The sequence below is a fragment of the Ictidomys tridecemlineatus genome, unplaced genomic scaffold (assembly GCF_052094955.1).
Source record: "Ictidomys tridecemlineatus isolate mIctTri1 unplaced genomic scaffold, mIctTri1.hap1 Scaffold_83, whole genome shotgun sequence".
NCBI classification, from domain to species: Eukaryota; Metazoa; Chordata; class Mammalia; order Rodentia; family Sciuridae; genus Ictidomys; species Ictidomys tridecemlineatus.
This window is the reverse complement of record NW_027526085.1, coordinates 185,694-257,782: the sequence shown is the minus strand read 5'-3', so window position 1 is coordinate 257,782 and position 72,089 is coordinate 185,694. Positions and strand designations below refer to the sequence as shown.

The 72,089-nt window shown below is 41.6% G+C and overlaps 1 pseudogene; it reads left to right on the top strand.

Annotated features, from left to right (window-relative positions):
• Positions 1-16,583: 16,583 nt before the first annotated feature.
• On the top strand, positions 16,584-55,907 carry LOC144374705 (KAT8 regulatory NSL complex subunit 3-like; annotated as a pseudogene).
• The last annotated feature ends 16,182 nt before the right edge of the window (positions 55,908-72,089 follow it).

Here is a 72,089-nt window from a genome sequence, read left to right as displayed (position 1 = left end):
GAAAATGATGTTTCTCCAAAAATGCTTTTTTGGGGGGTAGTTTTGACTTTTAGAAATGTGAATATTTCAGTACTTTAAAAATAAAGTTAAATCAACCAAGATTAGAGGGGAAACCCTTAAAATTGAACACAAACATAAATGAAATAATGTACATAGTAAATGAACCACAGAAAAGTAAATCCAAATAACTCTGAAGAGCTCTCTTTGGCTGTAAACCTTCTGTGTGTAAACAGGCTAACACAAATACAAAACAGTTTGGAATTTCACTTAGTTGGTAGTGACATGGTGTAGCAATTCTGAAAGTATTTTTTTTCCTGAGTTGTAGGTTTAAGCAAATCAGTAAATATATTGTTGGGAGCCAGGATTCTCACTGTGGGAAAAAGGTAAACTCATATGGAGTGAGGGAAGGCAAGGAAGAGTTTTGTGGATTGGAATGAGAGGCTTTTTGTTTTAAGAATCCATCTTAGATAGGTCCCTCAAGAGACTGGGAACAGGCCACATGAATAGCAATGAGCATTCCTCCTGCCCAGTCTTGGTTTCTAAATGCTACTGTCCATTAAAAGAAGCAGAGGTCCCTGGAGAGTTGGCTCAGTCAGGGAGAGTGAAAGATGAGCCAGGAATAGCTTGTGCCAAAAAACAAGGAGATGCTCAAAGAATGATGGAGATAGATCAGAGGGACACAAGGGCTTTCAGTTGCCAAACCTGGAACGACTGGAACATCACAATGATAAGTGACAATAGTGAATGATCACAATGAATAAAAAAAATCCACGAGTCCAGTGTGATACTAAGAAGCAAATAAACTTACAAACAAATAAATATAGGTAGTAGGGACAGCTATTCTTTAGAATAAATGCTGCCAACAAGCAAATGCTAAAGGAACAGTAGTTAGAAAAGTTGTCATATTGCAAATATCATGGTAATCACGGATTAAGGTGGCAATAGATAACGGACACTAAGCCTGATGGATGAAAAATCTTACTGGGGAATAAAATATTACAATCTCAAAGTATCACTCCACAAATTATGTATTACAAAGGCAAAAAAGGAAACTTTATAGTGAATAAATCTAGTAGGTACCACCTGGACCATGTCATCAAGGTCAGCATCACCAGTAAGGGATGAACTGACATCATGCCAAGAATGCATCACCTGCCTTAGATTATGAGAAGGCATCAGGCAAACTTATATTGAGGGACCAGCCATCAAATACTGGCTCTGACTTAATGTCAAGGTCATGAAAGACTAGACAACTAATGATATTTGTGTCCTTGAACTGGAAAAAAAATATTGCTAGGAAGGGTGTATAAGTCTAATATCTGCTGCTATAACAGAAAACTATAGACTGGGAAATATATATAAAAGAGTTTTTAGCCAGGTGGGTGGTGTACTCCTATAATCCCAGTGACTCCAGAAGCTAAGGCAGGAGGATCACAAGTTCAAGGCCAGCCTGGGCAACCTGGTGTGACCCTGTCTCAAAACAAAAAATGAAAAGGGTTGGGGATGTAGCTCAGTGGTAGAGCACCCAGGATTCAATCTGAGAGAGAGGGGGGGGGAGGAGAGAGAGAGAGAGAATTATATAGCTAATTTTTCTGGAGGCTGGGAAGTCCTTTCTGGTCTGGTAAGGGCCTTTGTGCTCTGTAAGAACATGTTAGAGGGCAACACATTGTGAGAAGGAGGGAGAGTCTGCCTTATAGCAGCCAAACCACTCCCAAGAGAATGGCCTTAATCCATTCATAAAGGTAGAGCCCTCTTGACCTAAACATTAGGTCCCACCTCCCATTAGGTTCCACCTCCTTGCACTGCAGGATTGGGAATTAAGGTTCCAACAAAAGGACTATTGGGGACACATTCAAACCATATTGGATATTACTGGGGAAATATTTGTAGTTGGCAAAATGTGAATATGGGCTGTATGGTAGATGTTAGCATTGGATCAGTGTAAATTTTCTGACTTCAATCATTGCAATGTGGTTAAGTAAGAGATATGTTCTTGTTCTTACCCTGGAGTACTTAGATGTGAAGGGCCATGATTTCTGCAGCTTAATCTCAAATGATTCTGGAAAGAAACAACAATAACAAAAAAAAATCTACATCATACCTTGTACCCCAGAGTGGATATGCCACAATTTTCTTTTTACGTTCTCTGTTATTCAACATTCAAAAGTTTCCAATTAAAAAAAAATCACTCTTATAAACAGCATTGCTATGAATAGTTTTACAAACATAATTTCTTTCTTTTGTTATCATTTTTTTTGTGTAAATCCCAGAATGACAAATAACAAATCAAAACGTGTTAAATGTTTTTATGGTCTTTAGTTTTATGGTGTCTGGCTGATTTAAATTAAAGGTCCTAATCATGGGTGGTGAGGGCAGAGCTACAAATAGTAGCAGATTCTGAAGGCAGCTGCTGGAGCTTTGTGTCGAGGGTTCTTGTGTTACTAGGAAGATACCACATGCATCAGACTTTTCAGATTAGCAACACCCCTGCCATTGTCCTTGGACCCAGGAGTCCTCAGCAAGTCACCTAGACCTCATCTTAGAGTTTGGGTAATAGGGTGTTACTAATGAGCGGGCTTATGGCCAGCCTCCCAGAGATTTCCCTAAGAACCACAATGTGTAGTTTGTGTGCAAGGACCTCATGATTCTCTCGGGCTGTTGAGAAGAGTGAAAATCAGCATAAGTCTACAATCTAGAAGAAAAGGGATTTGACCTAAAATATACTGAGTTGAAAAGAAATACAAATCACTAGTTATGGTGTTGTAGGGACAAACGAGGCAGGGCACCGAAGATAGCAGGAAACAGTTTTATTTGGCTGCAGCCAGGTTCAGAAGGCACAGCCTTTTCTGTAATCAATCAATCCCCTGAACCCTGAGTTCAGGGAGTTTCAGAATTTTATACTCCGTGTGTAAGGGGAGGGGCTCAGAAGTTCACAGCTGGCAGAAGTTCACATGAAATCAGCTTTTCCTTTCACTGTTTTGGGCAAGTTAACTCTTCATGGACAACACCTGAGAAGGGGAGAGCTTCTTTTTCTCTTTCTTTCCTCCCCCTACCAGCTGTTACCATGGAGCCCAATTGTAACTTATCTTAAAAATGTAGACATCTCTGTGAAGCCCAGCTCAAGGCCAGAGGCCTTGTTTGCACATTTCTTCAAAGTACTATACTGGATACGTTTGTGAAAACTAGTAAGAGGGTGTCCAGCACCTGGAGTGCTGTTATCTTCCCGGCCAGTGGCCAAGTAAACAGGGCAACATGAAAATAAGAAGTTTATCTACATTGGACTCTTTCTCAGAGACTCTTTTGCTGACAGTCCTAAAATCAGCCATGGTGAAGTCGGCTTTTCTGTGGAGAAAGGGGGTGCCACTTCAATGGGAGTGTAAGTTGGTGTAGCTACTTTGGGAAAACAGTTTAGCATTATCTTTTAATACTAAACATTAGCTTGGCCAGCGTTTGACAGTCTTTCCTCTTGTAGGTATGCAACTAGAGAAATGCTTGCTTTTGGCTCCAGGGGACAATTAAATGGAAGTCCAGAGCAGCACTGTTTGTCAAAGCAAACTGGGAATGACAAGTATGAAGTCGACATAAAATATGATATAGCAGTGAAAGTGTTTATGCACAACACTTTTTACTTGTGAATCGTAGAAACATCAAGGGGAAAGAATGCAAGGCTTGGAAGTTACTTATTTGGATAATATTATTTTCATAAGGCAAAAATCCCCGCATCCTTGACAACATTTACTGGATACATTCATTTGCATTTAAGAGTTATTTTTTAAAAAAATATTTTTATTTTTATTTTTCAAAAATTTTTATTGTTGGTTATTCAAAAGATCACATAGTTCTTGATATATCATATTTCACACTTTGATTCAAGTGGGTTATGATCTCCCATTTTTACCCCATATACAGATTGCAGAATCACATCGGTTACACTTCCATTGATTTACACATTGCCATACTCGTGTCTGTTGTATTCTGCTGCCTTTCCTGTCCTCTACTATCCCCCCTCCCCTCCCCTCTTCTCTCTCTACCCCATCTACTGTAATTCATTCCCCCCTTTTTTTCCCCGCTTTCCCCTCACTTCCTCTTGTGTGTAATTTTGTATAACTCTGAGGGTATCCTTCCATTTCCATGCAATTTCCCTTCTTTCTCCCTTTCCCTCCCACCTCTCATCCCTGTTTAATGTTAATCTTCTCATGCTCTTCCTCCCTACTCTGTTCTTAGTTACTCTCCTTATATCAAAGAAGACATTTGGCAGAGCCTGAGAAAGGAGCTGCTGACCCCCAGCTTCTCTGGTAATTGGACACTGAGCTCAAGACAGGGAGGGCTTGTTGGGCTCCTAGCAGCTGTGGGCTACTGGCGTGGAAGCCCTCACTGAGGGACCACAGGACACAGCGCCGTGATGCTGTCATGCGTCCTGGTGCCTCACCGTGTGCACAGGCACCGTCTTCAGGGAGAGGGTCTTTGGGAAGATTTCTTGCTGCTTTTATTTGTGGATGTGGCTAATGATACAAAGAGGCCCCTTGTTGCTTTCTCACCTTCTTTTCACCTTGGGATGTTGTCTCTTAGTGCTACTGGGGTAGCTGCCCGTCATCTGCATGAAATCACCTGTATCTGAAACGAGGGATGTTATCAGTTGCTTCTGGAACCCTGCATTCTAGAGTAGAAAAGCAGACTATTTGTTATGAAAAGAAAAGGTGCTATGCACCTGGGTTTGATCGGAGTTGGCTTCTGCCTGTCCCAACCCTGTGCTGTACTTCTGTACTTCCTAGAATAGGTATTTCAGGGCACACTGTGGTTTGAGAGTATCCTCCAAAATTTCATGTGTTGGAACCATGATTCCTCAATGTGGCAGTGTTGGGAGGTGGGGCCTAGTGGCTCATGGGGTAGAGCCCTCATGCATGGTTTAATTCCTGTGAATGTGGTAGCTGTCATAGGAATTGGACCCTCTTTTCTCTCATCTGCACATGTCCACTTACCCTTTCATTTTCCATCATGAGCAGTTGCATAAGGCCCTTCAGATATGGCTGCACAATCTTGGACTTTTTAGCCTCTGGAGTAGAGACCCAAAATAAACCTCTTTTCTTTATACATTACCCAGTCTCCAGCATTTTGTTATAGCAACATTAAATGGACTACGAAAGCTCATGATCTATATCTATTAGCATATTTGGCTGACCTTGTGGACTCACATACACCCCAGTACCTTCATGGAGCCTTGGCTTTATCTCTAGATAGGCTAAGTGAGAGGGAATGAAATGATATAATAGAAGACTGATTTGTCTGTGGCCTCAGGGTAACATTCAGTAACTCAGAACTTCATGCAAAGTAGCAAAAATGTAAACTACTACAATAGTAATGACTAGATATAACAGATGACATCACTGAGCTCTTCCTAGCTACGGTGCCATGTACTTGATATCCTCACTCAGGTTGTTCTTCACAGCAACCTGATGACAGATACTTTTATTGACCTCTTTTTACAGATTTGAAAACTGGACCAGGAGGCTCTGGGTGGCTGTGTGACCTCTGGCATTGGAGGTGGTGGGCGTCAGGTAGATAGCCTGGCTCTGGCACACAGTGGAGCCCCCTGAGTCAGGGGAAAGCAGTTGCCAAGAAGTTGCATGCTGTTCCTGTAACCAATAGGACAGGAGTATTGTGGCCTTCCGTGCCTGTCAGGTGGTTCCTGAGGTTTCCCAGGTGCCTGATGCCTTTTTTTGGTCCTGAGTCAGAGGCGTCAAGGAAACCGTAAGAATCTCTTGTGTGCACTGGGGTCTCATGTTGTCCACCCTTGGCCTGCGTGATGAGCTCTGAACTAGAAGGAGCAGCTGCTTTTCTCCCTCATACAGACAGGCATCCCTGAGGTCGACCACAGCCGGGTCCTGAGGTCTCGGGTTGGGTTTTCAGAGCACTGGGTGGATGTGTTCTGCTCCACTCAGACCCTGTTGTTCCTCGGCCGTCCACAGGGACAAGGCTTTCAGGGCTTTAGTGCTGGGTTCTTAGCTGTGCCGCTTGGTTTCCCAGCCATGATACCAGAGGTGTGCATGTCTCAGAGGGGTTGGTGCTGTTCCTTTGTGCGTGTGTGTTTCTGCTTGAAACCTGTGTCTTAGTCCAAACGGCGATGTGGTTACTTCTCACAGGGGAGAATTAGGAGGAACTTCAGAAGAGACCAAATATTTGTATTTAACTGGGTTAGAAAAGCTTCATTGATCCCTGGCTCCTCCTCACCCCAGCAGTACACCAGCACCATGGGAATGCCTGTCCTTGCCCATCAGGGCCGCAGAAAGCAAGGCATTTGGGATAGCAGCCTCAGTCGCATCTGGGAAGGACCGGAAATGGGAATCCCAGCTCCCTGTCCCACTGAATCAGTCCATGGGTTGAGCCAGCAAACCGCTGAGTGATTTGTGTGGCTGCTGAAGTTTAGAAGCACCAAGGGTGCACTGATGTAGGATGCCCCTCTCCTTACACGTCCCTCCCTCCCTCTACCCCTGCTCCTCTCAGGGCTGCCTTTGACTTCCTGGACTGACGGCCAGAAGGAGCTAAGGAGGTCAGCTTCTCTTTCTCCTGTCATTAATGTGCTGCAGAGATCTGCCACACAAAATTTCAGTCCCTGTTAAATTTGAGATTCAGATAAACCAAGATGACCTTGGAGTACATCCCATGCAGGATTTGGGACATACGTAGATGCCCCTGGACTCGTGGTGAGGTTACATCATGATAAACCCATTGTAAGTTAGAATGTCCTAAGTTGGACATGGATCTGATATGCCTCACCTCTGGAGCATCGTGGCCGCAACACGGCACACTGTACAGTAGGAGTGTTCACCCTCGCGATTGTGTGGCTGACTGGGGACGGCACTGTCACCATTGTATCCTTGAAAACTCCGGAGTGGGGCTGTTGCATGTCTTAAATTCACATTTGTGTTTGTCAGCTTTCCATCATGGTGACAAAATACCTGAGATAGTCAGCTTATAGGGAGGCAAGGTTGGTTTTGCCCTCTTGTCTTTGAGCCGGGAGTGAGGTGGCATGTCATGGCAGGAGTGTGGCAGAGGAAGCTGGGAAGCAACAGAGAGGTGGGAAGGGCCAGAGTCCCAATGTCCCTTTCAAGGACACTCCCCCCAGTAGCCTAACTCCCTCCCGGTGGGCCCCACCTCGTGAGGCTCTCCCCCCTCACAGTAGTGCCTCGGGAGAACGAGCTCCAATGCACAGGCCCATGGGGCGTTTAGGAGCATTTACCTGAGCATTCCCTATTTTATCTGTGAAATCTGGCAGCCCTGATTGGGAGAAAATGGTAACCCCACCTTGGGAGAAGAAAGTGGTTGAGTACAAGATACGCAGGTGGCTCTAGAGAGGGTACCTTGGAGAGTCATCTGTTCAGCTCCCCCTTTGTCCTGGCAGGTGGGTACCTTGAACGGGCTGGGGCTGAGGCTTTGAAAGAGATGCCAGGGTGTGGGGGGTGACTTTCTTCTGGCCTAGGTCCTGTGTGTGGGGCGGAGGGGGAGAGGAGAGCTCCACCTCCTGCCTGGGACTCCAAGGACCACCAAGTGAACGGGCCCCGCTCTGGGAACACCCGTGCCGCCCCAGCATCCTGGGCACATTTTCCACCAGGTGGCTTTAGGAGAGGGAGCTGGCAGAGTCAAAATTTTGGAAGAGAAAAATGTCTGCACTGAGTGCTTTCCTTTCCCTGGGGTTTGGTTCGGGGCTGTTATGTCAGATTTGACTGTTGGAGTGGTCTTCCTTGATGAGAACCATGGAGCTCTTCACCTCATTAGGTGGAGGCTGCAGGTGTTTCTGGACCGGCTTGGAACCTAATATTTCTTACTGTTAGGCACTTCCAGATGATGGAGTTTGACTCAAATGCCCCAAAGCCATGAAGCTCAGATTTAAAGTCCCAACATGTGCCATGACTCACTGCTTTTCATGTCACTTAATAAGTTGTACCTACATATTCTAAGGGAAATTATGAGCTGCTTATTCATTACACATTTTTCCAGCTTGTAATTGTGTTGGGATAAGGTGTTGGCATCATTTGAAAGAAATAGGCATATTACTTGATCATTGTAAATCTCCCAGTGCTTATAACTGAAAATGGCATTTGAACCATTTTCTTAATATTTGCTTTCTTACCTTATCCCCAATCGGGAAATAGGCAGCCTGGGTAGAACTCTTGCAGGGCTCATTTAAAGAGCTCAGCCTTTCGAGGTTGGGTCTTCTTGCTGTTGGCACACTGACCCAAAAAGCTTAAATAGGAGTGTCTTTGGACCTCAGGCAGGAATAAGAATATTACAGGAAATTATGCGGTGGAAGAAATGGAAGTTAGAATATTAAAATCCTAGTTGTTTGGCGATGTGTTTGCGTTGCTTAGTATCACGGGCAGGTTGTACTGAAGATTGCCAACTAAATTTGTAATATGGTCAAGTGACATTCTTCATTGCACCAGAATTACCCATGTAGTTTACATACTTGCAAATACGTACAGTGTAATGTTGCCAGAAACAGAAATCTAAGACTGCTTGTGTATGAATTTTTTTTCCTCTTTTGAGAGAAAGAAAATTCAGAGATGAAAAATGGGATCTTTCTCTTCCTTCGTCTTTCCTGTGTGTTGGCGTGTCATCTCTGGCGGGGTCCATCACACGGGACTTCTTACTTTCAGTGTTAAACTCACTAAAATGGGTGAGTAGTGTCTGGTTTTTAAGGAAATGACTTCCTTAGAAAATTGAAGAAACAATTGAACTTCACAAGAGCTCTATGTGGGGGCTTGTAAAGCCTCACATAAAAATGTTTAGACTTCGGAGACATAATTTGCCAGATTTCAGTGTTGGCTTAGGCAGCCTAATTTCACAAGTAACAGTCAATCAAAATCAAAGAATAAAGCGTCATAATGTAAGTGACATAAGGAAAACATGGAACTTACAACTAGTTACCTTGTGTTAGAATACTTACCCCTAATGCCATAGAAGGCAGATATTTTCTTACCTCCCCATAAAATTCACTGGGAATGTATTACTTCCTGATTTGATAAGACCTGGGAAGGCTGGAGAGCGGAGATGTCCCTGACAGTGGATTCCCTGACTGCGCTGTAGCTTTCACCTTGACCTGACTGTACACGCACCTGGACCTTCTGGCTCTGCAGAACAGCTTTCCACGTGCTCCTGACCCTGGCTTGTGGCTCCTGGAAGTTCCTTTTTAAGCAGAATGGTCACAGGAGGGTGGAAGGAGCTGTCCAGATTCCAGCTGTCCCCACCAGTCCCAGAACAATAAGAATCACAGATGTCAAGAGAAGGAAGGGGCCTGGGTGAGCCTTTGCCCACCTTGCCTCTGTAGATTAGCCTCTTGTGTCCCAAGTTTTCATTTCTGGGAATAGTTCAACAAAATTGACATAAATAATTAAACTACATTGGGAATCATAATCTAGAGCTCATATACATAATTATTATATCACTTTATTCTTAGGTGATTATATATTGTATAATTTTATATTATTCAATTATATTACATATTAGATATCGTATTTAAGTTCTTATGGGTGGTCCACATCTGGAACTGGAGGACATAGGTTAAGAAGACAGGTCCAGGGAGGCACAGTGTCTCCCTCTCAATGCTCAGCTGGTCAGCAGCCAGTGCACACCAGCTACAGCAGGCCCCAGCTCCTGGCCCTGCACCCTGTCTGCCATCTCACAGAGTCCCCAGGTGTCACCTCCCATAGCAGGCAGGGTCTCTGAAAGCAGGCAGCTGGAAGGCTGAGTGATTAATAATGACTGAAAAACCCACACATGGGTGTTGTAAGTGGGACAGGGTTCTCTGTGAAATTATCTGACCTTGGAACCACATTCCTACAAGGAGCACTGCTCTCTTGCTTAGTTCTGTGAGAGGTGACTGTGCTGAGGACCCTAGGCCAGGCTCCCTGTCCCCACACTCCAGGTGGTTTGCTCATTAGCATTAGGCGGCCTAGCAAGGCACAGGTGGGGCCCTCCTGGCAGCTCAGGCCTCCTCACAGACCAGCCTGCTGAAGGCAGAGCTTTCTGCCCCACACCCCACTTCCCCTCACCTGCCCTGAACTGGGTTATGCATTTTGAAGAGCAGTTTGCAAACACAAGTAGGTAGATGCCTACTGTTGGTGTCCTGCAGGCAAGCAGCTCACTACAAGTTGGGCAGCCCTGACCTAAAAATCTGAAACACACCATGCTCTGACATGACACCCAAGCAGTTTTGGATTTCAGGTTTGGGACTTAGAGATGCTTAAGTGGTAAAGTCCATACAAATATTTCAGTCTGAAAAACTCCCAAACCTCACACCTCTGGTCCCAGGCATTTCAGATAAGGGGTACTCAACCTGCACTCATGTGAACCGTGACAGACTAGAATGGTCTCAATGTGAAGAACCGACAGCTGTGCCATTGACGGGGGTCAGCGTGTAGAGTCCCTGCCCACCCAGGCACTAGGCGTGTGTCAGTTAAGAAATGTGAAAACTGGAAGACGGAGTGAACGGCATCCCAGGAGGATGTGCTGAAGTCCTGGTCACATCACCTGCTCTGTGAAGGGTTTCACCTAAGGGCTGAGGCCAGGCTTTCCTAAGTGGAGGCTGGTCTGCACCCTGACCACCGGGGTCGGTCAGCTTGACTCTTCATTCCCGTCACGGCCCAGTGTGACTGTATTGTTGTAAACCTTTAACCAAATGAATACTTTCAAAATTCACATCTGTATTGCTCATCTGTGGCCGCATTTGGAACCATCTCAACACTTAAAGGCTTAAAGCTGTGATTTTTTTAACTGGTGGCTTTTCTACGGGAGGAATTTGCAGTAGGTTCGGCTGGGTTTTTTTCTCCATGTGGTGTTGGCTGAGGACACTGGTGACACTCATTGGTGGATGGCTGATCATTCTCACAGGTGTCACTTTGTCAGGAGGGCTGGCAGGCTGTGCCCAGGTGGCCCTGTCGACCTGAGAGCTCCACTCACCTCTCTGTATGGTGGCCTCAGGACACGCTGATGTTTTCCATGGTTCAAGACTCTTTAGTCTGCTACCAAACCTTTAAATGTTGTTTAAACATTTGTTTTTATTGTGTGTGTATATCTGTATATCTGTGCACATATACATAAATATGAACACTATATATAGTACATATATATCACTTATATTTAAGGTACATAATTTATGTACATAAAAGTTTACATACCTAAGGTGCATATGTTGTATACTTTATACAGTGTGAAGTGATTACTGTAGTCAAACAAATTAGTTTATGAGAAGTTGACAGGAATCTTATTGAGGGATAAGATTAAGAGCACTCATAGGCTGGGGTTGTAGATCAGCAGTAGAGCACTTGCCTAGCATGTATGAGGCCCTGGGTTCGATTCTCAGCACCACATAAAAATAAATAAATAAAGTCCATCAATAACTACTAAAAATATTTTTAAAAAAGAACAGTCACAAAAAAAAGTACATAAGTTCTTCAAGAGAGTAAGTCCCTGACTCAGCCTCTCCTTAAGATTGTGGGGAGTTTCCTTTGGGGTGTAGCTCTCCTTGTTGATTCCTGGAAATCAGGTGGATGGTTGGTTAGATGTTGGCTACTGCCAGGTTCCTGGGCTGTGAAATCTTCTCCTGAGAAGCTCATGAAGGTCAGTTTCTAGATGGCTGTCACATTTGAGCCAAATTTGACGCACAGGTGGCCTAATCCTGTGCCGATATTTTGAAGAGGTTTCAGATTCGTGATTGGAAGGTGACAAAACCAGGTGAGGACCTGGGACAAGCCATGCTGTTGTTACCTAAGTCTCGGGAGAGGTGTATAGCTCTGCAGGTATCATTTGCTTTGTCTACTAGGGTTTAAAGTTTAAAATCATATTTTATAAAATGAATTGTCATTTTTCAAATTGTATTGACTTAATTAGGGGTGTGTAATTTAAAGGGATTTTATGTTGACTGTATTCAGATTCTGGAATTCTCCCATGCACTAGGGCCTAGCCCCCATGAGAGCTGATGGGATGGGAAGAGGTGGAGATGGAGAAAGGCAGGTGTCAGCAGACTCCCACTGGGGCGAATAGGGGGATTAACTCCTTCTACCTCTCACCCTCTTCTCTACTTGGCTCCTGGGTTTGCTTGCTGTTGGCATTCACAAATTTCATAAATTTCATCCATAAATTTTGTACCTGCTTTTTGTCCCCTCGAAATCATGAATAATTTGAAAGCAATGACCACATTTGGTTGATCTTTGAGCTCCTGTAGAACACCATATAGTAAGGCCTAGTGAATGTTGAATAAATGAATGGACACTTGCTTTAGTAAAAACAATTTTTAAAAAATTACATTGGCTGCTTGAAAAGGCCAGATCAAGTATTAAAGAGCATCCTACATTGTGGATATGACTGACTGCTTTTGTGGTGTCATTTTGGTTACTCTGTGTCCTGTATTCCTTGAATGCTGGAATTTGGTCCCCAAAGCTTGGCGAGAGTCTTTTTCCAGTAAGCGAGCTATACAGTGTTCCTTGGCACCAGGCAGCATGGTCCAGTAAGCTCAGGGGTCCTTGCCTGCATTAGCTACTCTCCAGGGTTTGCAAAATGATTTTTCTTATTCCTTCTGCATTGTTTGCTGGTGTTCTGTAGAGTCATTTTTAGACTATGCTGTTGCTGATGTGGTTGCTTCAGAAGCCACAGGTAACCTATTCTCCTTTGCTCCCTTCTGTGCTTTCCTTATGCTCAAGCACAAGATGTCCCAGGCACTTTTTTTTGCATTTACATTTTCCAGGGAACTCTGGTTCCCTTTAGTGAAAAATGATATTTGGAAACCAAGATCTGACAACTTCTGTTTCTGAGAATGATAGACCAGACCTTCCTGAACAACTCTCCTCCTTCTCCTACTTGGGGGCTGGGGTAGTGCATATGCCTGGGTTCAATTCTCAGCACCATGTTGTATAAATAAAATAAAGGTCTATCAACAACTAGGAAAACACTTTTTGAAAAGAAAAAATGTTGAAGAGAAAAATAACACTGGAGAACAGTAATCCAGTCGATGTCTGAATTATTCCCTGGAACCACAGAGACCAGGGCAGAAGGAGGGATGAAGGAGGACGATTTTTGTCTTGGAATTCTGTATCTGGAACAAGTGTCCTTCAAGAATGGGAGGGAAGAAGGACTTTTTAGGTAAAAAAAAAAAATCAAGAGACTGCATCACCAGCAGACTTGCACTGTAAGAAGTGCTAAGGGAACTTTTCAAGCAGAAGAGAAGTGATACCTGAGGAGAACTCAGATCCTTAGAAGAAAATGACAAACATCAGAAATGGTATACATTTGGGTATATATTAAATACGGGGTTTTTGCTTTATCTTTTCTCCCATTAACTTCTCTTTTAACCATATAACTACTTAAAGCACTGTCTTGTGAGGCTCATGTCAGTAGATGTGCTGCATGTGACAACTGCAACAGAAGGGCCTCAGGTGGTGTAGACCTCCATGGGGCATGAGGTCTCCATTGTACGGTGGTGCAGTGTAGACTGCGATGGGCTCTCAACAAATTACAACCTGTGTTGTGATCCATGGTGCAGACACTTAAAATGTGAAGCAATATGGCTAAAAAGTCCATAAAATAATTGAAATGGATAGTCACAAAATTTTTTGAAGATGCAGGAAATGAAAACTGAGAAACACATTTTGATTTTTTTTGACCCATTAAGTGAGTAAAAGGAGCTAGTTTTTAAAATTTAAGTTGTAACAAGATGATGAATGATTCTTGAGCCTTTTAAGGTTGGGTTTTTTGAAGAGCATTGCTTTAAAAAGAATTTTTTTTAAGTTGTAGATGGACACAATATCTGTGCCTCACACATGTTAGATAAGTGCTCTACCACTGAGTCACAGCCCCCAGCCCAAAGAGCATTATTAACATGGAAAAATACTCTCAATGTTGTAAGTGAAAAAAAAAAGGCTATGTCACCAAGGTAATTTGACAATAGTTATTTTTTTAATATGATATATTCATGTATCCATATACCATAGGAAAAAAGATATAGGAAATATACCAAAATACCTTTTGGTAGTAGAACTATGGGGGCTTAATGTGTCAGTTTAATTTTGCAAGTTTTCTACAATGTAAATGGATCATTACCAAATTTTTTTTTTAGCCATTGTTCATATACAGTCATATGTTGGCACTTAGTTTTTCTATATTCTCATTTTGAACACTTCACTGGATTTATTTTTATTCTGGTAGTGTTTAGCTGACATTAGATTTTCTAAGTGTATGATCATGCAATGTACACCTGATGGGTCATGTCCTCCTGCTGCCCACCTTGAGCCACAGGCTCCCAGCAGAGCCACACCCAGCACCTGACCCACAGACACTAGGAGATAACCTGAGCGAGTTGCCAGCCAAGCTTTGGATTTGTTTATTACATGGCAGTGGACAGTGCTCACACCCTCTTAAGCAACTTAGGGTCTCTAGTCCTTGGGGAGCTGTGCCAGTTCCTCTCTAGCACCCTTTAACACCTTTTTTCATCCGGGCTCCCAGTGCCTCTTCCGGCCCATTTCTTTGACTCTCTGTCCTACTTCTGGCCAGCAACTGCTGCATCTCTGAGTTAATATGATCGACTCTAGAATACCATGCTTAACAAAATTAGCTAATCCCAAAGAACCAAAGGCCGAATGTTTTCACTGATTTTCAGATACTAATTGACAATAAGGGTTGGGGTTCCTAGGGAAGAACAGAGGTACTGTGGATCAGGCAGAGGGGAGTGAAAGGAGGGGAAAAAGAATGAAGTTAGGAAGAATAGTTTTCTTTGGAGATCTTGTTTGCCACTTTCTATACTCATGGAGAGATGTGGCTTCATTGCAATCCAGATGTCAGAGTGGAGGCTCGCAACCTGACTTTTGTAACTTTGTCACATCTCAAGGACAGTGTCACACTTGGAGCCACACGGGGTCCACTGCAGTGAAGTGGCCTCTGATCGTGTGCATTTCTCCGTTTCCTGGCCCACACCCTACCTGTGACCACCCACCACGTGCCGGCTTGATGAGACGATGTGGTGGGATGTGCTTCAACCCAGAGGCCACCAGACAGAGTGGAAGGACCCTGCCTGCTCTTCTCCTCTCAGCTGAGCTTCCCTGTGTGGCCAGAATGGTCTGTCCACCCAGTTTCTGTACCTGGAAGGCTGGGACAACAAAGACCACTATTTCCTGTGCTTAAATACATCTTGAGGGAAAGAATTTTTCTATTAAAAGTAGAAAATGAACATTTAACATTTTGAGTGAAATGATTGTCCAGTTTGCGAAGTGCACTAGGAGCAGATGCTTCCACACCTCAAGAATTACTGGGAAAATAGCACATCCCACCCCCTGAAAATGCTTGGCAATTGAAAATTAGTTTTCCCTCAGTTGCCTCTTCATTGTCTTAGTTCCTGCCTCATAAGGTGGACAATCAGTGATGGACGCCTCCATACCGTCCCCAGTCTGTCAGTCTGTTCACATCATTCCTGGCTACATTAAGTGTCCCCAGTGCAGGGAATTAAGTCACGGTAAAAGTATACTTTGGATTTTACCAAGAGGTCATGGAGAATCCCTCTGCCCTTGGCTGTCGGCAGCGCTCTGATTACACTTCATTTATCTACTTGGGAGGACTCGGAGGACCAGCTGGGCCCCTGTCTGCACTCATCAAGAGTTAATTTCTGAGTGAGGTGCTGTGGTCATGAACAAGTGCAGAAGGTACCCCGGTGGTCCTGCCAGAGAAGAGGGGCCCTTAATTAGCAGCCACGTTCAATCAGGCTGCTTAACCTGCCATGAGCTGGGGAGGTCATGTCCTGCCTCCAGCCTGTAAACAGAGCCTGGAGCTGGGCCTGAATGCTGGGCGCCCAGAAGGTGGAAGGGACCTAAAGGCAGGGAGGACAGCAAGGGCCGAGTCTGGTGTCACTCCAGGGGAGCCTGGGTGGAGCTTTCATTTTTAACAAAATACTGAGGGGAACTGAGAAATTTGTTGTTGTTGTTTAAAACATGGAAGCATCTTTTCTTCTCACCAGCCTAATGTCTCCCAAGCTGGAGATCACGCTGGCCTTTTTTGCTATTAAGAGTGTCCTATGCTGTCCTGTTGTGTGATGGTGGAGGGCTAGCTGTGGGGACGTGGCATGGTGTAGTGGAGGTCAGAGCCCCTTGCTAGCCCACGGCCTGCTCCGTCCCCCCATGCCCCACTAGGTTCATCTGTAAAGTGAGGATGGCGGGGCTTGCCCTTCCCCCTCCAGATCCCTAAGGAAGGTCACAGGAGAGGCAGCGTGTCCACTGTTGAACACAGCCATTAAGGTCAGCAGTGGCGCCAGGCAGGGGAGCTTTTCATTGCTCGTCATATAGCCGGTCTGTTTGATGGCTGTGGTCACAGAGAGCACCGAATCCCCAGTGTTCTTGGTGGACGTGGTGTCCATTCTGAGAAAGGCTGTCCATACATAGCACATAGAGTAGCCAATGAGCAGAGGCCCCCTCCTCCGTTCTGATGTGTGATGCTAGTGTACTTCGAGGACATGGAGGACAGAGGGATGGGTGTGGTAGGAGACAGCTGGGAAGATTGTAGCTCTGAGTGGCATCTTGAGTAGTCATGAGCCACCACGGGCACGTAGGATGGGTGAGCTGCAGGTAGGCTGTTGCTCTGTCAACCACCGGCCAGTGCTTGGTGGTAATTTTGTGATGGCCCCCTGTAGCATCCTGGAGCAGACTAGGCCACCTCTAGGTGAGTGAGGCTTCTGAGGAAATGTGCGTGCACCCCACGTTGTCCCTGACCCCTGCTCTGAGGATCTCAATCTCCTTAGCACAATTGGCTCAAACTTCTTTCTGGTGATTAGAGAATCTGCAAGAAAAAAATTGGAAGCTGCCCTGGAGGTCTTGTCAGCAATGCACGGTGTCACCTGTGAATTTTAAATGAGCACCTGCTGGGAGCCTGAGTGGAGCCCTGAGACCAGAGGAATGAAGGGACCCTGTGGAAGGCTGCCGAGCCTCAGCCTTGGGGAGAGTTGAGTGCAGGCCGGGGGTGAGTGGGGGAGAAATGTGTAGTTTCCTAAAGGGGACTGTAAATTTTAAGCTTCCTTCTTTACTCCCTAGCAGATTGGGGAGTGCTGTGTCTTGGTGTAATGAAGCATTATGTTGGTACAGCGGAGAGGAAGTGGCCCTCCCGCTGGAACCGGTCTCACTGAACCTCATTGTCTGCTGAGGTGGGCGCTTGGGATGGCTTCGGTGCCTGTGTGTGCAGGCCTTGTTCCTGACAGGGAGGTTGATACCAAATTGCCCATTACATTGCCTGATTCTACCTGATGGTTTCCTGAAATGGATATTTGATAGCAAATCCATCCCTGGATGGAAGGATTTTTTTTTTCTTAACTGTGCAGATTTTTTTTTTTAACCATATGGGGTTTTTTCTTTCTACTTTTGCTTCGAAAACATGGAAATGATTCATGTAGAGAAAGAAGAATTGAAATTGAGGAATAAATCAGTCGCAGGATAGTTCTTGCAGCCCAAACCTGTCAGAGCCAGAGGCCCCGCCGCATCCAGGAACCTCACCGTGTGCCTGGCAGCATTAACTGGAACTTTGGCAATGAACTTACGGACACAAGGGCATCCTGTGCGAGTGTTTCTGGAGTCCAGATTTAATGCTGCACATTACGCCCCGTTCTGAAAGGGAGAAATCACTGCTTGTGTAATGAAATCCTCCCATATTGAGATAAAGATGTTGATGCTTTCAGGAAGATGCCTTGGAGAGGGAAGCTGTGGACACTTTGCCCTGTTCCCTGCTGGCACCCGTTGACTGAGCTCTTCTTCTGGTCAAGAAGGCTACCTTGTTGATGTAGGAAGGTGTCACTTCCACATCCAGCTCAGCCATACCTTGGGCTCTCTGTGCCTAAATAGTGTGTTCCAACCATTGTGCATGCTCCCTTCAGCCAGTTGTCTCCGTGATGAGTCTTACACAGTCTTCACTTCTGCCTAAAGGGGAGGGTTAGGAACTAGACTCCAGTTCCCCAGGGTTCTTTAGCAGAGCAGTAATTTTCAGCTCAATCATGCTTACCCATGTCTGCACCTCTGTCTTTGCCTCCTCAGTGAGAATTAACAGTCTCACTTTGGGATTGTTACCATATTAATTTTGATTTTTGAAGTGCTCCCTGAAATGCCTGCTGCGTGACATTGCCACTCCCACTCTGCTGTGGGTTCCAGTCCTGTGAACTACATGGGGATCCTGCCTTTATTATGGAACTGCATTTCACTGGATCCCTTTGGGAGCGAAAAGGCAACCTGAATTCTGTTGTGAATCTATTCTACTGCAGGAACTCTGGTGCTCCTGAAGGTTAATATGATGCAAAGAATAGTGGCAAGGGCTTAATGTCTGCATCCAGAGAGTGGGAACTTAAGTCCTGGCTACGTCACTCATAGTTGGGATGCTCAATGGCTTCTCCAGGTCTCAAGTTCTTCATCTGGAAAATGGCAAAACAATTTGAAAAGCAACTTTTCAATTTAGAAATTACATATATTTTATTAATGAATAAATAGCATGTAGTGAAAAGTACAATGAAAACTTATAAAAGCAAATATTAATTGTCTAAGTAGATAATGTATATTGCAGAAAGAATATTGCATGATTCCCAGTCCTGTTTTTTTTTTACTTATTTTTTTTTTGGTATTAGGAATTGAATTCCAAGTTTTCTGAGGAATCTCCTTACTGCTTTCCATAGTGATAATTTGGAAATTTGCCTCCCTACCAGCAAGGTATGAATGTTACTTTTTTCTACATCCCCCCAACATTTATTGTTTGTATTTTTGATAATAGCCATTCTAACTGGAGTGAGATGAAATTTCAATGTAGATTTGACTGCTTTTTTGTAATTACTAGAGATGAACTTTTTTTCATATATTTATTGTCTTTTATTTTCTGTGCAGTGTCTGATCAGATCCTTAGTCCATTTACTGATTGGGTTGTTGTTCTTGTTGTTTTTGTTATTATTATTATTATTATTATTGTAAAGTTTTTAATTATTCATATATACTGAAGATTAATGCTATATCTGAGGTGAATGTGGTAATGATTTTCTCCTGTTGAGTAGGCTTTCTTTTCATATTATGTTTCTTATGCTGAGAACAAGTTTAAAGGAATTGCATTGAATCTGTATAGCATTTTGGGTAGTATGGTTAATTTGACAATATTAATTCTGCCTATCAAGGACATGGGAGATATTTCCATGTTCTAAGGTCTTCTTTAATTTATTTCTTCAATGTTCTGTAGTTTTCATTGTAGAAATATTTCATATTTTTTGTTTTATATATTCTGAAGTATTTTAATTTTTATGAGGATATTGTGAATGGGATATTTTTCCTAATTTTACTTTCCGTTCATTTTACATTGATATATGTAATTGATTTATGGGTGTTAATTACCCAATGGATTTTGATGTATTTTATCCCTGTTCCCAATTATTTCTGAAATTTTTTCTCCCCTGAACTTTTGTGTGATCCAATCCTAATCCAGAGAGGTATATTTTAACCTCCAGGATTTAAATGGTTTCTGTTTCTTTTCTTGTTACTAACTTCTTATTTCTTTCTTTTATGATCTGATTGGGTGCAAAAAATTTTCTCTATTTCTTGTATTTACCTTGTACCCCCAAATATTATTTTTTATTGGTACCAGGGATTGAACTCAGAGGCATTTGACAATTGAGCCACCTCCCCAGCCCTATTTAAATACATGGGCTCACTGAATTGCTTAGCACCTTATCATTGCTGAAGATGGCTTTGAACTTGAAATCCTTCTGTCTTAGCTTCCAGAGCCACTGGGATTATAGGTGTGTTCCTCCACACCTGGCAATATGAAATATTTTAAAGAATGGTCATTGTTTCAGGGAGAAGCAAATGAATTCATTATTGAAGGATTAAACAGTCCACAGATGTCTATTTGGTCTATCTGATTAATGTGATTTATTTAGTTCTGAAGAGGCCAGGCTGTCAGGTGTTACTTTTTGGGTGGGCATGGTACAGAAAGGTTTCCCCAAACCACAGTAGTGTGAAGAGCGTGGAGTGTGGTCCTCACAAGGCCTTTTACTTGCCACACAAACTCTGTCTTCCATCTTTGGCTCCCTACAATTGTCACCTCCTCAAACCCTCACCAACACCAGACCATTTTATAGTAATCTTATTTTGTTTAAAAGCTTTGACACAGGTGTTGGGTATATGGCTTAGTGGTACAGTGCTTTAGCATGTATGAGAACCTGAGTATGGTGTTCATCTCTTAAAAAGAAAAAAAAATGACTTGCCAAAAATGATTCTGTCCAATGAATAAGCTTATCAAGGGAGATTGAGAGATCAGGGATACTGGCTTGTGTGGGCCATATGTGGTGGTCCTGACCTGAAAGCCTAGAGAAGCAGAGAGGCCCTGAGTGTCCCCATGCATCTAATCACTCATTTTTCAAATTTGACTGAGTCCTGGAGGCCAAAGTGCAAGTCAGTTTTGAAGGTTAGAACAGTTTCCAAGATAGTATGTTTGGTCTCCTTCATTTCAGTGAATATTTAGGCATAAAACAAATTAAGTGCAATAAACACAGTGAATAAGGCTCTATAAAGGACATGAACTAGGTGTTCAATGTTCAGGGGTCCAAAACTGGCTTGCTTTTGAGTGAGGCTTCATTATCCTGTGATGGCAGGAAGAGTGGGTCCAAACTTGTAAGGAGCAAGGTGGTACCAGAGGCATTGGAGCAGGTGCAGGAATATGAAATAAAGCCATAGACCCTAAGGGGGAGATCAAAGTCAAGGGATGGTACAAAGGGATTAGGGAGATCAGTGCCTGGTCATGGGGACTGTGGGCCATGGTGAGTATTTTTAGCTTTATTCTAAGAGGAATAGGAAGTTATCTGTGGCTGAAGCAGGGTGGGTGTCATGAGTTGGCTCCTGGTGTAAACTTTCTTCATTGAACTGATTTGGTTTTAACCCAGCTGTTATGTTGTGCTTCAATTTTTTGTTTGCAGAGCAGTATGGGAGGTCATACTGACCTGGTATAGCACCATTCTAGTGGCATGGAACACCAACTTTGTTTTCTGAGTTTGAAGGACGCATTGCTTCTCTTTTAGATGGCATAACTGTTGGTGACATGAGAACCTTCATCGTCATTGGTGGCTAGAGCTATGGGAAATCTAGAGTTGTTATGAGGACCAGCTAGATCATCAATAGTGCCTCTAGGTCCATGTAGAGGGGACCAGAAAAGGTGAGAGATGTATGGGCCATGCAATGTGCACACTTTTGTGTAGTGTCAGCTGCAGGCATATGCATTGTAGAGGTGAGTAACTGTGGGCAGAGAAGTGGTAAGGAATAGCTAGGACCAAAGACAGAAGCCAGAGCTGGTAAAGAGTGCCTATGAAGTGGGACCTAGTTTGTTAATGCATAGAGCTATAAGATCAGATCTGATTATAGACACATAGGGCTTCAGGGAAGGAACCAGAAGCAGGGCTTTGCCTGGCTGCTGTGTATCTATAACTCTGGGGCCTAATCATGAATGCATAAAGCTACAAACCTCAGCTGAGAATTCAAGTATGTTGGCAGGGATATGCAGGTGTTGAGAATGGCTGTAAACATGCACTATCATTTGGTGAGTGGAGCTAAGGAGAAACGTGTGTGCAGTGGCACAGAACAACTGTCTTCAGGCAAACCTACATTGTGGTGGGGACGGTTAATTGGACTCTGGATGCTGTATATATGTTCATATCACCATGAAACAGCTGTATCACATGTGGAATTGGTTTCTGGGATTTTTTTGGAGAGTGTTTTGCTGTCCCTGGGGTCCAACAGGGACAGACAGGAGGAAGCCAGGTCACACACATAGCAGGGGACATCCTGTCATCTAATTTCTGAGAAACTTGCCTCTCTGTGGTTAAGTCTGAATTTTCCTTGAGATCCTTCCTTCCACTGCCACTGGATTTTCCCGAGTGCATTCCAACTCTGTGGGTTTCTCATCTGCTTGATCCAGGAAGACTCTCGGGTCCTCCCATTGGCACTCCACCCCAGAACCTGCACAGCCTTCTCTCTTCCATCCTGCTGTTTCAGGGAGTTAGGCAGGACAGAGCTTAATCTCCCCTTCATGTGAGGCATGAGGTTAGGAGACATACTCAGCATCCTCAGAAGCAGAGATGACTCAGCCCCTGTGTCCTGGCATCTGGTTTGGAGCTCTGTGCTCCTGCCCCTGTCCTGGAACTGAGGCAGAGATTTTTGAAAACAAGTTCCTTATGGGTGCAGATGGCAATATCATTGCCTTCACAGGGTGGTGCTAGAGGCAGGGAGGCCAAGGTTGCCTTCCTCCATCTGTACTGAGCTCAATCAGTGCAAGGAGTCCTCCATGATGACCTTGCTGACAGGGCACAGCTTCCCAGCATCTGGTAATAGAACACAGGGTTCACCTGCATCACTTCAGAGGACCCTATGAGAATCCTAGACATAGTACAGGGGTGGGGGAGGGATCCTGGCTGCTCTAGTTTCCCAGGGCCATGTGAATTCCATGTTTGGAGGAAGATCAGCTATCTGCAGATGTGTTCATGCCACTGGTGGGAGGGTCTGGGAAGCTGATTTAGAGTAGCCACAGACATCCTACACACAGTGCCCACCGACAACCTGCTGACTTCCTGGGACCATGGCTACACAGCTGTTTCACAATGGGCAGGTCACTGCACCTCTCTGAACCAGGCTATCCATGTCCTGTGGAGTAGGGGCAACAGCAGTGTCTGCAGTGTTCAATGGCTGCTTTTCCTCCTTTTAATAGCAGATAGCCTAGGGGCAGCAGCTCCTACTCTCTATTGCACCAGTAGATAAGCCCATGAGAAGACCACTGTCAGTACTGAATATGCGGCTCTGGACTTCCAGTCAAGCTGCCCAAGTGCCTGCCAAAAAGTGCCCTGGGGGTAGGGGTGTTGGATCAGGCTTCAGGGAATGCATCCCTTGGCCCCCCTCCCTTCACTCCCAGCCTTGCCAACTGCACCCACCGGTTCTCTCTCTTCACACAGCCTCACACATGAATTCAGAAGCCCAACTAGCTTAGGGTTATGGAGTCAGGGACAGTTGGAGCCCAAGGGTCCTGCCTACTGCTCTGAGTTATGCTCTGAGGGGTGTTCACAGTGGGGCAGGGTTTCAGGCATAACATCCTACAGAAGAGCCCACCAGTCTAGACAGTATGGTGTTCTGTCTTGTGGAATTGAGAATTCTCCAGGGAGCACACATAAAGCCCTTGGGCCCACACGCCAGTCCTCCTCCCTGGAGATGAGTGGTTTAGACATGGCTCTGGGCTCATTTCCACAGCCAGGGAGCACAGACAGATACTGCACCATGAACCTCCTTCCCTCGAAAGAATCATCCAAACAGCAAGGGAGTGGACTGGGTTCCTTGAACTGGGACCTCAGGAGAGAGCCTGTCACAGAGCCTGTCACCTCCAAGATAGGGACAGTGTTGCTTGGATGTCAGGCTGATGCACCTGCTCAGAGGAAGAGGGCTCCTGAGGCAGGCAGGGCCACCTTCTTTCTCCTTCATCCGAAACTACCCTGCTCATCCCCTTCCTGCCTAACTGGTAACTCTGCCTCTCTTTTATTAGCCATCCACATCATCTGTTTCCTCTGATGAGGTTGTCTATGTTGAATTGTATAATGAAGAGACACAGGTCCTGCAGCGCTCCATGCAGGAGTGAGCAGCCAAGTGATAGTACCCTGCCCCTGCCAAGGGAAGCAAGCCATGACACAGTCCCACACCACTCCTCCAAATTGCTTCTTTGCCCTACACCCACCTCCTGTCCCCTTAGCCTCAACTTCAGGGATTTGAGTCCTTTCCTGGGATGTGAGGACTGACCTAGGCGCTATCTGGCTCACACAGGACACCTGTGTCCCAGGGTTTCTTTGACCATTCAAGAGAGTTGAGACTTCTAACACCAAAGCCATACTCCTACTACCCTAGTGAAAGGTTTTGTCCAAACCACTACCTCGGCCCTCATCCTCCAGACCTGAATATTGAGAAAGAACAAGCCTGTCAGTCTTCTCTATCAAACCACATAAACTCCATGTTTGCCCCCTCACTTCTGACTGTCATTTCCATACAATGGCTGCCTTTCTAAATCTGCACCTCCTCAGCCTTCACTTCCTTGGTAACTGTTCATACCAAGGATCCTGTGGTCACCCCAACCAGTGAGTAGCAGCCAAGTACTTTTTTTATTGGATAAAGAGCCAAGCAGATTGCCTGCTCAGAGTGCTTTTTTCATTGTTGATTACTGTGTTCCCTTTTGCATCTGGAAGTAAAGTTCTTTCCCTGCTGATTGTTTTCAGTGTTGATTGCTGTGTGCTCTTCTGCATGTAGAAGTAAAGTTTGTGTCACTGACAAAGCTGAAGAGTCTGTTTATTTTATTTCCTGGGGTGCCCTTCACCCTGTATAATTACAACATGGTTCTGGACTCTGGTCCAGGCTTCATACCCATGTCCCTGCTTGGTCTCAGTCCTCTTCCCTCAGCCTCCATTCCCAGAGCATAATGAGTTGGCCCTCGGGCTGGGAAGGAAGGTCCAGCAGACCAGGTCAGTGTGGACCTTTCATCCAAGTTGTTCGTGGAGACAAGCAAGGTGCAAATGGATGGATCAGTTAAAAAAGAAGATAGATGGCAAAGGAAAGGATCCCAGAAATGGAGGAGCAGCTGACAACCACATGTCCCTTGTAAGCTGAGGCCATGGCAGGGCAACTGCAGCCAGCATCACAATTCAGTGGGACCAGAGAGGCAGAGCTTTGGCCAGGTACTTTGGCTTGTCCCCAGGGCACAGACTAGTTTTACTCAGCTCATCTAACCTCTGCTGAGCCCAACATTCCAAGTGACACACTGGACTTGATCACCTCCCCTGCGTTCAGGGTCATCTAAGGTCAGTTGCCCTCTGAGGCTTTTTCAACAACTGAGGGAATCTTGAGTTTTCACATTGAATTCTGACCAGTCTGCAGATATGTCCAGATACTGATGTCCTCCATCCTCCACAGCTGCCCCTTCCCCCAAGGTGATATGAATATCTGCCTGTTTCCAATATTTAAAGAAGTTAAGGAAATTGTTTTAGGTCCTGAACAGGCTCAAGTAGGTCCTGTTTTGGGGGTAATGTGGCATTGGCCAGGAACAGGCAGGATATTAGAGACAAGTAGAAATACCTCTCAAAGAGGGCTACCTAACTTTTATGAAGGGGCTGGGAATGGAGTCCACACCAATGTGCCCCATTCTGAGCAATCCTGGTAGTGATGGTGCCACACGTGGCCCCTAGTTTTGACATGGTGTCACCTCATAGTCCTTTCCCAGATGATTTCAGGAAGGCCAGATTCCAGGATGCCCAATTTCACTCTGATAGAAGTCAGGCGCTCTTGGCTGGGAGCAAAAATAAGTCCCCTCTTTCAGAATCTGTTTCTCTGATCTTAATAGAACTGTACCAGTTTCTGCCAGCTCATGTCTCACAGATGCAGAAGGGAGTCCTCTGATACATCCAGAGATGAAGACATTGAGGCCAAAACGCAGCCACTTCCTCATCAGAAGCAGGTAGCCCCTTGTGGCACACTGTTGCTCCCTCTCTCACTGTTTTCCTCTGCCCTGCCCTACCAGAGGGGATGAACAGATGTGTGTGTTCAGGGCTGCTCCAGGGCCATTCAGAGTTCCTCTTCAGCCTCAGGGATGAGGTGGTGCTCAGGGGAGCTGTGAGGTGCAAGATCCATAGCCACAGGGAGCCTCCTTTGTAGCAAGCCTCTGTCTTGAGCCTTCCACCCCAGTGGAGGTCCCCATCACTCTCCACCTCTCCAGCTTCTCACAGAGAAGGAAAGAAGGTGGTGTTGGCAGCAGGTGTTCTGGGCAGCCCAGTCTACTCAGGATATTAAAGTCTCTATCTGGCAGGGAAGCATGCACTGTGTGCAGTCGGTATGTCTTGCCCTGAGACCAGCATCCACTGCCATTGAGCTCACCCTTCCAGGTCCTCTCATCCTGGCCGTAGACAGGCCTCACTTCTTTCTATTCACAGAGTACATCAGTGCACAGGCCTTTTACCTTGGTGCTGTGTGTCATAAGTCACCAGCTTAGGTGGGACACAGAGCCTGTGATACTGTCACACTGCACAGATGGTGAAAGACAAACCATATGCTCAACCAACAGCTGCCTAGTGCCTAGTCCTATTCCTGACTGAGACCATGAGTCTCCTCCCCAGTTATGTGGGGCTGGATCAGTGTTAGTCACAGTGAGATCAGCATCTGCCAGTAACCAGGCCACCCCATGGCCAGCCGAGCCAGGAGCTTCCTCACAGACCTCTCTGTAGTAAAGCAAGGACCTCTGTCTCAACTGAGCTGGTAGACAGTGGCACCTCAAGCCCTGTAGCAGGCAGGGTGAAAGGCTCCACTGTGCTTCTCTCCACTGTGAGGCATTCACCATGTCCCTCACGTCTCTGTGTCTTGGCCACGCTCCTGCTCATGATGAGGCTTTAGCCAGCCTCCACCTCTCTGTCATTGGCCATGCTCCTCCCCTCTATGAGTGTAGAGAATCAAATGTAACTGCGTTACTATTACTGTTCTTGATGGAGTCTGCCTGCAAACGGGATATTCTGTCAAGGTATAGATAAGTAACAGCGGACATGCTTGCAAACGAGGTGTCTGCTGTCCTTGGGAGGGCCTGCTCGCAAACGAGAGGCTTCTTCAAGGTTTAGATAGGTAACAACAAACATGCTTGAAAACGAGGTGTCTGCTGACCTTGGGAGAACTTGCCTGCAAACGGGATGTTCTGCCAAGTGGGCTAGGAGGGCGCTGAGAAAAATTTTTTATCTGTTCTAAACAAAGAGCAGAGCTCAGCATACTCCAGGCCGAGAGTAGATTAGCCATGAGAAGCGGGTCATTTCTGATTAGAAAGTAAAACTTCTGTGTGCTATGTTTAATTAGCTGAAAGACCTGATTTATTGAAGTTGGAAGGCTGCCTTTTTGTTCACAATACTATAAAAAGATTGCTTGTACACAATAAAGGACTTTTTTTCTGCTGCTGCTTTGCTTGCTCTGCTTCTTCTTCTTCTTTGTTTTCCCATGCTGACCTGCAAGTGAATTACTGCAACAATTGGCGTAGTCGGCAGGATCCAGCACCGAAAGGGTAAGCACCCCGGGTTAAGAAAACGAAAGGGGGACTTTCGGGATTCACAAAATATCGAAAGGTATCGCCCCAGGTTGAAAGAAACTTTAGGGGGAACTTTCAGAACTAACAAATATCGAAAGGTATCGCCCCAAGTTGAAAGAAACTTTAGGGGGAACTTTCAGAACTAACAAATATCGAAAGGTATCGCCCCAAGTTGAAAGAAACTTTAGGGGGAACTTTCAGAACTAACAAATATCGAAAGGTATCGCCCCAAGTTGAAAGAAACTTTAGGGGGAACTTTCAGAACTAACAAATATCGAAAGGTATCACCACAAGTTGAAAGAAACTTTAGGGGGAACTTTCAGAACTAACATGGGAAACTCCCAGTCTTTAAAGGAACAATATGTGGAGTTACTACAATGATTATTATATTCCATAGGTGTGAAAACATCTCATAAGAGACTCAAGGAGTAATTTAAATTATAGAATGTCATTGTCACTGGTTCCAATATCAAACTAAGATCCAGTTAAATTTAGGGGAATAGAAATTGGTTCAAAATGAGCTCCGTAAGCATCATCAGGCTGGGAATGTTATTTCTTTGAAGATTTGGACATTGTGTAGCGCTATTACTCAAGCATTACAATTATTAGACAGCAATAATAAAAAGGGCTCTCTTTGTAAAAGACAAGTTAATACATCAGAATCTGATAATAAGGTTAACAAAACGGAGCCAAAAGAAAATATTTGTGATACTATAGATGACTCTCCTAAATCAGATCTGAGTGATGAGGAAGATTCAGAAAGTTCAGATAGTGACTCCAGTATGAAAGGAATTATGGAGGGCCTTAGTGGATAATATGAAATTTAAAAAGCAAAGGTCCTCTCTTAAACCTACTACTCCTTCTAATATTTCTCTCTTTCCAATGACAGAGTATAGAGTTAATGTGGGTAGAAAACAACAATGTTTTTCATTTCCTCTTACTATGACACATGATGATGATGATGATGATCTTGCAGCCCCTCCTGGTTGTTTCATTGATCCACCACATTTGTTTACTATAACTAGACAACAAAACCTTCAAGATCCCCCAATGATTGATGTTCACTATACTGCTATGGAATACAAGTTTATAAAGGATGTATAAGCTATAGCCTTTCAATATGGCCCTCAGTCTCCCTTTGTGCTAGGGGTGTTAGAAAATTTGGGAACTTCTAAATTACTTATTCCTTTGGATTGGGAGGCATTATCCAAAAAAGTTTTGGAGGGATCTCAATTGGTTACAATTAAGAAGTTGATGGGAAGATGAGGCACAAAAACAAGCTGGAGAGAGTAAAGCTCAAAATCCCCCGGGACCCAAGGAGGATAAGTTAATGGGGGAAGGTAATTACCCTGCCTTTAGAGACAGGCTCTATATACAGATCCAGATCTTCAACAAGTTTAGAGACAGGCTCTATATACAGATCCAGATCTTCAACAAGTTTGACAGGTTTTCTTAAGAGCTTAGAGATGTGTGATACCCACTGGTCAGGCACAACCTTCCTTTACTAAATCTATACAAGGGGCTACTGAAACTTACACTGATTTTCTTGCAAGACCACGTACTTTTGTTATGAAGGCAATGGGTCAAGATCAAATAGCAAAGGTATTATTAGAAACATTAACATTTGAAAATGCAAATCCTAAATGTAAGCATATTTTAGGGCCATTAAAAGGGCAAAACGTCTCATTGAGTAAATATGTGAGCTTGTGCTGGAGTGGGAGAAATTGAACATCAAAATTTCTGTTTTTGCTGCAGCCATGGCTGGAGCCCTTAAGCCCAATAAATCAGGAACTTGTTTCAATTGTGGATAAACAGGTCATTTTAAAAGGGATTGTAAAAAATAAAATAAAATATATAAATAAAATTTTATGATACTTTCTAATTACTGGCTGGCCATTTTTCTAGGACTCTTACTTTTTCCTAGATTCTGTATTTTTTGAGCTCATAATTTTGACCCTACAGACCTAAGTTAATGTTTTTCTGATCAGTTCTATTTTTGATCAACTTTGGAATATTTAAACATTACAATGGAAATTTTACCTAAAATAGCTACAAGGCCTTTATTGTGTTATGTGTGCACATTTGTATTATATGTTGTATGTCTGTTTGTGTGTATGTCTATATGTCATGTACATGATATAAAGATTGATATATATGTAAAGAGCGCTCATAAAAATTAAAAAAAAATGGATCCAAATATTTTTAATTCACTGATTTAAATGGTTCAATTTAAATTGGGTAAACAATAAAAATAAGACGTCTTTAACATGTTAATGACTGATATGCTTTGGTTCTAGGATTTTTTTTTTCAACAACAACAAAAAAAAATGGCTAACACGGTTCATTATACTTGTCTAATGTTTTGATAAAATAAGTAAATTAATTAGACATAAGATTATTTGTTTATAAATATTTGTTAAATATCTGATTGATTTACAAGGTTAATATGCTAAATGTTAAATATACCATTAAATGCTTTTAACTCCTTAAATTACATCAGATAACATTATTAATAATTTTTTAAGTTGGTAAATAATATAAATAAATAAATAAATAAATGGTTCTTTTTCATCCCTAATATTTAGACACTATATTTTCATAATATGGTAAACAAATGTGATTAATTGTGTACTACAAATAACAAAATATTTCTTATTAAAATGGAATAATTTGCCTAAATTCAAAAATTTACAAAGATTATTTCAAAGTATAAATAAAAAAGGGGTTAACAAAAAAAAATAATAAAAGTTCCTAGATATGGATTTAAAAAAAAAAATGTGTTTCCGGAAGTGAGTAAATAAAAGGAATTAAACAAGTGATAAAAAAGGTCTATGTATGTTGGCTATATAGTTTTAAGTAAGTGATAAAGAAGGTCTATGTACGTTGGCTATATATGTAAATTTTTGAACAAATAATCTTGAAAAAATTAAGGATTATACAGATATGGTTAAACAACAACTGTTATTTTGCAATATTCTAATATGTTATTTCTTTAAGAGCTAAACTTAATTAATATAAAAACATCAATAGTAATTATGGTACTATTACTCTTCTTTGTATATTAAATGTGTTCATATTTTCCAGGTATACAAGTCATTAAGATAAAAGCTTTAAAAAAAAATTACATCAAGCTGGTGCTCTCCAAAAGGTTGCATGGTAATTTTAGGCTTATAAAAATAACATACTGGAGAATATTTATATCATTTAATGTTCTATAACTGGGCCTATTATCAATAAGATATATAAAGTTTTATGTTACTTTTTACAACACTGAGGTACAATTTAAATGTATTTTTTAAATTAATGAGAGCCTTATCTACATAAAGGTTAATATTATAAAACACAAGAACATTTTTCTATTTTTCTAAATAAGGCTAAAAGCTTTCAGCCTTTCTTTATTTCATGTTTTAGATGTGTTATCATATTGTATTAGTTTTTACTCAAATAAACTTAAACAATTATTTATATATAAAATTTATAATATAATATTTAAAAAATAAATGAATAAAAAATAAAATAAACTTTAAAACTACAACACTTTACTTAATTTATAAAGATAGCCCTACTTACCTAAGATAAGACTCTATGTCCTATCTGACTACATGTAAAAATAACAACAAAATTAATAAGCCAAATTTCAGTATATTTTACTCATATTAGAGCACATTCTACACTGCCAGGACCATTAATTAAAAAAAAATCAAAATATTGATTAACTATTATTCCCCTTACAAAAGGCTCATCTAGAACATACTTTACTTTATACAAACACTAAAGGACTTTATAATAAATACAAAATAACTGTTCATCATGTGCTTTTTTAATATTCCTTACTGTCTTCCTGGTGTTAATCCAAGGGGACTCCACCCTTATGCCCTTTAACAAATGGATGTTGTTATAATTCAGTCATTTGGACAATTAAGATATGTACATCATACTATTGACACTAATACTCATTTTCTTGGGCTACAGTTTATCTTAAAAAAAAAGCTGATGCAATCATTTCTCATTTATTATCTTCTTTTGCTATCATGGGAATTCCTTAAGAACTTAAACTGACAATGCACCTGCATATACCTCACAAAAATTACATTCATGACATTACACATACATTTGGCATACCTTGTAATAGTCAGAGTCAAGCTATTATAAAAAGGACAAATCATACGTTAAGAAAATATATATATTAAAAATCAAAAGGGGGGATATGGCTATGGCTTATATACCTCAAAATATACTTCATAAAACTTTACTAACTTTAAATTTTTTAAATGTCTGGTCAACTTCCAAGGTTCCTGCAGCCCAGCAACATTTCTCTACATTTATATCTCAGCCATTATTTCTACAAATTGGAAATACCTATGTGGAACAGGGATGAAAATAAAGAATGGATTTCTAAGTTGTTGCACCACATGGGAAGGGGGTTTGCTCTTATTTCTACAGGTAAAACACCTTTCTAGGTACCTTCAAGACTTATCAAATTGCAGAATAAGTGACCCATTTGTCAGACAATTTCAGGAGCTGGCAATGCAGAGAGCTTCTACAATGGCAACGAGAACAGCAAACCCCCCAACATGGGGACAGATAAAAAAGTTGATTCAAGAAGCTGAAAAAAAAAACCCCTTCAAAAGGCAAATCAGCCTTTAAATCCTGTTAATCTTTTATTAGCTATGCTTGCAGTTATTAATTGCCAGGTAAGTATAGTTTCTGCTCATTCTTTTGCTTATTGGGCCTATGTTCCTAACCCTCCTTTGGTGCACAGTGTTTCCTGGGGAAAACCTGAAGTTCGTGTGTGTATTAATAATACTAATTTTCCCCCCTAATGTATGTGGGGGAATTTAAAATATTCCATTCTATAAAAATCTGTATAATATTTCTAATATAACTGTAGCTGTTGAAGGAGTCCCATTGTGTATAGGGGCTCGTTCTTTCTGTTTGCCTCTTATAGCACATAACAACTCTTTCTTATATTAGTTGGGGAGTTAATTATCATAGTTACCCTACTGCTGTTTTTACTGTCATATCTTCCCGAGGATTTAATACTTCTAGTATGTATGTTAATCAATCATGACTATCATCTGAAGAATGTTTTGTCAGAACTCATCTTCCTTTATGTTCAGCTAAATATTTTGAAACATTTTTAACTCATTTAAAGTGAAAAAAAAATGTCATGATCATCACCCTAAAACAGTAGTCAAATATCAAAATATCACTATAGTTGGGTTGAATCCTAATTATTCTAAATTTATAAAAAGTTGGTCAAATCGTACTTTAAGATGGCATCGACATAATGGGACAATAAATGCTTGGGGTAATGAGACAAAATGCAACATTATGCTTTGGTCTCTCCAATGTTACAGGATATAAGGTTTTCCAATACTCAAGGGGATATATGAAAATTATGGGCAGTATCTGGGAAACTCACTGTATGGACTGGAAATTTCAAGTTAGATGTATCCCATTCCTCTCCTTTTGAAGTACATCTACATAATAATCTGACTTATTTTTCTACATGTGTTAAATTCCCTTATTCTCTTATGATTGAAAACTGGGAATGGAATGTAACTTGGGGAACAATATCATGTATAGAATGTTATCTTATTCAATGTGGAAATAGAACTAATTGGGAATTAATAGAAATTAATAATTATTCTTTAGTTATTGTTAAAGCTCACACAGAATTGTGGGTGCCTGTTAAGTTGACTCATCCTTGCTCTGATTCATTGTCTGTTACTCATTTGTACAATGCTGTTCAAGTTTTGTTATATTGCTCACTACAATTAATAGGAATAGTTATAGCTTCATTCCTTGCAGTTGCTTCTGTAACTGCCACTGCAGCGATAGCTAGTGTTGCTTTGCATCAAGACATTCAAACTGCGAATTTCATGGAGAACATGGCATCAAGATGCTCATTTAATATGGCAACAACAAAAGGACTTAAACTCTCAATTAACTACAGATGTGATCAATTTACAACATACTGTTTCCTGGCTTGGCGATCAAGTGACTATCTTGGCTACCAGAAGTGTTCTGAAGTGTGACTGGAATTCTTCTCATATTTGTGTGACTCCTGTGCCATATAATACCAGTGATTCCTGGGAAACTGTTAAAAGACGGTTAAATGGACATCAAAATTTAACTTTTGAAATTATGAATTTGTAAAAGACTATTATGGTCACCTTTAGTAAGACATTACCTGAACTAACAGGATCTGACATTTTACAAAAATTGTCTTCAAGTATTGCTAATTTAAATCCTTTAAGTCATTTCTCTACCTTGTTGTCAACTTCTTTAGATAACACTGTAATAATTTTTGTTTTATGTTTTGTTTTGTATATAGTCATCCAATGCTGGAAAAAGCAAAAGCAACTGAAACATGAAACCTCTCTTGTCGCTTCTGCTAAGGCTCATTTATAAAAACAAAAGGAGGGAGATGTAGAGAATCAAATGTAACTGCGTTACTATTACTGTTCTTGATGGAGTCTGCCTGCAAACGGGATATTCTGTCAAGGTATAGATAAGTAACAGCGGACATGCTTGCAAACGAGGTGTCTGCTGTCCTTGGGAGGGCCTGCTCGCAAACGAGAGGCTTCTTCAAGGTTTAGATAGGTAACAACAAACATGCTTGAAAACGAGGTGTCTGCTGACCTTGGGAGAACTTGCCTGCAAACGGGATGTTCTGCCAAGTGGGCTAGGAGGGCGCTGAGAAAAATTTTTTATCTGTTCTAAACAAAGAGCAGAGCTCAGCATACTCCAGGCCGAGAGTAGATTAGCCATGAGAAGCGGGTCATTTCTGATTAGAAAGTAAAACTTCTGTGTGCTATGTTTAATTAGCTGAAAGACCTGATTTATTGAAGTTGGAAGGCTGCCTTTTTGTTCACAATACTATAAAAAGATTGCTTGTACACAATAAAGGACTTTTTTTCTGCTGCTGCTTTGCTTGCTCTGCTTCTTCTTCTTCTTTGTTTTCCCATGCTGACCTGCAAGTGAATTACTGCAACATATGAGTCATTGCCCCTTATCATCTACTATGAGGCATACCCCTGCTACTTCACTTTATGTAGCATTCACTGCTCTCCTCACCCCTAGGATGCATTCACTAACCTCCATCTCTGTATGAGACATCCACCCTCCTCCTTCCCTCAATGAGTCATTCCCCCCTGTTCATCCACTATGAGTCATACCCCAGCTATTGCACTTTATGAAACATTCATGCCTCTTAACCCCTAGGATACATTCACTATCCTCCACCTCTGTATGAGACATCCACCCTCCTCCTTCCCTCAATGAGGCATTCACCATGTTGTGTGTGTGTGTGTGTGTGTGTGTGTGTATATATATATATATATATATATATATATATATATATAATTGGCCTTGCTTTTCCTCTCTATGAGGCACCTACCCACACCTTCCCACCACTGCCTGGTGGGGGAGGTAAAGGAATGTCATGTGACCAGATCAGCTACTTTCTCTTATCTTCCACATTGCTGGTTCCACCCATGAAACTCCAGTACATAGGAAGAGTACCCCAGAAGCACCCCACCCCACCACTGTAACCTCCTTGGAGGAAGGAAACCCCATGTAGGAGCAACTCACAGCCCTTCTTTCTCTAAGGGTTTGTGCCACATTACACTGTTTACACCACAAAGGATTCATTCGAAATGATCTGGAAGGGAAGGACTACCTGCTGACAGGTCTCCACCCTCTCTACTTCTGAACACAAATATATATCCCAGGACATGTGTGGCAGGGGAAAAGCCCAAACATGCATTCTAGACAGGAAGCATCATAGGGGCCAAGGGCCAGTGCACTCTGGGCCTTGGCTCATGGCTGTCAGCAGACCCTAAGAGCTTGGTGTGTGCCACCCCACCAGAGTCAGTATTGCATCACTGAGGCCAGATGCACTGCATGCACTCAGAGAAAAACACCTGAGGTGAGAACACCTCTAGCCAACTAACAACCCACCCCCAGGGGAAAAAATATCCCCTGCCTTTTATCCAGTGAGGGAACCTGAGGTCTTCCAGTGGGAGCTGTCTCTCTTACAAAATGGAATCCCAAAGAAAAGTCTTACCTGCATATTTGTTCACATGACTCGATTTCACTTCCATCACCAATGGGTCCAAAGATGCCAACTATCCAGCTCCTTCAAGTTAACCAGGACAGAAGTGGACACTCTGAGGGGGAAGATTTCACTTTCAGGTTTCAGAGGTCACCTCCCTAACTGAGGAAGAGATCATTCTCCATTCTTCTTTCCTGGAAAAAGATGATCAGGGTTGGGACTGTCTCCACAGCCTCTCTCAGACCTTCTTAATGGAGCACCTCTGTCCAGATGAAAGTTCAAGGTCTCTTCTGAGGTTGGCTGTTGCCCCCAGTTTGGAGCAACCCAGTGGAGACCTCACATTAGAGTCCTTCTTGGAGAGAGGCTGGCTGGAACAGCTCAGCTATAAGTCAGCAGAGACCACTTCACTTGGTCTCTGGATGCCTGATGAGGCTGCTGAGATCAATATTGGCACAGATCCTTTCAGAGAGGGAGGCAGTGGCAAGGGTAGAGGTGGCCAAGGATGGTGGCCTGGATGCTGTGTCTGCTCCCTGCTTGAGATTGTGTTGTGCCACAAATACTTGTGGATAGAGTGGCATTGGAATAAGAATGACCCTGCAGGGGAATGAGAAGGACAGGTATGGGTCAGAGCTGGCCCAGGAGCCACTTAGTGTCACATGTGCAGGGAAGAAAAGGAATGTGCATGATGCTGGGCCAAGAGGGGGTCAGATTCAGTAGTCCTGTGACAAACTACCACCAAGGCTACACCTTCCCACCAGGCCCTGGGGTCCAGGATGGCTAGAAGCATTGTGGCCTTAGACCATGTACCCTGGTATATATCTCATCATGGCTTGTGGTTGCTACCTTTCAGTGAGTTGATGCCTTCCCAAGGGTCCCTAGTCAACCTTGTCTCCACTGTCGTGGAGGCCTGAGGCAGGCAAGGGAGGTACAGATCTGTTCCTGCCCCTCATGGCACAAATGTGAGGTGGGGCTTCAGAGATGTGCATTAAAAGGAATTTTTAAGGTGATCTTCGGTGTGTGGGCCTCTACTGGATCCCTGGCCATCCTCTGTGAGGTGGGCACCCTTTCCCCAGGGAGGGACCCATGGAAGCAACATAGCTGGAACAGCATGCCAACATTTATATCCCTTGTTATACATTGGCCTTTCTCAGGTGTTTTCCTACAGCATATAAAACAGGCTAGAACAACTTCTGTGTCTCAATTCTCAACATGACAGTCTGGGGAGATGCTGTTCTGCATTCATTGAGTAACTTTTAGTGAGTATTAAATCCCTCTGAGACCAAGGCCCCTTATTTATCAGAATGAGTAGGAAACCTATGATTACATTTAAAAAGACATGGTATAGCTCAGATGGTAAGGGCTTAGCATTTATTTATATCATCATTTTGTTTTTAGTTCAGAGGCCATATCTTGTATTCCTTATATTGCCCATGGTACTTAGAGTTTTGTCATTTACTTTGGAACTCAGATATATGGAATTGATATTGTTCAATATAGCAATAGAAACTATGGCTTCTTAAATTATGTCAAAGTCTCTATGTGAATATTTTGTTTTATATAACTGGAAGCATATCCCATTGATACTGATCATAGAGGGAAGTGGCATATATTGCTAGATCTTGATGGCACCCATTAATTAGAAGTGGTCTGAATTGAATAGATCAAAACCACTAAGCACACATGAATGAAGGGGTAGACTCCCCACCAGTCATCCACATATTTAAAGTTCCACCAACAGGTGAAGGCACTTCTTGCTTTCAGGCCTTTGAATGCACAATTTCTTCCTTTCTCCTGACTCATCTTTCTCCATTTTGTCCATCTTTCCCTGGTAGACTCTTCCTTCAAGGTTTATAGAGCCTTATTTGAGTTCTCTCTGCTGCTTCAGTCTCATTACTCAGTCACACTTACCATCATCTATTGTCTTTTTGCCTTTGTTTTTTCATCTATTCACCAATTAATTTAACAAGTATTTACAAAGAACCTTCTATTGATCAGACATGATGCTGCAAATTGGGGGTCCATCAGGGACAGGGCCTGTACCTGCATTTTCATGTCTCCGTTAATAGTTCTCCCAGACCTGTCAGCCCTCGTTTTCCCTGATGAAACTGATTTTGGGTTCAAGCGCTATGCCCACTCCCTTCTGGACCACCTGCTCCTCAAATGCAGAGCTCCAAATCATGGTATTCTGTATTCCAGTACCAAACACAGTGCCCTGCCCTCAGTAGGTGATCAGTAAATGCTTGCAGGAGAAGTACTGGAAAACACCCTAGATAAGAAGCAAGCATACTGGTTGACTGCAGGAAATTTCCACCTCCTGACTGGCCCACTTGCCCGACCTGCCCCACTCAGCCTACCTCATAAAGAAAGGGTTATTTCCCATTTTCATCTGAATGTGATGCTGATGGCCTGCAATGGTTACCTTCCCTATGTCCTGACTTTGTTGCCCATGAGTTTTCCCCTTCACACACCATCACCTGAACCCATAGAGGAAAAGATGTGGGAGACGCTGGGGGCTCAGGCTCCCCTTCTTCTTTGGGGAGTTTTCTTTACATTGTTCTAATAAACAGCATTCTAGGAACTGTGGATAGATAGAGACTCCATGGCTACCACTGTAAGGCTCAAGGTTTTGTCCCAAGATACTGGGATTTTTTTAAAGCAGGTGTATGACTTGATGGTCAGACCATTTTGAAAGACGATATTAACTTAATAATATATGGGGAGGGTTAGGGGTTCATCTCAATGGTTGAGTACTTTCCTAGAATGTATAAGTTCTGGGTTCAAAATGCAAAGAGAATGGAAAGCAGAGAGCTGTGTCTGGGAGTTCAGTAGGAGGCTGTCTGTCAGTGTGGTCAAAGGAAGTGACGATGGTGGCACTAGGCAGGGAATGGGCCTGATAACGGAGAAGTGGGGCAGTTGGTGATAGGAAGAGCTAGGATTTGGCCATTGACTGGATGCAGGAAGAGGAGAAATCAAGGCTGGCTGTGCCTTCTGGGCAGGTGGCATGCTGGGAAGCAGACTGACCTGTAGCAGCAATGTTTAGCTGTAGGCTATGAATCAGAGGGAAGTTGGAAATGCATGGGATGGGCTTCTGGAATTCAGATGGCATCTGCAGACCTTTCCCTGGGCCCCTCACACCCTGCTTACACTCTATTGCACAGTTTGATTTGAACTGCAGGAGCCTCACTTGTTTAGCCAACAATCCAAGGACTTGGAAGGAGAGGTCCTTTTCTTCTGCCTCCCAGCATCTACTAGGACCTGCTTCACCAGACCTTCTCCAGCCCCATCCACAGGTAGACATTCTCCAGAAAGGCTCCTGGAGGAGCAGAGGCTGAAATGGGGATCTCAGGACCTGAAGCTGGATCTCACCTGGGTCTTGTGAACAGGAGGGGATGGCTGGGGAGCACAGCAGAGATGTCAGGCGGATCACAAGGACTTTCAACCTGGAGGTTCCTCACCAGAAAGTGCTGATGCTTTGAGGACAGGGACCCAAGCATGTTGGCACTGGGCACCATCAACTTCTGATAGGCTACCATTTTCATAGTTATGCCCAAGAGGTCTTCGTTGTCTGTAGGAGCAGTCCAGGTAGGACGTGAAGGCTGGAGCTCACAGGGTGCAGTCATTTACCCCTTTTATCACATTGGCCCCCCATGTCCAGCTACTGACTGAAAACATGGCCAATAGGAAAAGTTTGTAACTGAGCAAGGTACGATGATGTGTTTGTAATCAGTGACTCAGGAGGCGGAGACAGGAAGACTGACTGTAAGTTCATGGTCAGCCTGGGCAACTTAGTGAGGTCCTGCTTTGATGAACCTCAGTGGTAGAGGGTCTCTGGGATAAAAACTCAGTACCAAAAAAAGTTGCAATTGAATACAATATTAATACTTAAAAAAGAAATGTGTGGGCTAAAGAAAATGGTCATTTGTCCCTTCTGTCTTGGCCCTCTCAAGGCTTACAATCCTTTCTCTGAGATGACTTGACTGGTCTTTCAGCACTCTGCTTCGGCCACTTCCCTTTCTAGACAGCTCTCCAACAGCTCAGTGGTAACTCGTAGGGGCAGGGTGTCTCTGCATGGTAATGCCATACTGAAATCTATTTGCATTCTTTTTTTCTTTTTTCTTTATGCATGACAGTGAAATGCTTTACAATTCATATTACACATACAGAGCACATTTTTTCATATCTGTGGTTGAATACAATGTATATTCACGTGAATTCATGTATTCATACATGTAATTTGGATAATGATGTTCATCACATTCCACCATCCTTTTTAACCACTGTCTCCTCCCTATCCCCCACCCCCATGCCCTATCTAGAGTTTGTCTATTCCTTTCATGTGCCCCCTCCATACCCCAATATGAATCAGACTCCTTATATCAGAGAAAACATTTGGCTTTTTTTTTTTGAGGGGGAGGGGATTGGTAATTTTACTTAGAATTACCTTTCCAATGCCATCCATTGACCTGCAAATGTCTTGATTTTATTCTCTTTTATTGTTGAGTAAAAGTTCATTGTGTATATATGCCACATCTTTTTATCCATTCATCTACTGAAGGGCATATAGTTTGGTTCCACAGTTTAGCTATTGTGAATTGTGCTGCTATAAACATTGATGTGGTTGGGTCTCTCTAGTGTGCTGTTTTGTAGTCCTTTGGGTATAGTGTGAGGAGAGGGATAGCTGGTTCAAATGGTGGTTCCATTCCCAGGTTTCCAAGAATTCTCCATACTGCTTTCCATATTGCCTGCACCAATTTCCAGTCCCACCAGCAGTGAATGAGTGTGTCTTTTCCTCCACATCCTCACCAACACTTATTGTTGTTTGTCCTCATAATAACTGCCAGTCTGAATGGAGTGAAATTATAGCTTAGAGTAGTTTTGATTTACATTTCTGTAATTGTAATATATGTTGAACATTTTCTCATATATTTGTTGATTAGTTTTCTGTTTGTATTCTTGACAGGTGACAACTTCATGACCTGGGTTGTACTCTCAGCATTTGTTCATTTGGAGATAAGAGAAAGCTGAAGACTTGCCTGCTGGGATCCTACCTAGTGTTTGGAAGTTTAATGTTGGAGGTGAGATTCCACTCACACCCTCAACGTCCTCCAACTACCTTCCCTTTATTCCTTATACTCCTCAGGAAAAAGCCCTGGTATTGACTTCCCTCTATACTTCCTGGAAGGACCAACAACACTCAGAAAAACTGCATAAACATGTTTTTTTTTTGCTATTTATTTATTTTGTGCTGCTACATATCTAACCCAGGACCTTTAGTGTGTCAGACAAGTGCTCTAGTAATAAACCTCATCCAGTTCTTGGTAATTATTTTTAATAGAGTTTATTTATTAGAATATTTATTTATTTATTGGTTCATAACTTATATTGCAATTAATTAATTTATTTTTAAATTAATTTTTTAGTTTTTTGTGGTTGTTTCTTCTGTTAAGAGAAATTTCTTAACTAGTAAAATATTTTTAACATTTTTGGCTCTGCTGGGGATGAGCCTAGGGCCAAACTCATACCACTTCACCCCCGGCTCATTAATAAATCCCATTAGACCTGAGTTTTCAATCCTGTATAGGAGATAATGAGTTAACATGCATATTCCTAAAGAGTAAATCCAAGGAGGCTGCTCTGGAGGAGGGTTTGGTGCATTCCTTCCCACCCCTGCTCTGGGTCTGTGGGGCTTACTTAGGCAAAGGGAGCACCTGAAGAGAAAAAGGCAGTCATTGGGGGCTGTCTGGGTTGACCTCATTTTGTGTGCTCCTCTTCCCTGCTAAACACGTAGGTCATGGAAATTTCTGCTTCAGAAACTAGATTGCGTTCCTGACTTTGCTCTTTTGAACCAAGTCCCTGCAGGTGAGTCCACGCCGGACTTTGTGGCTTACTCTCCCTCCTATCAGGTGCCTTGATCCTTTGGCGTTTTGCACGTGCCTCCTTGCCAGGGCATGGAGGCGGTACCGCGCAAGCGCACTAGAACCCAGCTCAGAAGGGCTAGCTCCCTGACTACGGGTGAGCTGCAGGCTGGACTTGGGGAAGGATCTAGAGTCATGGCCTCGCTCAAGGCAGGACGTGCATACGGGGTCTGGGACTGGTGTCTGGGGCCACAATGACACAAGACCTATCCAGGTGGCTCCTCCTCATCATGAACCCACAGCAAATTTGGCGAAGCCACAGCCTTCCACATGGTTCACAAGCCTTGCCTCCAGGAGGGACCCTCTTCAGGTTTGGTGGCGGGAACCCCAAGGGTGCCTGAGTTGGGGATGGTTTGCAGGGGGCTCCATTGGGCCTGGAGAAAGGGCTCCCTGGCAACGCTGGGTTCACACTGCCTCGGGGGAGCATGCCTTGTTGTCTTTCCAAGATTTCAGAGTATCCCGCAGTCACTGCAAAACGGTTGTGGGGTATACCATGGTCAGGAGGAGGAGAGGGAACCCAGGCTGTGGTTAACTTCCTGGTGGTGGCCCACATGGCCGGCTTGCTATAAGGGTGCCCGTGTTTGCTTTACAGACTGGAAACAAGAGACCATTGTCTTCTGTGGAACTCATGTTTGTGATACCTGTTGATGACCAGACTCCTTCCTGCCCACATAGAAAGTGTGGTGCTGGCCCAGTAAATTCAGTGTCAGTCCAGGGCAAGTCTTCGTGAACCATGGAGGCAGTCAGTTCTCCAGTTTTCTGTGGAGATGGAGTATGGAGGATGTCCTGACACCATCACTCTTTTGCTGGTGGTTCTGGGATATCAGGAGCCCTCCCTGCATGGGCAAAGATGTTCTGTACAATATATGGGCAGTAGGATCTGTAGCAGGTCATGTTGACTCCCATTAGATAGTCTATGTTTGGAGAAATTTAGAATATTCCAATTGACTTAAATGGACACTTTTTGCTGCAGGTGACTTGGATACAGATATCCATGCCTTGAGTTGCTGCTGCTTTACTGAGAGGACCCACAGGGGTGGGTAGAGGAACTTCTAGAATTCAGCTTGTCCCATGGGCACCTCACTGCTCTTCCTGCTTTCAGTGCATGAAAGAGAGTGAGACCCAGTTTTTCTGGACCACAGCTATGCCAAGCCATAGAATGCCAAACCAGATGCCAGTAGTGCCCACCCCACCTGCATGACCTTTGTTACTCACCTGAAGCAGCACCAGGATACCATGTGAGTTTGGGTTCCTTTCCTAAAGGCTACTACTGCTAGAACTGGGAAGTAAGTACTTTCATGGGGGTGACTGGGAGGGTGCTGTGTGGGAAGCTTGGATGTTAATTTGGGCATCTGTGATGAGCACATACAAATATCAGGCCTAAATGTGGACATTTGCATTGAAGACTTGTCCTAAGAAAAGTTAGAAAAGCAAGACATGTAAAGGAAAATAGAGAAGGGTGTCCACTTAGATAAGCCATAGATAGAGAAAAAGAAATTGAAAAGGATTAAATTGATAAAAATAAATGCTGAGATCTTGATTTTAAAAGATTGCCACATACAGCGGGACACATTGGCATGTGCCTGTAATCCCAGTGGCTCTTGATGCTGAGGAAGGAGGATTGTGAGTCTAAAGCCAGCCTCAGCAACATAGCAAGACCCTAAAGAAAGCATAAAAATGGACTGGAGATATTGCTCAGTGGTTAAGTACTTACTGGGTTCAATGCCTGGTAACAGAAAAAAAAAGATTACCACACAGGCCATGTATGATTTGGCATGCCTGTAATCCCAGAAATTTAGGAGGTAGCAATTCCAAGGCCAACCTCCACAATTTAGGGAGAACCTGTCTCAACATAATAAGGGCTGGATTGTAGCTCAATGGTAAGGGTCCCTGGGTTGAATCCCCAGTACTATATATAAATAAATAAATATATTAATAAATAATTGCCATATAGGGTTAGACCTGTGTCACTTTGGTGTAGTGCTGTGGTTTGCTTGACAGTGACAACAACAGTCATTTTGCATTTGCTGACCTCACACATAAATGTTAGGAGCAAATTCCCAAGACATTGCTTTCTCATTGTGACAGAACTTCCACCCATAGGTTAATCTAAAACCTTCTTAGTCTAATATTTTCAGCCAATCAGTATTATACGGCAAGCAGCTTTCATGATATTATTATTTGATAGGAGATACAATTACATTGGCTTAAATAAACCTGTTGGCAATTGTTTTGAACTTTAAGGCAGTCTTATTTCTTACATTTTGAGATCTGTTGATATGTACTACTCTGATGATCAAATGATGCCCTTAATTATAGTATTTTGGAGACTGTTTTTTATTTTATCTAATTTTAATCTTTCCTTAAGCACAGGCTTTAGTTTTTTTGGGGAGCTAGAGATCTTGTGTTTTTCCTCTTTAGATTCCACTTCACACCCACTATTGAGTCTTTTTGTTTCTTTTTTGGTAACCAGGGATTGAATTCAGGAGGATGCAATTACTGAGCCACATGCCTAGTTTCATTTTGTATTTTATTTAGAGACGCAGTCTCACTGAGTTGCTTAGTTTCTCGCTTTTGCTGAGGTTGGCTATGAAATTGTCATTATCCTGCCTTAGCCTCCCAAGCCACTGGGATTATAGGCATGGGCCACTTCGACCAGTATTATTTGTCTTTCTTAACAAAGATGTTGGTCACTTTTTAATATAATTTTAAATGATTTTATTTTCTTCAGCATGTACCACAGAAAGGGCTGAGATCTAGAGAGAAAGATGAGAAAGATGAATGAGGATAATTTTTGTGGTGATAAGGTACTTATGCAAAGACATTTTTTGGTAACTAGATGAATATTAACCATGGTGTTGTATTCAGTATGTGTGGGGCTTGTCCCATTTCCTCACCTGTTTACAGTGAATGAGATGTCCCAATAGATGTGGAGATGGTCAGGTTGACTCCTATGCCACTCTATGACAACAAGGTGTACAGTGTTATGAATGAGTGCAACTGGCATGTCATCTTTGCCAGACTTCAGGCAGATGCCCTTCCTCCTCCAGAGGACCTGTTTTTTTCTGGACCATAGCTATGCAAAGCCATGGAGTGCTCACCCAGATGCCAGTCATGTCCACCCCACCTGCATACTCTTTGTCACTCCCCTGAGGCAGCATCAGAATACCATGTGAGTTTGGGATTCTTTCCTAAAGGCTACTGTTGCCAGAACTGAGCAGGTAAGGATTAGAGTGGATTTTTGGAGGGATGATTGGTGGGTACTTATATAGGAAGGTTGGATGATTAATTTGTGCATTTCTGTTGAGCATATACAAATATCAGGCCTCAGTGTCAATATTTGCACTGAATAATTTTCCTGAGAAAAGTTAGAAAAGCAGACATCTTAATCTCTTGGACACGGGTTATAATTTTACCTAATTTCAATCTTTCCTTAAGCAGAGGCTTTAGTTGTTTGGAGATAGAAATCTTTTATTTTGCCTTGTATTTTGCCCTTTAGATTCTACTTCACCCCACCTTTGATTCTTAAAGAATAAGAGAGACCATGATGTGTTATTGTTGTTTTATTTTCCTTTGATTTTGCAGTGTTGGAGACTGAACTCAGGCTCCAAACATAGCAACACATGATGTGTTTTAAATACACATAGAATTGTGGTTTCTGCTTCATTTCCCAATGATGTTAGAAATTTTTGTTGTATAAGACATAGGACCTGTGACTTTAGGGAATATCTAGCATAATCTTTGTTGTTGTTGTTGTTGTTTTTGGTACTGTGTATTGAACAAGGGGGTCCTCCACCACTGAACCACATCCTCAGCCCATTTTTTAAAATTTTTGTTTAGAGACAGGTCTTTCTAAGTTGTGTAGGGCCTTGGTAATTTGCTGAGGCTGGATTTGAGGTTGTTATCCTTCTGTGGCAACCTCAGGAGCTCCAAGGATTATATGCATGCACTACAGTTTCTGGCCTCCTTAACATTTGATTCAGGTTGGCTTTTGTTATTTTTGATTTGTTTTTGTTTTTGTTTCAATGAAAGGGGAGTAATTCTATGTTGCCCAGGTTACTCTCCAAATCTTGCACCCCAGTGACCCTCCTGGGGCTGTCTATAGACATGGAGCACTGTGCTAAAACTGTAAGCTTGATGCCTCTCTCCTAAGGCATAACTGAAAAGTTCCTGTAAAAAGCATTTGAAATCTTTTCCTTTTTGTTATATAAAGCTTCTTGCTGACATTGAAACTCCTGGATTCATACCCCATTATATTATTTTTTAATTCTTTTTTATTTCTTTTTTTAGTTGTTGATAGACCGAACCCAGTGCCTCATGTATGCCAGGCAAGGTTGCTACTGTTGAGCTTCAGCCCCAGCCTCGTTATATTACTTTATTTTTGAGGTTCTGAGGATTGAACCCAGAGCCATGTGCATGCTAGGCAAGCACTGAGGTACATCTCCCACACTTTTTGAAAATTTTGTGACAGGGTCTTCCTGAGTTGCTATGGTTTGGCTTGAAATTTAAATCCTCCTGCCTCAGCAGTTGGAATTACAGGTGTGTGCCACCACATCTGACTTTGTGACAGTTTTTTTCTTAAAGTGAGATTCTGTAGAGTTCATTTTGTTGGTAGTTAGAAAATTATTTTCTCATATAAACCCTGGTTTATATGAGAAAATAATTTTTCTCATACATAGACCCTGAAAATTGGAATTTGGCATATTGTAGGAAATAAATTTAGGCCATTGTGGCTGGGAATATGGTGGCAGGTGGGTTGTAAGTAGGAGGTAGAGAGAGGTTGGCAGAAGAAATCTCAGTTGATTATGAGTGGTATGAAGTCATTGGAGAATTTTAAGCTAGGGATCCAGTTTGTATTTTTAGAGGATCACTTTGGGTTTTTAAAAAGTAGATTATAGTATAAGAGTGGGGTTAAGAATACCAGCAGTGACACCTCTGCAGTAGCTTGAGATGAGCTAGACATCATGATAGTCTGGAAAGGGATGGAAACAGTATAAAGGAAAATGTTCAAATATGATCCCTCTTAGATCTTTGACTTGAGTAGCTGGATGGTACCATAAATTGGGGAGACCTAGGGAGTATAGGTTTGAGATGCCGAAATCAAAATAGTCTTGTAGGCACACATGTCCACAAGTGTTCACTCAGTTTCTGATCTGAGAAGATAATCAGCTCTTATTCCCACTACCAAATCTACTGCACAGTTATTCACTTCATTTAACAAGGATGTGATTATTCCAGTCATTGGGAATGGGTGCAGTGAGATCATTGAGGTAAAAAATTTAATATGGTGTTGAGGAGATAGCTAGTAGACCCAATTGATTTGCATGGTATTTCATGCAACAAAGATTATACAGTGTACCTAAGGTGTTGGGGAAGGATCCCAATGGTACTAAAATTCTATTAGCATCATTTTAAAATGTGAAAGATCCTTCAATGATCCATTTATATTCATTTTAGTTGTAGGCAATGCACAAAATGAGTTAGATAGAAGCTGTCTGCATAACAGGTGATCCTAGATAATCAAAGACTTCTTACAATCATATAGTTAAGTACAAGTTGATTTACTAATGAATCATTTAAAACTCTAGACCAGTGCTATTCAACAGAACTCTGCAGTTATAGAAATGCTGTAATCCTGTGTGGTCTGATCTGGTGGCCAGTCTGCTGAGAATTAGAAACGTGTCTCATGTGATTAGGAACTGGATTTTAAATTGATTGGTACTATTTAATTTCAATTTATTTAGGTAGTTGCATGTGGCTTATAGCTTCTGTATTTGTAATAATAATTACCTTTATGTAGTTAATTATTTGCTTAAGGAATATATCTTTCTTTATAAAAGCTATTGGTCACTTTTTAAACTTTTAGCTGGTTTTATATTCCTTCAGTACATACCACAGAGAGGGAAGAGATCTAGAAAAATGTGAGAAAGATGACTTAGGATCAAAAATTTTTGTGGCTATAATGTGCTTATGCAATGTAAATCAGACTATGTTAAAGAGACATTTTCTGGTAACCAGGTGATTGTTAACCATGGTGTTGTTTGCAGCATTTGTAGGCTTGTCTTATTTCCTCACCTGTTTACATGGAATAATATGTCCCAATAGATGTGGAGATGGTCATGTCATCTCCCATGCAACTGTATGACAACCAGAAGGTGTGCTGCATGATGAATGAGTGTGAACGACATGTCATCTTTGCCAGGCCTGATGCAGATGCCCCTCCTCCAACAGAGCACTGGGAGGAGCATGTCAATAGTAGGCCACTCCTCAGAGGGATGGGTTAATGTCACCATCCTGTAATAATTTTTTCATCCTCTTTAACAAGACATTTATTGTAGCTACATAAATGGGAATTTTCTCCTAACTCTGTCTCATGACTGTCAGCTTGCTGTGCTGTGAGCTCATTGAGAGTAGGGCCTGCATCTCTGCCATCTCAGCCTCCCTATGGCCTTGCCTGGCATACAGTAGGCATATAGGCAGAGTGTTTTTTCAGAGCTCAGAATAATCCATGGAGGATTGCTTGAGCCCATGAGTTTGACTCTAACCTGGGCAACATGGTTCATGTTGCTGAGACTTGCCTCAAATTTGTGATCCTCCTGAATTGCTGAGATTACAGGTGTGCACTACTGTGCCTAGCTAAGAATCCTCTCTTTAAAAAAGTTTGTGGAATAAAAAAATAATTTAATTTGATGGGTGTGGCTAGTTTTGTAGCTTGCATTACAATATAGGGCTCACCCAGACTACCAAAAATTAAATGTACATTTGTATGATTTTACATTTTTGTGGTCTATAGCTAGTAGAGTGCAAATTTTTTAGAATCACATGAGAATCCAAGAGATATTTTGAGTGGCTTTAAAAATATATTTAAAACTGGGTGTGGTGGCATGTCTGTAATATGAGCTACTAGGGAGGCTGATACAGGAGGTCTACATGTTTGAGGTCAGCATTGTGCTAAATAGACTCTGTCCTAAAATTTAAAAAGAAAGTGTTGAGAGTACAACTCAGTACTAGAGTATGTCCCAGCAGGCATGAGCTCTCAGGTATAATCCTCCCTATTCTCAAACAAACAAATATACAAACAAAGTTTTGCAATCTCTGGTTTTGAGGGATATTTACATTCATTTTCCTGGATTTGCTGGCTAGTTTTGTTTCCCTGCCCCTGCCTCCAACAGAATCAGCATTCCTCCATTTTTCTTTTGTTTAGCAAACATTTCCCTTTTATATAACAACTTTATTGAAGTTTATTTACACACCCTGTAATTCACCAGCTTATGTGTACTGCCAGTGCTTTTTAGTGTAAATTCAGAGTTATGCCCCCAACACCCTAGTGAGTTTGATGAACTATTTCATCATCTCAATAAGAAACTCTATTCCTATTATCATTCAATCACCATTCCTCCTGACTTCACTGGTCCCTGGGAGCCACCAGTGCACTCTTTGACATAGATTTGCTTCTTTCGGACTTGAGTATATGGGATTATGAACTGCATGTTTTCCATGGTGGGTGATTTGGCTTGTGCTTGGTGGAATGTTTCCAAGGGTCATGCTTATTAGTCCATGTTACATCACTCCTTTCTGTTGACTGACATTCCATTGATTAGATAATCCATATTTTATTTGTCCACTGATCACTGATGGGCATTTAGGTTGTTTCTGCTTTGGCTGTAATGAAAATGATGCTGTGAACATTTGTGTACAAGTGTGTGTGTGTGTGTGTGTGTGTGTGTGTGTGTGTGTGTGTGTGTGTGTGTGTTTTGCTGGGGATTGAAACCAGGGCCTTGTGCATGCTAGCCAAGTGCTCTACTGAGCTACCTCAGCAGGCCCTGTGTACAAGTTTTTGTGTGAATGTATGTGTAAAGTACCTAGGAATGGAATTGCTGGATCATATATATATGAACTCTGTACTTAATTTCTGAGAAACTGCCAGACTGTTTGAAAAAAAATGGCTGCTTAGCATTTCGCTTTTGATGAAGCTGGCTTTGAACTCACGATCCTTTTGCCTCAGCCTCCCAAGCAACTGGAATTACAGGCATGAACCACCACACCCAGCTTAATACTTCACTCTATTTAAAAGAATTTTTGTAATTGTAGATTGACAGCATGACTTTATTTTTACTTGTTTTTTGTTATGTTGTGCTAAGGAAAAACCTGGTACCCCACACACGCTAGGCAAGTGCTCTGTCACTGAGCTATGGCCCCAGCCCAAATGCTTTTACTTCTTATTGTATTAATTTTCTGGAGTTTTAACACCCCTAAGCAGGGCCATTGTTTTTTATTTGTGACAGGTCTTTCTATGTTGCTAAGGCTGACTTTGATCTTTAGATCCTCATGACTCACTCAGCCTCCCTAATGCTGGGAGTACAGGTGTCATCACATTGGCCTCTGGAGTATCTTTGTTTCTTACTTTTTTTGGTACTAGGGATGGAACTCAGGGGCAGTAAAGCACTGAGTCATATCCCCAGCCCCATTTTGTATTTTATTTAGGGAGATGCTTGACACATCACCATTACTGTGGCTAGCTTTGAACTCATGATCCTCTTGCCTCATCCTCTCTAGCTGCTGGGATTACAAGTGTGTTGCCACAACATCCAGCTCTGGAGTATCTTTCTTATTTCAATGCAGTTGCATTTTCCCACTATGTTTTAACTTTATAATTCTTTTTACCTTTTACAGAGGTTTGAAATTTTCATATAGCTACATTTATCTTCCTTTTTGTCTTCTATGTTTTTTAGATGTTTTCTTATTTCATTCTTAGAAAGACCTGAATCTGAAATAGGTATATGGCTAGGTAGATTGATTACTATTTTCTACCTTGCTAGTGGTTATCTCAGCCCTATTTTTTACTTTATTTTTACTGATAAGAAACACTACCTTGATATAAATCTTATTTGGGCCTTGCAATCACTTATATTTTTTAAAAAAAAATATGGAGTAGTTTTTTTTCCTAATGACAGGGAGAGTCAGTAAACAGGTATTACTGAGTTGGTATTTTTGTGGGTTTTTGTTTTGTTTTGTTTTGTTTTGTTTTAATCCTGGGAATTGAATTTGACCACTAAGCCACATTTCCAGACCTATTGTTATTTTTTTATTTAGAAATATGGTGTCAAAAGTTGTTTAGTGCCTCACTATTGCTGAGGCTGGCTTTGAACTCACAATCCTTCTATCTCAGCTTCCTGAGCTGCTGGGATTACAGGTGTGCACCACTGTACCTGGCTCTGATTGGTTTTCTTCTATTGCCTTTGTTTTCATATCTTTAGGAGGCTTCTTAGTCTGAATTAGGGTACCTAATTCAGATTGCCAGGGGTGGGTTGATGGGCAGGTTAACAGAATCCACAATTCTGTCTGGTTGCATTGATGTGGGGTTAAGAACTGTAGGGTAGATTCCTGATTTCAGTTTACTGCTGATTTGGAGGACAGAAAAAGTTGTCAGTAAGCAGATGGTCATGTGTATGGTGGTGTCATATACTGGGATAACAAAATGTTAACTTATATAGGACATAAGTTTACTAATTTTGTGGCATAGAGGAAAAATTAAGAAGCATGGAAAAGGGAGAGAAATTATTGTAGGGTAGAATTGAGACCGGGAGAATAGTCACATATCTGTCATATTTTTCTTTTTAAAGCTAGTTTAAGTAGAAGTTTTACCATAATCTAAGGTTTTGGTATACTCAAATGCTTTGCTGTTTCAGGTTTTGTGAAATGTACAACCTATGCAATTCAAATTTCTCTATACGCTGGTACCCTATCTTCATTTGCTGGAGTATTTTAGCTATTAGATAAATAATTAGCTTTGGTAGCACTAAAAGACTTCATCATTGACTGGTATTGACTTGTAGGTGAGAATATACAAATGTGTGCTGAGATGATTCATTGCCATGATTGGGAACAGAATCTTGTGTCAAGTTATACTATTTCAGAAGGAGATCAAAAAAGATTACAGAGTTTTCCTTAAATGTTGTGCATACATGAGGAGTATCCCTAGGGTATGTCCTTAATTTCTCAGATATTCCCTTTAGTACTGACTGGACAGTGGCTCAGAACACACTATTCAACAAGAACCTCAAAGCCCTGCAGTCTGACCAACTTGCCCGCTTGGCCAACGAAGGGGTAAGAAATCAGAAATCTGCCAATGTGGGCTCTTCCTAGTTCAGGCCTCTATGACTGACTGATTTCTACCTACCTCCTATTTGCTAACTATGTGAAACTCTTGTTCCTTCTTCTTGTATTTTTCAGGCTTGTAATGAGCCAGTGCTGCATCATGTAGCTGTAGACAAGTGTGCAAGGCGGGTGCGGCAGGCCCTGGCCAGTGAGAGTTGGGACACCAAGATGATCCAGTGGCTGCACACGACCTTGGTGGATACCTTGAGTCTGCCCATGCTGGCTGCCTACATGGATGCTTTGCAGACACTGAAAGGGAAGGAAAGGCTATGGTTGGTGTCTGCCCTATGCTGGGGGCCACCAGTCCCTGTGATGCATTCAGACATGGGGTTGGGTAAAGTCTTTACGTGGTCAGTTTGGAGGGCATGGCTAGCAGGTATGCTAATAAAAATAGGAGACAATGTCTTGTTTTTACATTTGATCTGGTGTAATGTCTTTGTGCCATCTCTATAATGAGGTGCAGGGCCTAAAATCCAGAGGACTCATGGCCTGACAGCCCCTTGCTTATGTCATTACTGGATTTTATTTTCCTGCTCCCTCTGAAGTCTAACAACCTCCATCAGACCTTGATACTTTTCATTCTCCAATCTTTAAAAATCTTTTTTCTTCCTGAAACGGATCTCTAACATGTAAAAACCTTTTCCTTTCTCTGAGATCACTTTGACCTCTGTGGGCAGTGTGGAATTCACACAGATACTCCTTTGGAGTGTAAGCATCAGTGTATTTGAAACTCATATTTATACATCTGTGAGGTCACATCTTTGGTGGACAGGAAAAGAACAGGATATGGTATAAGTCATGATATATACACTATTGTTGGATATGTTTTTAGAACATAATAGTAGGCTTCATTAACAAGCCACACTTGAAGACTGTACTTTAGAAGAAAATGCAGGGTTTATTTAAATTTTCTTATTTATATGAGGATACAATTTCTTTATTTTGTTTATTTGTTTTTATGGAGTCCTAAGGATTGAACCAAGGGCCTCATATGTGCAAGGCAAGTGCTATGCCACTGAGCCAAAATACCAGCCCAGAAAAAGCAATTTTTAAAAATTATATATATTTTCTTTTCTGCAAATAGTCACTAGAAATTTTAGAAAATGCAGAAATTCATAAGGAAAAAGTCATGCATATTTCCACAGGAATTCTATGAACATTTGGCATGTTCATATCATCATACAGCCTTTTATATAGTGCTGTATATATTTTGTTTTACATGTAGAATTTTAGCAAAATCCTTTTGTTCTTTGCTTTCTCTGTCTGTTCTGTCTCTCTCTCTATCTCTCAGGACTAGGGATTAAACCAAAGGATGCTGTATCACTGACCTGCATTTTATTTATTTACATTTTGAGACTGAGTCTCACAGCTCAGGCTGGCCTCAAGCTTATCATCCTTCACATCACTGTGATGACAGCATGGCCACCATGCCTGGTGCTGATTATTTCTGTGGGTTGTATATTGTCTAGTATGTATTTGAAATTAAACCATGCTGGGCATGGTGGTACACACATGTAATCCCAGCAGTTTGGGAGGCTGAAACAGGAGGATTGTAAGTTCAAAGCCAGTCTCAAGCAACTATTGAGGCTTCAAGCAACTTCAGTAAGACCATATAAAAATAGAAAATAAAAATTGGTGATGTGTCTCTGTCTTTATGCATCCCTGAGTTCAATCAATGGTACAAAAAAAAAAGAAAATAATCCTAGATATTCAGTCAAGTGGATAAATTATTTAACTGCTCCCTAACATATACCTTTAGATTGTTTATGTATTTTGGTTGTTATTAACAGATAATATGTCACTGGGTATAAATTATTTTTGATATAATTTCTTGTTTTGGAAACAGGAATTGATCCAAGGAACACTTAACCACTGAGCCACATCAGGCCTTTTTAAATTTTTGAGGCAGGTTCTCCTTGCTCAGTTACTTAGGGCCTCACTCATTTGCTGAGACTGGTTTGAACTCACAATCCTTCTGCCTCTACCTCTCAAGGTGCTGGGAATACAGGTGTGTTCCACCATACCTGGATTGATATAATTCCTTTTAGAAGATTCTCTAGTGAAATCGTTTGGTACAGAGATGGGGATAAACTTAGGATCCAGATGCATTTCACCAGATTGATTTCAAAAGGAGCATACACTCTGTCCTTGCATGCTGGGGGCTTACTTTTCATGCAGACACTTATTTGTACCTTTGCTACACACTGAGGCATCTTAGACTTTGTCTTTCTAGATCCCAACCTTGATTGACCGCATGCTTGTGTCACCCAATACAAAGACTGGGGCCAAAGGAACTGAGGTCTGGTTGCTGCTGCTGAAAAGGCCCTGGGACCCTGCTGCAGGGGTGCTTCCTCATGACAAGCCAGTGAATTGAGGGGCACAGGCTTAAGTGTGGCAGTGAGATGTTATGACTCGTAGCCTAGTAGCCCTGGCTGGAGGAAGGTGTAACCTTTTCCCTTAACCACTTGTTTATTAGTGCCTAACATAGTTCTGTAAGCAATGGGTCATGAATTGGGTGACCAGCCATAAAAGCCACTCCTGATAGTTGCGGGTGAGACTCTCACTCACCAGGTGGGATTTTCTCTTTGCAGAGGAAACTCCCTGGCTCTCCTCTGATTCTTATCACCTCCTCAGGCCCCTCTAACTCTGCATTCCCCACCTCACACCACCACCACATCTGGTAATCTCAGCTGTGCTGCTTAGGCAAGGTTTGTTGGGGGCAAGAGGACGTCTCCAAGTGGGAATAAGACCTAGGAGGATGGAAGAGAAGAAACACAGGAGGGTGTAAAAATGGATGAACTTGAAATGTAGAGCATCCCGTGACTCTTAATTGGTGTTCAGATACCACTTGCTGCAAGGTTGAAGGATTCAGAGTAGGTTAAGTAGAATGGAGAGATTTGAACCTAGCACTTTGGCATGGCACCCTTCCTTCCTTTAGGTCATCCCTGTCGCCACCCATCTGCCAAAATATGGCAGTGGAGTGGGGTTTCTGCAGTGCCTTGAGCATATGATCAGGGCAGTGAGGAGCAAAGTTTTGGAGGTGAGAATGACCCTATCTTGGGCAACCCTGGCACACCCCGGGTGACCCTGGTACACCCAGTGTGCTGGGGTGTTTATTCCTGACTGCAGCCTCCTTCTGACTGTCTTCTTTCCCTTCCTGTGAAGATTCACCGCAATTTCCCACACAAACCCATCATTTTAATTGGCTGGAACATGGGAGCTTTGGTGGCCTGTCAGGTAAGTGGTTTCTGTATTATTTGGAGGTGTCTTGGGGGGCAGTACTGCTTGCTTATGATGGCCATCAAGGTCTTGACTTGTGTTTCAAGCCCAGTGCTAGATGCTTACCTGATGATTGCCTTTTAAACTGTAGAAAACAAACTTTAGTGTTTTTTTTTTTTACTTTATTATGGAAAATTTTCAGCAGGACCCAAAGTGAGAGAAGCTAGTAAGTACACCACAGGGCCCCTTGCCCAACTTTAGCTATAACCAACTCATGGTAGGCTTGCTTCATCTTTCCCCTTCCTGCTTCCTTTCTCACTCAGGTTAATTTGAAGGAAATTCCAATATATTATATTTTATTTATGTACATCAATCAGCATTTCAAACAACAACAACAACAACAACAAAAAACAACTCCTGAGTTACTTTTTTCCCACATGTGAGTACCATTTAATTTGCCCAACTGAAAAAATAAATCTCATAGGCACAAATCAATAGCTCTAGATTTTCATGTCATGTTCATATTCTGTCCCTTTATAAGATATTGAGGAGTTTTTCCTTTGTTTTACATTGTGTGTCCACTAGTTTGTGTAAGTGCCCCTGACATGTCCAGAGCCCCACTGCTGTCCAGTCTAGTGGAGTAGACACCTAGAGCCCAGAGAGTAAGAACACATCCACCTGACTCCTGCTCCCAGGGACGTGAAATCAGCAACTGTACCACAAAATCTGGGATGTCTGGAGCAGAGAGGTTCTATTCTACTTAAGGGAGAAAGGCAATGCCTTTACCATTTTATGAACTCTTGGTGGAGAAAAGTGATGATGTCTCGGCCTAGCAGGCTGACAAGGTTGAAGTGAGAAACCTCCCATCATGTGCCATCTGAGGACCTGACTTCCCTTCATGGTAGCTCTCATGGGAGAGCACACCTTGTGTTAGGACAGAGGAAGGGGAGGAGGGAATGGCTGGTGGGTCTGCCAATCCCCTGGACACTGGGTAGGCTGAGGCACACTGAAGTCACCTTCCTGCAGACAGACTGTGCCATTGTCCAAAGGTGTCAATCATGGAATATATCATTGCCGTTGTCTGCCTTGGGTTTCCTCTGTTCACTGTGTGTGGCCCCCGGGGGGTAAGAGTAAGGTGAAGCTGGCAGCAGGGATCATTGACAGTGGGGACAGGGGCATCAGGAACACATCCTCGTACATGCTGGGTCAGTTCTGCGTGATTGTGAACTGGGCAGATCTAACCCTATACCCCTTATAGGATGTGGATGATCCCCTCTTGGATATGAAGACTCCAGTCCTCTTTGTTATTGGTCAGAATTCCCTAAAGTGTCACTAACTGAAGAAAGATTTCAGTTGGCTGCATGTTACAGGAAATACAGACTACAGAATCATCCCAGGAATGTCACTAAAACAAACAGCAACAACAACAACAAACCTTGGAGGACAGAATTTTTACTTTTCAGAATTACCAAATAATGTTGCTAAAAAGTAAATTTTTAAAGCATAAAACATATAAAGAAACAGAAAAGTTGTAGTTAGTGATTCATAATGCTTGGACAAAGATTTCCTAAGCCCCTTTACCTAGCAAACTTTGACCCATTGTCAAGGAGTGTACCTTCAGTCACCTGGCAGTTTACAACCCTTTTTTGGTACTTACTTCCTGCCTATATATGGCTTCAAAGTCAGCAAGAGATTGGGAACCTTCCTTGGTCTTTCTTGAGCATATCATAGATTTTTGGATCCCTAGAAATATATTAGAATTTTCAAAGTATTCTTTGAATATCTTACTGCTGCAGTCTGGCTGGGCACAAATCAGGAGCCACTCAAGCAGGAACAAACTTTATTTCCGAACTCCCACGTATGCCACCCATGCGGCCTTCTTCCAGGACACACCACACCAACCAGAACTCCCTCCCCCCCGGGCTGAGCGTGCATTCACTCTCAGAATGGTGAGAACTCAACAGGAACTCCAAAGTAGCCGGTGCTGTACGCAGCAAGAGCCATCCTATTACCGGACAGTAAAGGTCTAATATACAATAGAATCAATCCAGCATCATCTTAATGGCTCGCCTCTAAACCATTACTTCTGGCAAAATGCCAGGGGCCATTCTGACTCCGCTTTGGCTCTCAACATCTTACCTCCTTAATCATCTGTTTAAATTCATGGCCAGCACTTTGTTTGCTCCAGCTGGTATCAGTGTATTTGGACAGTTGTGATGTTAAGCAATCGAAGCTTATTGAGATTCACAAACATCCTGGCGATAGGAATTTTCCATGCAGAGAGCCCCAAATAGGATTAATAATGTCCTAGGTGTGGGGGTTTTGCATGTAGAGAGCTCCAAGTTGGGCTGAATAACAACATACTGTTAATGATGTTTTATCAGGGAACTGTACCAATCTCCTTGGTACTGGCGATTGAACCCAGGGGAATTACCACTGAACAACATCCTCGGTCATATTTGAAATTGAGACTGGATCTCACTAAGTTGCTTAAGGCCTTGCTAAGTTGCTAAGGCTCATCTTGAACTTGTGATCCTCCTCCCAAGTTGTGATTTCAGGTGTGTGTCATAGAGCCCAGTTACAGACAATATTTTGGGGGATGGAGCTTTCTAATGAGTTTATACCTCAATCTTTTGTTTCTACCCCTGGAGTTTTTTCTTTCTTTGTCTTTCCTTTCCTTTTATTTACTTTCTTTTTTTGGATAATGGGGATTGAATCCAGGACACTACTGTAGATCTTGATACCCAGCATAAACTGTCTCTCTCTCTGTCTCTCTGTCTCTCTGTCTCTCTCTCTCTCTCTCTCTCTCTCTCTCTCTCTCTCTCACACACACACACACACACACACACACACACACACACATACACACAACTTTATGAATTACTCCAAATTGGGGTGGGATGGGTACCCTTGGAAAAAGCCAGTGGGAAGCCAGGACTCACCTTAAACCCTGGTGCCTGGCTTGTTCTCTAGGCCCTTGTCTTGGGAGATGCCATATTTTGAGCACTTTGAAGATCAAAGTTGCATAGTTCATTGAAATTTAACAGCAAGAATATTATCTTATTTCCACTTTACAGATAAATTGAAGCTCATAAAGGGCAAGTCATGTCCTCAAGGTTAGAACACCATGGGTGGCAGAGAGAAATCCTACTTCAGAGTGCAGGATACTCTGATGTTACCCATCTCAACATCCTGACTCTCCAGCTGGTGATGGGGTGGCAGAGAAGCCAATGATAGTGGTGTCCATCATTATAATTTTTGAGCATAATAAGTTTTATTCTCCTATTTTATAGCCCCCTTACCTAGGAAATGACCCTTTAGAGGCAGTCGCAGAGAAAAGAACAAGAGCAAAGTCATAGATGTGGTTTCCCCTGATATTCACCTGCTGAAGTGGCTCACAGGTTACTCCTGCTCTGCTAGGGCCAGAGTTTCCACGCAGTGCACCAAAACTCACGATTGCTAGATTAAGTCTGGCTGAGACTTGTGGGCTGGGGCTATTTGACCATCCACTATACATGCTCAGCTCAGTAGAGCCAACACATGGGCCTAGGTGCCTTGAGCCCATGCAGTCCACTACAAGTCAAGGGTGGTCCAGGGAGGGCTTGGCAGGTCACCAAATGCCCTGGCATCCTGACAAATCTAGAACTTGAACTCTTCCCACTGAGAAAAAAAAGAACATAGTCATTATCAAAAAAGTCATAGAAGACATACTTTATTGTGGTATTTCAGAATTGTTAAGCAAATCATAACTACAGCACATGGTCAAATGAGGAATCATCTATGTCATATAATCTCATCACAACCTCAAAAGCACCCAGAGAGATAACCACAGATCACTTTGGGGGAGTTGAGGGAGATGACCCAGTAAGTTCCACTGACATGTCTCTCTGCTCCAGGTCTTCAACACCCTAGTTCTGCAGGACAGATTTAACAACCATGACTGTAAAATGAGAAATCAGGCTAATTCCTCTATACACACCAAAGCAAGAGGGATCTATCCTGGTATGGGCAGAAAGGTTTCTCATTGCTACAATGGCCCAAGTTCAAACTTCCACTGGAGAAAGAGTAGTACAATGACCACCAGCCCCCTTCTTCCCTCTGTCCTACTTGCTGCTGGCCAGGCTCCATGACCTTTGGCCATGATGAAGGCATGGCTGCATCTGCTTCCTCTGCAGAAATAGATCCAATCTGCTAACCTGGGAGCCTCTCTTATGAGCTATCCCCAGATCTTGGTGATCACAGTGTGGCTGTTGCCTTCATATGAGTGACACACAGGACACATAGCAGTGTCTCTGAAGATCCACTGGGTGCAAGAGCTGCAGAAGTGTGAGTGGCCACAGGAGTCAAGACAGGTGCTGGCAACATGGTGAAAGCAGATGGTACACTTGTCCCAGTGTGATTTGGAAAGAAGAGAACATATAGAGGGGGTCATGGGAGGCAAGAGGTTGGCCACTACTTATGATTTGATCACAGGGCTGTGAAGTGTGCTGTCTTCTGAATATGACCTCATGTGAAAATTCCAGAAAGGAAACTGTAATACATATAGTTGTCCTCCCTTAGCCTAACTTTTGAATCCCATGGTTACCTGTGGCCTGAAAATATTAAATGGAAACTTCCAGAAAAAAGACAGTTTTAAATGATTGGTACTACACTACGCCATCTACTTGTCCTATTTTATTATTTGTAAACGTTAATCTCTTACTAAGTTCATAAATTCAACTTCTTCATAAGCATGTGTAGGAAAAAAAAAACAAGTATATAGGGCTACCCATTGTTTCAGGATTCAGAGGGACACATGAAACATGCCCCTAGGAGTAAAAATGGGATGTAGATCATGAAATTCCAATTTTCATAAAAGGAAAATAAAGTCCAGCACTTCTTCATCTGCACATGTATGCACACCTATGATAAAAATAGTGGAAGGAATCCACCAAGAGTTGATGGTTGAAAACAATTTTTTTCTTAGCTAGACAGTGATCCATACCTGTAATTTCAGTGGCTCAGGAGGCTGAGGCAGTAGGATTCAAATTCAACATCAGTCTAAGCAATTTAGTGAGGCATTAAGCAGCTTAGCAAGACCCTGACTCAAAATAAAAAAATGGCTGGGGATATGGCTCAGTGGTTAAGTGCTCCTAGGGTCAATCCCTGGTAACATTAGAAAAAACATCTTTATCCCTTAATCTTATTTCTATTTGGAAAAGTCTTACAATGAATGTGGACTTGTTTTCTACATCAAGAGCATAGCATATGTGATCATGATGATGTTCTAACAAGAGCACTGTCACTCATAAAGCATGCCATTGCTCTAGAAGGCACAACTTCTAGGTCTCTAGCAGGCCGAATCATGATTTTTGGGCCAAATTCTGTGGAAGACCCTGCCCAGGGGACAGAAAGACTTGATGTCTGAGCAATCAGGGCTTGGGCTTCCTCACACCTCACTCAATGGATGGGTGCTGGGGTTTGGGTAGTCCACTAACCCTCAGGCTCAGGCACAGCCTCCTCATTAAGGACCACTAGTATGGCTTTGGGACACAGGCTGGCTGTGGGCTCTGAGAAGGAGAGGGAGTGTCAGGACTAGGTGTGTAGCCCCAGGTGCTCCATTCCACCTGTTCCTGCTGAAAAGCATGCATTTCCCTCTCCCCAGCCCTGTCCTACCACAGCCTGTGCTATGTCTCACCCAGTATATGCATGGCCACCACCACCCAGAAGCAGACAACATTCCCGGGGAGCCCAACACCTCAGGCAACACCGTTGCCCACGTTGCTCTCTGCTACTCCAGGTCCTGTCACAGGAAGGGCGGCAGGCTTCAGACTGACTTGCCACATGAGGCCCACACGAAGGTCACCACACCAGCTGCTTTTTGTGGCACCTGCTGATAAATGGATGGAAATGGAAAACAACCAGATTCATAAGGTGAAAGGTTGAATGCTTCTCTCATATGGGGAAGCTAGAGTGAAATAGGTTGACCAAAGCAGAGGAAAGCCTGTGATAGTGGATGGGCCATCAGTGGAGTGGAAAAAGATTGTCGAAGGAGGGAGGAGGGATAGAGAAAGGGAGGCATTGTGGAATGAAATGGACTGAATTATATTTATATATGAATATACAACAGTGAATTTCAACTTTATGTACATCTATAAAACACCAGTTTGAAAACTAATAAATTAATAAACAGAAGACCAGTAGAGGAAGGAGAGAGGAAGGGAATACTATGTCGTTTCACCATACAATAGCATTTGGCTTTCTCCCTTCTGTTTTAACATTTGGTATTTCATAGCTCTTTATAGCAGCTCCCATTCAAGAAATATCAACCATGTCCTAGCCACAGTGATACAGTCTTCATTAGATACCTCTATGACCTTATTAGGCAAGACTTTTTCTCATATGCATTTTACAGATAAAGAAACAGAAGACGAACCATGTAAACTAGAAGGGACAGTTGTGGATTTTGTAGAATTCATCTACCTGTGATCTTTTCAATATTCTCTTTGCTATACAATCTATATAATCAAATATATGTCCACCAGTTTATCCAGTCTCATACAGTTGGATACTTGGGTTGCCCCCAATATCTCTGATTGTGAATAATATTGATAAAGTTAGGACTATTACTGTTTTCCCAACGTTTTCCTTAGAAATGGAATTTCTAGTCAAAAAACAAACACTTAATATGATTTAGCATGTCCTATGTATGCATGAATTAGCAATAACCATACCTATTTTAGTTACTGTTCTAATTCCCCATTCCTGCAAAGCATTGTTTTTTTCCAAGAGAATATCATATCCATTTATGCTACCAGCTGAGATTCAGAATGCTCATCCCCCAGTGCTTTCCCCAACCCCATCAAAGTTCAGGTTCATATTTTCTTACTTTTTCTCCTCTGTGAAAACTATCAATTTTTTATTCTAAAGAATATTCTGACACATTTTGAAGACCCAAGTGGCAGCATTTGACTTTCCTTCCCACATACACTTTTATTTTGTGTACTTAGGTATTTAGTTTCTACTTTTCTCAACATTGTGGGTAAAATTTGTTAAGTAATTTTCCATCTTCCAGGCTCAATGTTTGATGCATTGGTGGCAATCAGATGTACAGTTCAACCTACTGTATGTAAGTGTTTCCTGTTTTGTTGACATAAAAGAAGAAAACTAATATTACACAGTGAACTCCCACTGTTTGGGGAGGGGGAGATGAACAGTCACCCATCTCCTCTCTATTCTCCTCTCGCACTATGACAAGGAAGATTTTTCTGGATTCCCACTCTCCTTCCAAAACAGCCATGTTTCTGAATAATTACGAGGAGGTGCCAAATCATAGTATATACACACTCATTTCTTTTGATTAGGAGAGAGGTGAGTGTGAGAGAGAAGGTGGGAGGGGTTGGATCCTGGAAAACTCGTCAGTCTAATAGCTACTTTTCACCACAAGGGTGGTTTGTAGTGCTTAAGAAATGCAGATTATGCCAGATACAATTGCAGATAGGAAATTATTAGACCATAGTAGAGAAAGGTTTCCTGGGGGAGGGTAGGTGGAACAGTGATGGTGATTTTGCATCCTTGGGCATCCGCAGGAAGATCAGCACCCTGCGCTTTCACAAGGGCATTATTTCTCCACAGAAAGTGACAGCCAAAAACAATTACTTAAATGCATATTGATGTCAGTTTCTTTGCCATGATTTGAATGGTAATAAGATGGTAGAGGATTGGTGAATCACAAAGAGTAGAAAAGTGAAAACCAAGAAGAGAGTCCAGGATCTGTTTCTGTATTGCGGGTCAGTGAGGGAGAATCTGTGGAGCAGTTTTAGGAGTCAAGGATGATTGTCAGAAGAAAAGGGAAAAACATATATTACTTTTTAATGCCACAAATTGTTTGTCTCTTAACATAGAGATAAAAATTTCATTCCTCTCTGATAATACTCATCCAACACTGAATTTTTTCTTGTCATTCCCCTTTATAACTCAAGCTTGTCACAATTCAGTTCAGCTCAGCTTGTCACACCTGTCCAGAGTGACTCATGCCATCATTTATAGAGCTCCTTTAGAAGGAATCATTCCAAATCCCCCAAACTCTTTTTTTTTTATTGGGATAACTTGTGCTGGGCCCATTTTCAGAAACTCTCTTGATATGTTCAATGGACCTAATGGCTATGTTCCTGGTCCCAGAACTGGTTATCTCCAAGACTTCCACTCTCCACATCCTAATTCTAGGCAGTAAGCTTTGATGTGCATATGGCCTCATGTTTGAGAGGTTGTTTTTAAAGGTAATTTATTGTGTACCCATATGCAATCACTTACTGTACACCTGGCACCATACTAGCCTACTTAGTGGATAACAAAGCCATAAGGGTCCCTGGCTTTTTCCCCCACAATATTTCTATAATTACTACACAAATATAAGTAAAAACATGTTTCTGTCAGTAGAAAATTTGTTAGAGGAAGGTCCTTCTTGAATTAGATTCTTAAAAAAAGACACAGATCAGTATTGTAGGTCTGGAAGTATGCTCCATTCATGTTAATTAATTATGGTTAGTACATCCATCATGGATACGTTGGAACTGGAAAACCTTACTACATATCTGTCTAGATACAGCCCTCCACATTATCAGACATGGAGACTCTTGCCCTCATCTTCTTTCCCCTGATATTCCTACTGCTGAATATCTATAGAAAGTCTATTGCTAGAACCACATTTATTCTCCCCTTAAGTACTGTAAAACACTAAGTGCCCTCCATACTTCCAATTTCTCAACTTTCCAATTAAAACTCTTGACACAGTGCATTTCAATTTTACACAGGAGCTTCAGGCAAGCTTGTGCAGTACTCAGAAACTCACTGGTTACCTGTCACCTACAAATTAAAGAGCAAACATTGACACAATTATGTTTAAGATCCTAGGTTTTTCCTATGTCATTACCAAGCAGCTTGTTTTCTCTAGTCCAATAATCTGTAACTGTCAAACTGGTCCAACTTTTGCTCACACTGTTACAGGTATTGGAATATAATTCTCACTTCTTATTATCCTAAGTCCTAACCCTTATTCCAAAATAGTTTCTGCATTACTTCCATCTTTCTTTAATTATGTCTTCTATTTTATATTCCATTTAAACTATGCATAACAATTAAATGAGATTCCCATTTTATTTATATATAGCCATTTTTCCTCCCCCTGAAGAATGGAGATGCAGAGCAAAGGCCAGGGTTATTTACCAGAGAAGATATGATCCTGCCTATGAAATTTGATTCATATCATTTGTTAGTGTACATAGAACTCTAGGTATCAAATGAGTGTACATCTGGTTTGCTTAAGATAGTCCTATTTTATACCTGTTGTTCTATATAATTGTCATTATCACCCACTTTTATTCTTAGAAGTGTCCTGTTTAGGGTAATAAATTAATTGTATAACTACTATGTAAAGTAACAATGTCAAAGCAAGTGTTAAAAGCAAAAAAGAAAATAAGTTGGGTGTGGGGTACAGTGTTCCTGTAATCCCAGCAGCTGGGGAGGTTGAGACAGGAACTTAATGAGTTCAAAGCCAGCATCAGAAATAATGAGGCAATAAGCAACTCAGTGAGACCCTGTCTCTAAATAAAATACAAAATAGGGCTGGGGATATGGCTCAGTGGCTGAGTGCCTCTGAGTTCTATCCCTGGGACACTACCCTCTGCAAAAAAACCACTAATGTTTAACAAGAAAATAATGGGCATGAATTTCTGATCTGAAGATAAGCAAGCATTCCTTAAAAAGTATAAATATTCTTTAAAAGAAGAGGGAGACATTGTAAACCTTTCTAAATCAAAAGACAATGAAAATCAAGTAAGGCAAAAGGTGACAATATTCTGGATGCCACGGTGCATGCCTTTAACCCCAGTGGCTCAGGATATATCTCCAGTCTGAAACTTTGCATGTGTCTAACAGAAGAAACACTCAACAGATGTTCATGGCAATGCTGCTGTCAATTCCACAATCCATTTGTCACAAAACAGTGGGTAGGTGAAAGTGAGCCAAAGAAAATACCCAGAGATAGCATACAAGACATAAGATTCATTGGAAAATGGTGGCAAGACATCAGTAACTGCTCCAAGAAGAACTCAATTGTGACAGAATGAAGAATAGCACCTCTGTCCCTCACTGCTTCACTGAGTTGTGCCTCCTTTCCTTCATGGTGGCATCTTGTGCAGCAGATGAGTTATACCTACACTTTGCACAGTACCTTTGATTCCACCTCTCTCTACCAAGAGGATATGACAGGCTTCAGAATAGATGACATCTTCAGCCTTTGATTGCTTAGGTATCCTGTAAAACATCTTGAGGAAATTTTAGTATATTATATGAGACAGAATTGTAATTTTTTTCTTATTTTGGAAATGTTGCTCTGTTTTACCAGTTTTCTCAGGTATATTTATTAAAGTCTGTTCCTTCTCCACTGATTGATAATTCTTTTTTGACAACCTGAGTGGTGCAAAAAGATTCTATGTATGCAAGGGTCTGTTTAGGGGGGCCTCTATTTGTTCCTTTGGCTACTTAGGAATCCTGCACTAATAATACATCATATCCATTACAAAATCTCTATAATAAATCTCAATATCTAGCAAAAGGAGGCTGCTTTTTCATTTTCTTTAAAACTGTCTTGAATATTGTGACATTTTGTTCTTCCATTTTACTTTTAGTGAAAACTCTTCAAATTCTAGATGTGGTAGTACATACATGTAATTCTCTGGATTTAATACCCAGGACATGGAAAAAATCAGTCACATTCTGCAAAAGACACCACTGAGTTTTTATTGGAGTAGAGTTTAATCATAGATATAAATATAAAAACTAGTATAATAAAGGTTCAAGAAAACATATGAGAATATGTCCATACCTCGAGGTAGACAAAGCTATTACAGAGGCCTTATAAAGCATGAAGCAAAAATATGATACATTAGATTTATGTGAAATTTCAAACTGTTGATCAAAAGATGCCATGTAAAAAGCAAAGAGAAACAGGTGCAGTGGTACATGCCTTTAACCACAGAAACTCATGTGTCTGAGGCAGGAAGATCACAAGTTGGAGGCCAACCCCAGCAACTTATCAAGGACCTGAGAAACTCAGTGAATCCCTGAATCAAAATAAAGAATAATAAAGGGCTGGGGATGTGGCTCAGTGGTTTATCAGCCCTGGGTTCAATTTGGTACCAACAAAATATTAAAAATTTGAGGTCACACACAAAAATCCAAGCAGAGCTCACATCATTGTACTCCACAAGACAAAAGGGTGGTGGTGGGTTCTGGGGCACTGATTAGTACTTAAAGACACAGCGGTGGGCCCTACAGGGTAGCCTGCAGGGAAACTGGGGGTAGTGGGGACTGAACTGAGTGTCTTCAACAGGGGAAGGGGCAGAGGGCAGAGTTCATGGCTGGATATTGGGCGGTGCTGAAATGCTGAAGTGGAGGGGGGCCTTTCTCACAGAGGTACTCTGCAGCTCTATGGTAGCCAGCCCCTCTGGAAGGGCCTATTCTAGCTCCCTAGGGTGTGAGATGGCTCCAGTCTGGTATCTTACTGGGGGACAGTGAGAGGAAAAATCTCTGGCCAGAGTGGGAGGGGCAACATAGTAGGTGGGCGAGGCATAAGGACATATGGTGGAGAGGAAGCTAGATGGGTGCTGGCTTGCCATCCAAGGATTATAGCTGGAGGCACCACTAGAACAAACTGAAAGCCCTTGATATGGACACCCGGTCCAGAGATATCCACTGAAGGGCAACTATATGTAAATGCAAGGGGCTGCATAGGCTTGTAGGTGGAAAGCCATGCAGGAGTGCACAATGCAGAAATCTCCCATGACAGTCCAGAGGCCTGGACTGGTGATAAGACTACAAGCACAGCAGCCATAGGCAGAACCCCTGGTTATCCAGGGGTTTGGACACCTATATCACATGGGCTTGCATGATCAGCCTTGCAGTGTTCAAGTTTTCCTTCACTGCCTTCTCTTAAGATGAATTAGAGCTCCTGTCCGTGGATACTTGCTCTTTGCTCTTCAAATCCTGGAGAATCCTGCAAGTGGGATGAGGAGACAAAGGTTAGTGACTCTGGCAGTAGAAAGTGAATGGCACACCCAGGAAGGTTTTTCTCTTGAGACATCAAAAAAAAAAAACCCTGCAAATTGGGGTCTTCACAGCTTCCCTCTATGTAGGACAGAGTATAAAGATGGGATAAATCAAACTGGGCATAGTGGCATGCCTGTTATCCTAGCAGCAGGGGAGGCCAAAGCAAGAGGATCACAAGTTCAAAGCTAAAGTCAATAACTTAGCGAGGCCCTGTTTCTAAATAAAATATAAAAAGGGCTGGGGTGTGGCTCAGTGATTAAGTGGCCCTGGGTTCAATTCCTAGTATCAAATTTACAAATAGGGGGAGGGAATACAAATGACCAGCTAACTGGAGATCAGTTGGGAAGTGAGAATTAAAAAGTAGACTAGAACCCTAAATTAGGATGAGGATGTTGCTCAGTGATAGAACATTTTCATAGCATAGATGAGGCGTTTTTTGAATCCCCAGCCACCCAACACACACACTAAAAGAAACTATTACATCAACCAATAAAGGATTGGCAAAGCCAAGTGTGGTTGTGCACACCTGTAATCCAAGGGGCTTGGGAGGCTGAGGAAGGAAGATCTCTATTTCAAAACATCCTCAGCAAAATCTAGGCACTAAGCAACTTATCTCTAAAAAAAACACAAAATAGTGCTGGGGATGTCTCAGTGGTCAAGTGCCCTGGAGTTCAATGCCTGATGCCACCCTCAAAAAAAAAAAAAGGGATTGACAAAGTTCAAAATACAGTGATATCAATACTCATTGCAAGTGTAGAACATCCTCCATAAAACAAATGTACAAAAATTGCTAGGCAGTTTCTCCAAAATTCAATGGGATGGAGAAGGACAAGATATCAAGACCAGAAAATCTAGAAAGATAAAATTGGCCACTTGAAAATTAAATGTCTGTTAGAAGGGAAAAAATCAAATGGATCATGTTTGTAATCAAAAGACAAACCACCAAATGTGTCCAATATATATTGGGAAGTTATGTAGAAAGTGCCTGCTAGTCAGTAGTAAGTAAATAATTCAACCACAAAACAGGAAAACAGCAACGACAAGCAGTCACAGAATATGCCCTATAAATATATGTGTACAAAGAAAATTGCTTATATAGTCTTTAACCTGATGATGGAGCATATGTAAATAAAAATGATGGCATAATTCTGTAGTCCTGCTTCTCCATCTGAACAGCACTCCACCTGACACCATTTTTATCTTCAAAAACATTTGTCTGTGTGTGAGTTTTTAATTTTTCTCATTCCCCTTTGCCCCTTGCTGAAACCTGCTAGTTTGGACACGCTGATCATGGCATTTTGCCACCTTCCTATTACTTGATACAATATTAACTGAATCCTTTATTATGTAAAATCCATTAAAATTAATAAAGCAGCCCTTCCCTTCAAGAAATCTGCAATCTAATAGAGGTAAATGATTACAAACCTCTAACTTGCAAAACATTATGAAAGTTAAATTGAGTGATACAAAGACTAAAGAATTTGTAAAATAATACATTAATTTTATATGGAGATATATCTCCATATTAAATATATACTCTCTATATATATCTATATATCTAATATATATATATATACATATATATATATATATATATATATATATATATATATATATATATATTACAATACTATGAGATAATCTGTTATCCACATTTTATACAAACGGAAACTGAAGCACAGAAGTATTTGAGAACTAGCTTTTTTATCTTGGAAAAGAAAAAAACAGCTAAAATTTAAAATGAGGTAGCATGTATCCATAGCCTATATTTCTAACCAGTATTCTAAAACTACTCTAATTATAGCTTTAGAAAATAGGAAGAATATCAAAGTTGATAAAAGAATTTGGACCAACAGTATGACCAAAAGAACAAAAGAAACAAAATTATATGAATGGAAAAAACTAAATAGTTCAGGTAAAAGATTATTAAAGTATGCACTTTAATAAGCACTTAGTTGATTCTCATACAGGTAAATCAGAGGGCACAATCTTCAGGAACCATGACAGAACAATATCCAACAATGTCTATATTCTAAGAAACAGGTGAAAGATCAATAACAGGAAAATTATAAAAAGTCCACTTGCTAAGAATGGGTAAGTAAAACCTTTGTGAAAGACATCAGTCCTCCCTACATATCTTTTTAAATTTAAAATAAGTTATTCTTATTTTTAACTCTTGTTAACTTTTAACTGATGAAACAAATTGTTTGGCATGAATCAAGACTCTGGGTTTGATCCCAGGAACAGGAATAATTGTAGGCAATGGCCCCTCACCCACACAAGACTACAGGTTAGACTGTCAGAACACTCATAACAACTATGTAACTAGGTAGCATAGTATATTAATTCCTCATATGAGTGACACAAGCTATACAACTTTTGGGACAATCATTATCAGTGAAAATATCTGAGAGGAACTTAAGCTAACTGGCCCTTGATTAATGGGGTAGTTCAAACTAGGAGAGGTGCGTGGTACATCAGGAAAGGGAACATTTTGCCTAAAATAAGAATGAATGGGCTTGGTTGCATACGACAGTGAAAAGGTAGGACTTTTATCAAATTGGAGACCTGCAATGATAACAGAAGCTGGTTAGGGAATAAATGATCTTCTACAATTTGAAACTTCAAAGTATGAACTTTCACTGGTAAATATAATTAAATAAACATGCTGTTATTTGCTAGAATACCAGTAAACCTCTGTCTCATGCCATTCACCACTATGGCCTCTTCAAACCACTCAAGTGCTTTTAGTCAAATCATGTAACAATGAATAATGGAAAATATGTGTCATTTAAAGGATACAGCATTGCTTACCTGTACTTAAAATGTCATCATGAGCCAGGCATGGAGGCACATGCCTGTAAATACCAGTAGTTCCCTAGAGGCTGAGGTAGGAGGATCACAAGTTAAAAGTCAGCCTCATTAATTTAGTGAGCCCTTAAGCAACTTGGCAAGATCCTGTCTCAGAAAAAAGAAAAAAAAGAAAAAGTGCTAGGGATGTGGTTCATTGGTTAAGCATCTCTGGGTTCAATCCTTAGTACTAAAAACAAGCAACAAAAGAAGGTCATCATACCGAGTTTCTGAAAATTCAGTTTTTACTTAGACACACACACACACACACACACACACACACACACACACACCAACCACAGAATTCAGAAGGACACTCCTTTGTTCCTGTGTGAAAGTCAATAAGATTGAAAAATAAAAATGCCAAGGCTCTATTTCAAACTATTCAATCAAAATCTTTAGGGAACAGTCAAGGAAATTCAAAAAAATAAACAAAAGTTTCTCAATAAAAGTTTATCAAGTTTGGGTAACATTTGATGTGATCAAATGTGGGATCTGAACCCCAGTTAGTACATTTCTCAATTATAATGCTAAAACAATGAAGGTTGAAGGTCAAGACAGTTCATGACATAAGTATGTCAATAGGACAGAAAGACTAAAGGTAGTCCTCATAGGTTATTAATATCATCTACTCTGCTTGAACTTCAGATTGCCAATACTTGAGCTATTTCAATGGTTTTACCATATCAGTGATGGATTTGAGCTGAGTTACATACCCATCCTGCAGCTCCTGTACCTAATGAGATCTGCTACTACTACAAAGTTCACTCACAGTTCACCATGCTTTTTTCTTTAATTAACCAACCAGATTCTGGATTTATATCTGAATCAATTGACACTGCCAACTCTTTAAAAGAGAAAATGTATTCAGAGTAATATTTGATTTCTATTGGAAATAAGTTATTCAAGAGTTTGGGCTTTATTTAATCACTTTAATTATATAATTTTGGGGGGGACAGGTATATTTATATAAATTTGGAATACTTTACCCATTGATGCAATAGTATATACAGGACTCAGTCTCAAAATGCTTGTAATCCAGTGGTGGGAAAAGCATAAAACTGTATAAATAATTAATGTAAAGCCAGCAATGTACTTTTATACCGAGATCTTTACCACCCTAGGTATCTCTTATTTTCAATCATCTAATAACTACTGTACTATATAATCTACTTGATATGGGCTTTTTATTTATCTTGTTTCATAGTCTCACAACCAGATACCAAGGAAGATATTAAGCAAATTGCCTACTTATAACAAAGTTAACTCTCTTAAATCTATTTTACTGTTAATCCAAAATGGCATCAAACCAGAAAATGGCACTGAATTTCCCCTTGTAGAGATCTAGGTTGAGGTAAATTTGACTTGTACTTAAATATGTTACAAATTGTGAAAATATTTTTAAATTCCTAAGTTGAAGAGTGCCTCTATTCCCGATTTAACAACAAGAACACTGACATATCCGACTAAGAAAAAATTTTAACAATGGAAATGCCTGATTTTAAGTTCCATATATATCCTTTGCCTCATGATATGATGGATTATCAAGATAAGCATCCATATCATGATTGTATTAGGATGTTTATAAAGGCTCATGTTACATAGGTTTAAATCCATGTTTGCCTGACCCTGTTACCTTTGGTCCTGTTATGAGGCAGTACACCATGGAAGGAACCACATGGAGAGCAAAACTGTCACAAATGCTTGCCAGGAAGCAAAATGGAAGTAAGGTCCCTGAGTCTCAATATTCCCTTTAAGAGTGTGCCTCCAATGACCTAAATCCCTTCTACTAAGTTCCACCTCATAAAAGGTCATCCATGTTTACATCAATTACTTTTTTAATGTCTTGCAATTCAGACTCACCTAAATTCTGGGCAAGCCAAATCATTATTAATCTGACTGAAGAAAACCAAAATTTAAAAAATTTGAGAAAACTGAGTATAGAGAATGTGGTGACTTCAAAAGTGTTTTCTACTGTGTACTAATCCCATCTGACTTATATGACATTTCAGTAGTAATCACGCAATTTATATGTCCAAAGTATCAGAGAATCACATTTCTAATTCTGGAGTTCAATAAGTGTCAAAATTAGAATAACAATATTAGGTTTGTGTTACATACCTAATAAATACTTTATGCTTGATACACAATATCTCACTAATTCTAAAAATAAATTTATGAAAGTGTATATCCCAATTTTGTATACAAAGAAACTGAAATTTACATAATTATCTACTTCCTCAAAGTAACAAACCTGATAAAGGTAGATATTGGAATTAATACACTATTCTCTCTGAGTTGGACTATATGCTCTAAGAAGAACTATATGCTCTCATGCCTATCCGAATACTAAAGTATAGATTTCTTATTTTAAAGAACGACTAGGGAGAGGAGTTATAATGTGGTCTCATTGTAGTAAGAAAATAAAAATTATAAAGCTTCGAGATATGCTTTCTCACAGAAATGGCATGTAGGGCACATCATTTTAAATTGGGGCTAACATTAATATTTTAATATATTTTGTTTCATTTAATATAACAATAATGTCATTTGAACATGCAATCAATGTGAAAATTATTGATGTTTCACCTTCACTTCAATTCAGAATAGCCACAATTGTCTATTAGTGATTGTAATGGACAGTGCAGAAAAGAAGCAGTTACCTATATATGAAACTCTTT